Consider the following 70909-nt stretch of genomic DNA (forward strand, 5'->3'; position numbering starts at 1 on the left):
CCCATTTAGCTTTACAAAAGTACGCATAATAAACCAAAAGCAGTTTCCCATATTTTTCACTCGCTCTTTCTTCACGTCTTACAGCTTGGATACATATAAGATACCATCTGAAGTGTCCAAAGCAAAATGGTTACACCTTCAGGAGCGCACACAAAGTTGGAACAAACGCAGTCAAAATGAACTTTTAGGCATTTTTTCCAAACAAACTTACTGAAAATAACCAAAATGAACGTTGTCCAGCGACGATTTACTCCATGGTGATTCCGTCCCAATTGTAGCTTGGGACAACACATTTTGCATACTCTCGGAACAGGTCAAACCCTTTACGTGCTTCTGCTTCCCTCATCTGCACTGCCTCATTCGACCCCCTGAACCTTCGACAACCTTTTCCTTTCGCAAGCCTAACCCTTAGTTTCATTAGTTCGACTGATCGAAGGTGTAATTTCGCTTGACTTTTCTCCTTCCCCAATGTTTCTTCATACCATCTTAGACGTATCTTCTGACGTTTTATTTCAGTCTTCAACACATCGTACCGCATCTGGCCGATACGACCTGCATCATCGTGGTCCTCAGATGAAAAGTTGATGGATTTCGCAGGTCCTACAGGAACATCTTCAGCGTTCTTATTCTTGTGTGAGATAGGGTTTGCATTTTTTGGTGGAGTTGTTATAAGTATGGGGGGGGATTTTCGTAGGTGACCCCATGGTGAGTTGAGGGTTGTTTGGACCAACTGGTGGTGCAATGTGAGGTACAATATATCACTCTGTTATTTATACAGCAATCCCCTTACTAATTTTACCTGCCAAAATTAATTTGTTCACTTTGACTGGGGAGCGGCCACTTTAGATACCTACTTTCCGTGGTGATGTCATATTTGCATTATTAGTATCAGATACAGTAGTTTCATTTTCTTTACAGGTGATAATCAGACAAATTAAGTATCATATTTGCGGAGATTTAAGTGTTCACGCGGCACGGTTGAAATGTAAGTTACCTTCAGAACGTGTGCTGTCATATTTGCATTATCAGTATCATAAACACAGTTTTCTTTTTTTGTACTGGTGATACGCGTTCATATTTAGTTCCATATTTGGCAAGAACCAACTGCTTAGTTGTTAATGTTAAAATGCAAGTTACCTTCACTCGCTCTGATGTCATTTTTGCATTATTAGTATCATATACACTGTGATCATTTACTTTACTGTTAATGGTGCGTTGATATTTAGTTTCAAGGTTGGCAAAATGAAACTGATTACTTGGTCATGTTCAAATGTAACTAAGACATTTGCTTCATAAGTGGTGATGTGATTTTAGCATAATAATTATCACGAAAAGCATTTATAATTTTGTGACTGCTGCCGGTGACAAGTGGTATCATAAATGCTCTCAATATGGGAGCGTGCGAAACCAATTCAGTCCCTCCAGCTTCAGCGATAACTGTGAATTGACGTTTCACTCACACCGCTTGGGAAACGAATACAATAATTACTGATCTAAACCCTTGTCTTCGTCCATTGTCCAGTGGGTCACGCCGGTTGGGTTTATATGCGGCACTTGCTTCTTCGTCCCCAAACAACACCTTGATTATTAAAACCTCCACAGACCCTTTTCAGTCCTCTTCTCCACAGACCCTTTTCAGTCCCTCTTCTCCAACAACCAAGATGGATATTCCACATTTGGCATGGTTTAAGGTGCTGCTCGACGTTGCAAAGCAGTCCTCTGAAGATCTGTACAACATGGCGGGAACCTGCAAGTTATTTAAAGAAATGCTCAACGATCCTGAGGTTTGGACAACGGTGTCAGTGGATAAGTACCAGTGGCATCAGGACTGGTACCCAAGTGAGGAAGGCAAAATTGTTGAGTTCTTGCAAAAGTGCAAAGAACATAACAATCCAGAAATCATTTACAGAGAAGCTATTCATGACTTCTTCCTATTGAAAGATGATGAGGGCATGAAGAACCTACGGGTGGCGGCTATGGCAGGGCATGAGGAAGCCTCCTACCTTGTTGGCTTGCTAGGGTTGTTGAACCCTAGCGAGGGCAAGGAGAATGCGATGAAGTTTTTGTGCCATCTCAGCAAAACGAAGAAACTGAACATGCAAGCTTGCAAGGATTCAATAAGCATTCGACTGGGTCGGTATACAATGTCTGGTACCAAAACTCCTCCTCTGCTTGAAAAGTTTACTGCATACGAACATTTTTTTCAAGACTGCATTGACTGTGAGGGTAATCGAGAGTGGTATCAGTTCTAGGACCGCAGTGTCGAAGACTGGGGCAACGTAGATGCTTGGAACTGCTGTGAACCCTGCAAATCGAAGAGGGAGCTGTTCCGCATCCAGTGCGAACTCAACTTGATGACTGCGTTTGATTATTAAGTCTATATACATGCTATGACAGGTGTTTTATTAATAAATTGTTGTTTTGGTTTTTAGTGTTTTTATGTAAAGGTGAAACTGTGTGAACTTTGTATTGTTTTTATTTGAAGTCTGTTTATGGTTTTGGGTCCTATATCGTTTCAGTAAGTGGTCTCACATGTGGAATTGCTGGTTCATATCCCCCAAACAGTCATTCGTTAAAGATAACAGACAGGCATATGGCAGGGAGGTTGCGTGTTGTCAACCCGAAAATGGATTATCCTTTCAGTCACTTCGTTGACAAGTGGATGTCTGACACATCCTTGATCTTCTAAGATACTCTGATGATCCCATAAATACCCCAAAAAAATCCCCCTAATTTCCTGATTTGTCCTGCATTTGAAACTATATTTGCAACAAAACAGAAGTGTAATTAAGTCATCCGGTAATCCCTTTTCACAAACATAATTATTTAAATATCGCAATGTGGATCTACGAATTAAGTGGAGGGTTTTTCCCAATTTGATTATAACTATCTACGACATTTCCCCATTATTTTCGGATTTGTCCAGCAATTTTCAGGATTTCTGCACCAAACAAAAAAAAATTGAATCCCATAGTACGGAAATCCCTTTTCACTAACATACAGAATTACATATCAATTTCCACAAAAAACATTTTGCCAACTATTAACCCAAAACTCCTGACGAAGTATTCATCCCCACACATAGTTAGGAAATTTCCCAATTTTTTCCGAAACTTTCATGCATTTTTAACGATTTTTGGGAAAAAAAAACTGAATAAAATATACAAGAAATGCCAAGTGGAGGCGCTGGAGTGGGGAGCTGCAAGCATGACCGCCACGCGGCGCATTCCCATGCCGCCATTCGCCAGTTTTACTATTTTGTGATCGTTTCCACTTAAATATTCGATTTTTAAACGACTTCAAGGGTGTAGGGGTTTGCCGCCTATGGTTTAGGGTTTATTGTCGAGTGCTTAGGGTTAAAAAATAACTTATTCTTTAATTTTAAGTCAAAAGGGGTAGTTGGATCATAAAGAAGAGTTTGTTCATTAACAAGTAAGACTCAAAACTACCTTTGCAAAACCTTTGTACAAACGGGAAAGATGCCCTCAAGCATGCGAAGAAAGCTCTTCGAGCTTCCCATATATGATAGAAAGGTTAGTTCTCTATCTCGCGAATTGAGCCAATACCAAGCTATATGAATTTCTTCAGTTCAACTACTGTTACCTACATAATTACAAACCGCCCACCTAGTGAAATGAAGTTTGCAAGTTCGTATACTACACCCACCCAGTTATGTCATATTGCCTCTCCTAATTAAGCACACGCGTTAATATCCATGCAACAACTGCACAGCGAGCTTCAACCAATACAAGGGCATGGCATGATGGGAAATATTGGCTAGTTCTACATTGGAGGTCAGAAACTCGCAGTATTTGAAAATGTACATCCCACAGTCGCCCCTGAAACATAGCGAAGCAGCTGTCATTCATTGTACAACAAAAGCGCACTTTCATAACACAATGTGTTTAGGTCGAATATGACTCACCCGCCTACTTGTTGGGGTGCATCCAAAACGCGACTAACTGGCCACTCACTTTTAAGAAGTAGACCATCGCCAATTTATCCAGCTTCGTGTAACCACCGGGGCAGTATTTTGGACACCGGCTGCACAGCCCGTTGGATGGCTTGAGTTCTGCACAGATCTACTTTTGAATCATATGCCCTTATCTCACACTCTTTTAAATCGATAACAAGTAAGATCCAGTGCTTCTGCCTTTGTAGGTTGAAGGGCAAAAAAACTTGATTCACAGACCCACATGATTTAGCCAACTTATGCCCTTCGCCCTTCACCATTCCCACTAGACCGTTGCTGTGCTGCCTCTCGTCCTTTCCAATATACGACTTCGTTTGTGTGTAATCTAAGGCAGCACATTTCTGCATAGTGGCACACGAGTTATGCATCATAACGGATACGGAATTTCAAAACAAACAATGCTTATGAAATAATACAGACCTGAAAAGTGGTGTCCAGTATCGTCCAGTCAGAACCCGCCCACTTGCCAGACCTGTTGTGCCGCTCCCGTAGCAAATGCAAGGCCATGTCAATGTTCTACATAAAAGGGTTGTTTCCATTATTAAATCAATCAATTACTATATAGCAAGGGCTTATCGACAAAATCTCAAATCAATCAATGCTTACCGAGTTATCCAACCAACCGTCCTTGGTCAGCAACCGAACAAAGAAGTTATGCGAACCTTCCATAGCTTTGTCTCCACATAACCGCACATGTGAACTATATTTGTCAATCATTGTTATTATCAATTCCGTTTCACCAGTGACTCAATAGGTAATCATAATAAACCATTTACATTTCACTAAGGACGGGCAAAGGGAACTTACTTTACTTCTTGTCCTTATTCCCAGTAGAATTTTTCCACCTCCAGAAGGGAATCACAAGGAACAGGCCTTAGGGGGTCAGCAATTGGGTCCTTCGAAATATTGGGAATCTCCCGACCTTGCCATGGAGTTTCCCTTATCACTGCCCTTGGCCTCTTCGTCACAGGACCAACCGTCTGACTCCTTCCCCGACCCCTCTTTCGCCCCACCCCAACTATAACATCTTCGCCACATTCACCCTCTGCAGTGGACATGTCAATCTTTCGAGGAGGATTCGTAAGGAATTTAACAAGGGTGACACACACCACATCTGGATCATCCCAATTTATATCCGGGGTTGTATATTGCACCTCTTCTTTCGCATTTTGTACACACTCCTCTCTCGATTCGGCTACTCCACCTTCCTCGGTTTTATCACTCTCCTCTCCAGCATCCTCAGTCTCATGTCTCTCCTCTCCAGCATCCTCAGTCTTATGTCTCTCCTCTCCAGCATCCTCAGTCTTAAGTCTCTCCTCTCCATCATCCTCACTCTTCCTGGCGTCTGCATGACTGGTACACTTTTCCAAGCGTAAAACTCTCTCCTCCAGCTCACCCTTCTCACGATGCAATAGTGCAACCTCATTCCTCAACTGCTGCACAACAGAGTTTAATTCATCAAGGTCCTTATATACCCGCGGGCCTGCACTAGGTGCATCACATTCAGGAACAACTGATCCCCAACTCCAATATGGTTGCCTCATCTCCAATTCACGTGGTCATAAGAGCCGCAGTATAACAGGCTGTCAAGTATATATAGTTAACAGGTCATATACAATAGTAAACAGCTTTCCTCATGAAACCAACATACTATTGAAATCAATTATTAACTACACATATGTTTGCTTTGAAATATATAAGCGTTCAGCTTTCTAAACTCAGGCACTTTATCTGCAGATTCCCACCGGCAAATTCGAGGGACTGATGCAGTTTCCTCGATCCGCCTACAATATCTAAGGGGGGGAATTCCCAATTCAGCAATTAATTCATACGCCCAAATCTACAACAAATAGATTATCAAAGTCAGTACTTAGTTACGAACTTAAATTTTACAAACACTAATTTTGAACTAAATCATACCTGGAAAGCATAGCTCAATCCCTTTATATTCCATGCAGGTCTGTTAATTCTTTTAGGCTTCTCATCCTCCACGTTTTTCTTCCCTTTTCTCACTAAACTCCGCACCGCCTTTTTTTTCGCTTTTTCTCTCCTTTTCCCCTGCCCAACCTTGTCTTCATCTCTCTCTTTCTTCCCGGGAACAAACAACAGAGAATCTTGCAAACACTCAAACGATATAGATCCCCACGGATATTTGTTGAATTCATCCATTTTATGAACCAAATGTAAGTAGTCCTCATTTATCTTTACATTTTGGGGTCTACCCATTATCACAGACTCCACAAAATACAGCAATCCCAATTTGAACGAGTCATCGCTTCCTCTTTTGGACTTTAGGAATACATTTTCTAAGTCTTGGCCAGTAATGTGACTCCTGTTGGTAAAATGCGCTTTCATAAATCGCTTATGATCTTCCCCGGCAGACGTTATGTCAGGCTCGCTTCCACATTTTAGACCACTTATCAAACAAAAATCCTTTACACTGAATTGAGCAACGTTGGACCCTATTGCATAACTAAGGCCCATCATGTCCTTCACACCAAGTCCTCCGACTCGCCAGAGTGCCAGACCATGCACAATTTGACCACTAAATGCAATTTTATGGAGTCCCAACAGGTGCCCAAAACAGCTCTCTCTAAATCTTTCCATAAGCGACTCACTGAAATGCGCCCCAAAATTACACAGGACTGTTTGCGCCACACACAGATTATTCACCCGCGCAGAATAGACCTCTGACTCCGAGAAACAAAGCTCAAACCCAGAATCCATTTTATACCTGCAAAAGACACCTTTTGCTTAAGAAACAGAACTGATACGTGCTGACAATATTATGACCACATTAACATACATAAGTGATACCTACTCACAATATTATCTACACATTTTTAAACCTACAAACACTATTTTCAACACATTACATAATTGATACCTACTAACACAATCTTCAACATATCAAGTTACAAAACTGATACACTATTTTCAACACATTAAGATACATAATTTCACCTACAAACACTAATTTCAACAAATTCAGATACAGAATTGATACCTACTACAAGATGCATTGCTCCTTATGCATCCCAAATCATCTCATATTCAGAGTTAAGATTCAATTTTCTCTTATGCGTTCTACTTCTACTGGTACTTATTATTATTTGTTTGCCAAGCCCTATTAAATCCCTAAAATTATGCCCAACACTCACACCACTACATGGCCAAAGCAGGATTACAATGAGGAACATATGAAGATTCCTCGAATTTTACGAAAACACAACAAACAACCAGAATGCAAACAAAAATACGAAGTACAACACACAACACAAATTACTCAGGCCAATTTATATTTTTGCAAACACTCCGTACAAAGACAAACTACTCTTACCCAGAAAATCAAAGCCCTCAAATCCTCCCTAAAGTCCTAAACCAATTTCAATTAAGTGAATGCAGTATAACATGCAAACTTTAATATCAAAGAGAGGGAGGAAATTCGACAGAAACGTACCGATTCAGACGTTTAGATGAGAATTACTCGATCACGGAGGTTCTGCCACAACAGAAGAGCAAGTAAAAAAGAAACAGTACACGAAGGAGTTTCTGTGAGAAGAGATGAGGAATAGAGAACTTGATGTCTGGTAGGTATTTGGGTGTTATGACTAGGGTTCATTCATAACTCCATTGACAAGAAAGGTGCCACTATCAGGAATAAGAAAGGCACGATTTTTTCGAACCAGGCGCGACCTGACACCTCTGCTAAGGGGAAACTGCAGCCTACCCTAATGCACTGTAAGCTCGCTTTTTCTCTTCAACCGTTCAGATGCATTTCAATGGCTGCGATTTATTCTTATATAATGTTCTCACATAAGCGTTCTCACCTGATCCGGATGGCCCAAAGTTGAGGGGTATTCTGGTTCCGAAAAATGGCCAATGAGTCATAATAGTATAACTTGAGATCAACGTGACCAAAAAGGTTTTTCCAATCCTTGTGGTTGGTACTGATTTTGGGCCAACTTGGTAACCCTTAGGTCGTTGTTGGGGGAGTATCAAATAAGTTTACCTTTTGTAAACCATTGGAAGTATTATGGTCCTTATGACTGGTGCCCGTCAGAGCCTTTTTGTGCTTTTAATGGCTATTGTAACTAGGCCTATAAAAATGGCCCAAACCTGAATTTGGTCTTATTTTTTGGGTTATGGGGCGACCTAGCCTTGTGTTATGGGTCGATAGGTGGGCTTAGCCTGGGTCGTTGTGTAAAGGGCAGGACTAGGGCCATTATTTCTAAGCCCATGAATGATCCAGCCTGGCTCGACCCAATATTTAAATTAATAAATAATATTTTTATAAATTAAACTAATATTAATTATACTTTGTATTTAATTAGAAGATTTAAAAGAATATAATGACCCATTAAATATAACATTAATTATCATTTTACAGGCCAAAAAAAGCCTGTAATTGGGTAGGTCCTGAGCTAACCCCAAAGCCCGACCCATTTTACAGACAAGCCTTCATGGTGATTTTTATTAATGAAACATCTCCCTATGGTTCAGCAAAAAAGAAAAAAAGAAAGAAAAAAAAAGTGTTATTCAGTGTATTTACCTAGGAGTGGTAATTTCGGGCAACCCATTACACGACTCGAAACTCGCACGAGAATTTAGCGGGTTCAACCCACACGATTAAAATTTAGGTTATTTTAGGGTCAACCCGCCATGACCCGTTTAATAAACGGGTGGGTTTCAGATCAACCCGTCAACCCGCTAAAATACATATGTAACCTGCCAACCCGCTAAAATACCCATATAACCCGCCAACCCACTAACCCGTTTATTTGTTTATTCTTCATTTTTCTAATTTTTTTTTTAATGTCTTTTAGTTGCTACCACTTAACGGGTTAACCCGACACGACCTGAAACCCGCTTGAGAACTTAACGTGTCAACTCGTGCATGACACATTTATTAAATGGGCAGAGTGTGTTAATGGAATCTGCTCATTTGAGAGTGTTTATATATCAGATTCTTGAATGTGCAGATTCCATTATTGTTTCTAGAGGGAATTTTGTTTATGTAATTTCATGTCAGGTAATAGCAGAGATTTTGATGCCACACTAACAAAGTACCAGGTCAATGGTTGTCGGGGACAAAGTAAGTGTTTTGTGGTCTTCGAACTTTACTCTTTATTATCACTATCAGTTTGAAAGATTTATTTATTTTATTTTTGATATTCATTGAGAATCCGGAATACGATAAGAAAAGGCAGGAATTATATGAACATTATCATCCGTTAGAATTCTCCCCGACAATTCCAATTGAAGAGAAAACTAATTAAGCTTATGGAAGAATGGTATTTCGCCTACTTAATTGAAACTTAAGGACATTGCCCGGGATTGAATCAAAATGAATTCTTGTGTTGTTATATGCTTCTGGGTAGCCTCCATTAGTCTATTTTATATTATGATAACCTAACTGGCCTAACTGGCACAAGATTCACAGACTTTTCAAAAATGTGAAGATAGTCTCAAATCGGATGGTATTCGATAATAACGGTATCTTTTCAAGGTATCCACTAATGCTGAATTGTTTTCACACTATAAAGAGAAATTATAAAGATAATGTCCTACTATCAGCGGCGAAGCCAGGATTTCATGTGTGTGGGGGCCTCTTACAAATTATAAAGAATCAAAAATTCGAACTCACAATACATATGAAAAATAATATATATATATATATATATATATATATATATATATATATATATATCACATATGTCAAGAATTATATTGCTTATTGATTGCAATCATAATTGTCCTCAACAAAAGGATAGCCAAATACATTTTGAGCAAGAAAAATTGCAAGAGATAGACAAAGAGTAGCGATTTAGCAAATATCTTTAAAGCTTTTCCCCCCATTAACCCCAATAGAAAGAAAAAAAATCAAAATTTCACAAACTAAAAAAAACCTTAGGTCCCTTCGACCCACTTTATTAAACGGGTTATAATGAGTAACTTCCGCTCCAAAATTGCCAGAGTGAACTATGTAGAGCTGGTGTATGTCCTACAAGCAAGGCTAAGTATTGGCTAAGTATGAAAAATGGTTTTTCGGAATAATCATTTTCTCAAGAAAAATCTATAACTCTATGATAAAAGTCATTACAAGTTTGTCACTTACCTTTATAAACTCTATAATAGTCATTCAAAATCTATAACTCTATGAAAATCACTCACCTAAAAAAAGTCATTATAAGTATGGATTGAATACACCCCAAAATCAAATCTTGGAATAGAGGATGGTAGAGAAGGTGCAATAATATGAGATAGGAAATTTGAAGAATTGCCCATAGTTACAAGCTGAAGGCTCTGACCAAGACAAAAAAACAAAAAACAAAATGGAGGATGGAAGCGAGAAATTTGACGTTTGATATTTGTGCTTTGGATTTTTTTAACTTTTTTTTAATTTTAAGTTTGAGATGATTGTTTTGGTTTTTAATCTTTTTCTCCAAATTCGTTGAAGTCTTTTCACAAATGGGTAAATTTATCTTTAAAATTTTGAAAATATAATGAGTAGAAAAATAGTACAAATGAGTGAAAATAGCAGCACTGTTAGAAAATATCATTTACTGCTCATCCAGAAACAGAAACAGAAACAGAAACAGTGATAAGTGTGTGATCAAGAATCTGATATATAAACACACACTCTCAAATGAGTCATCGTCTCCACGGCATCCTCCTCGGCACCACCATACGCACCCATCGATCCATTCCACCCCACTTAATTTCCAGGTTCCTCGCATTCCAAATCTCTTGGCCTCTGCGTGTTTGTTTATATGCTTATTTATACAGTTTTGGGTTCTGCGTTTTGTTTGCAGGGCTTGGTTTTGTAGCGGTAGATTCAGAAACCAGACCCACATGGAAAGCCATGCTTCTTGTGAGGAGGTTGTGGGTGACTCTGAGCTCTTGGTTAAAAAAATGGCTGCTATTTGTAATGCCGGTCCCGCCAAACTCCAGGTTGCCCACCTACATTCCCTTTGTTTTTTTCTTTTTCAATTCTTATGAAGATTATGTTTGATACCCAATTCTTTATTTTTCTTCGATCAGAAAAAGATTCATTATTTTTCTTATTTAAAGTTTTTTGGGTTTTTTAGGTTGGAAATTTGTGCTCAAATTTTGTGTGTTGTGTTTTAAATAGCAACAAAGTAAGATAATTGAGAGCAGTTTTCTTCCATTGAATTTTTTTTTGAATGTGCAGATTCCATTATTGTTTCTAGAGGGAATTTTGTTTATGTAGTTTTCATGTCAGGTAATAGCAGATTTTGATGGCACACTAACAAAGTACCGGGTCAATGGTTGTCGGGGACAAAGTAAGTGTTTTGTGGTCTTTGAACTTTATTCTTTGTTATCACTATCTGTTTGAAAGATTTATTTATTTTATTTTTGATATTCATTGATAACAAGAGTAGGCAGTCATGGTCTTTTGCAACAGGAGAACCCGGAATATGATAAGAAAAGGCAGGAATTATATGAACATTATCATCCGTTAGAATTCTCCCCGACAATTCCAATTGAAGAGAAAACTAAGCTTATGGAAGAATGGTATTTCGCCTACTTAGTTGAATCTTAAGGACACTGCCCGGGATTGAATCAAAATGAATTCTTGTGTTGTTATATGCTTCTGGGTAGCCTCTATTAGTCTATTTTTTTATATTATGATCACCTAACTGGCATGAATTAGTTCACCTGAAAGTTCATGTTCATATGGAGCTATAACAATGTTACCTCAGTCCAAGGAGCTATAATATGTTACCTTAGTCCAATAATTGGATTTCAGATCACATGAATACTGATTGCGTGGATACAGGTGGACAAAAACTCATGGTCTCTTAATTGAGGGAGGCCTTACCTATGATGGAATAAGGCAATCTGTCGCTAACTCCACAATTGCATTTAGGGAGGGTGTTGTTGAACTATTTGAGTTTTTGGAGGTAAGTTTAATTTTGCTGCAATAATTATGTGAGTAACTGGCTACATGTATGTTTAATGTTTAATTTCATCTATGTCCTAGGATAGAAAGAGTCCATTGAAGATTTTGATCTGTTTAATGTTTGAGTTCATTCATAATGAATTAGTTTATGTTGGCTTCGTCATTTGTTCTCTGATGCAACGTCCTAAAACTAACTCAGTCTAATTTTTTTCCTTTCATTTTTTTAGTGGAAAACAGAGAAAAACTTATTCTCATTAAGCTATACCATTGCTGTTTCCCTCTACCCACTTTTGCAGGAAAGAGACATTCCCATTCTTATATTTTCTGCTGGACTAGCTGATATCATAGAGGAGGTTAGTTAAGTTTTGTGGCCATATTTCTTGCCATTTTAAATTTCTAGGTCTATTTCGCAACTTTCTTGTGCATTAATGCCTTTTCTTCTCATTGTAACAGGTCCTTAGGCAGAAGATTCACAGACTTTTCAAAAATGTGAAGATAGTCTCAAATCGGATGGTATTCAATAATAACGGTCACCTTGTATCTTTTCAAGGTATCCACTAATGCTGAATTGTTTTCACACTATAAAGAGAAATTATAAAGATAATGTCCTACTATGGTATATCAGAAACAAGTTGTTCTAAAGAAAATATGTTTTGTGTTTATTTAAAACTTGTTTGTTTGTTTGTTTTTTTGTCCAGTGTCAAGGCTGACAATATGGGTAGGCATCCCCTCTCCTGAACCCACCAAACCTTAGCTGGTCCAAAACCTAGGACTTGAAACACATCCTTGCATTTAGAAGAGGGCTGGCTTATGCTACATTGCTACTAGGCTCTAAGGCCATTGGAAAATGGCACTAACGTACAATTTCCACTTTTCTTTTATCTTTCATTTGTTTAAATAACTTTATCATTTTTACCCCGACACAAAAAAGTAATGTATGCAAATAGAAGTAATTATTTGGTGAATTTTTGTTTTTATTCCGGTGAGTTATTTCGGTATTAAATGAAAGCTGGGTACTTCATAAGTTAATGGTGCCTGTGCAGTCTTATATGGTAATTTTGTCTTAACATTTCTTTTGGTTTGGTTGAAGCCCCTTACTACTATGAGTTCCATTCTTGACAATGCAGTAGTATATGTTCGTACTCTGATGTTTTTTTACTTGATTTTACAGGGAAGACGATTCATAGTCTGAATAAAAATGAGCATGCTCTGGATATGGCTGCTCCCCTTCATGATCGATTAGGTGATAATATAGATGCGCCTACTTATGAGAATGCCTCGGTCAAGACGAGAAGAAATGTGCTGCTTCTGGGTGATCACATTGGTGACCTGGGAATGTCTGATGGCTTGAACTATGAGAATAGAATTTCCGTGGGATTTCTGTAAGTAATAATTTATTGTACTGCATACTTAATATATATCATAGAATTGACGAGTTATGAATATAAGAGTAACTTTTTCATAATTCAGTACTCGTGTTAACTTATCTTTCAAGAAACTTCTTCAATAGCAAGTAGAATGCAAAATGGATATCTCTTGACATTATATTCTTCATTTCAGAATATATTGTTCTAAATCTGCAAAGAATTTGGAGTAAAACTGTATTTAATTAGTTACTTGTGAAACATCATTGTCAACTCTTATGAGTTCACGCTGCTTCCAAAGTGGTGTATAGCTAAACATGAATGTCATAAATATTCTTTAAATTTTGATTTCTGTAATCCCAATATTAAGAACTGTTTTACTGGAGTCCTGTGATGTTCTATATCCTGCTTCTGCACTGCGTCATGTTTTAAATTCCCATGGCATGGATGCTTCATTTCCAAATGTTTTGTTGTTCTAAAATTTAATATGCTTGCTATTGAGAAGCAGTTCCATTTTCTATGTTTTTCTTATATGTTTTAGCAACTCTACCATAATCAGTTTAGATGGTTTAAAAAGGGGGAAAGGGCAAATTCTTTACTTATTCATGGTCACATTTTTGTTAAATATATTAACAGGGCAAATGTTATTTTGTTCACCTTTTGTCACATTATAAACAGGGCATGTGAGATGCACACTCACACAATAATCCTATATTCCGCATTTGTTTTTCTTTGTTCGTTTTCTTTTGTTTCTTATCTTTACTTAATGGTATTTTTAATTAAAGATTAAAAGCCTGAAATAGATTTTTTTTGTGGTCAGTCAGGTACAGTTTAAACATTTAAATATATATAATGAGATGACTGAATGTAAAACTTTTCAGACTTTTAGCAGAACAGGAAACATAATAAACAGGGTTAGTTGTGAGGATGAATATGCTATCAACATTAAATATGAGTGGCCTGCTTGAAGAGAAATTCAAACTGGTATGGTGGATCAAAACCTGGTTAACCCGGGGGATTATCCATTTTTCGGTTTTCAAGAGATGGGTTTTTCAACAATCCTTTACAGCATATAATTTCAGTCTTTTGACATTTTAGCCCATTCCAACTGGCTCACTTTTACAGTGGTCTAGTACACGAAAGCCATATTTTTCTAGTTTTAATCGTGTTAATTAATTCTTTCAAGTCCAAAAAGTTTCAATTTAGCTGGTCTTGGGTCGGCTTATTTTTATTTTATTTTTTTGTTAACAAAATATTAGCCCACCTGTTGTAAAATTTCGGGTTCCGCCCTTCTTGTTACATAATTCTCATTTTCTAGTTCTCACGGTTAGCTTGGGAATTTACTTTGTTTTTTTATTTGTCTTGTTCGATTATTCTGTTTTGTTTAGTCTGCTAGATGGTAGTTAGCCTTGTCTCTTTTATTTGACTTCATGATGGGCCATTATTATCTTATTTATGTTCTGCATTGCCTGCAAAATGCAGTCGTTAGTTCTGTGGAAAAGTAAGCTGGATGATAGCCACTTTGGCCAAACTAAGTGCCACCTCTATTTTACTTTTAGAACTTGTAATATTGTTACATTGCAACCAACAATTAGAGGCAGCTGAATTTGTTCATTAAGTGCCCAAGAAGTTAAAGTTAATTGTTTTATTTTAAATCTGATAAACTAGCCAGACAAAGAGTTATGATTGATCCATAAATTGATTTAGTTGCTGAACCAAGTTAACTGCTGTTTCAGGAATGACAATGTTGAGAATTCTCTTGATAGCTACTGCAAAGCCTTTGACGTTGTTTACCTGGTGAGTTGAATGCCTTGAAAGGTTGTGTGGTTGCTTTGACTATTTTTGGTTTCCAAAGGATTAATGAGGTTACTATGCTTGTATGTTTATCTATTTGGCGTTGTTAGATGATCTTTGTCCTTGGATAGTTGACCTGTTCAGCATTCAAACCCTGAACGATTCATTGTCTTTGGCCAAAGCTGACAGGATTTCCTACTTACTAAATATTGTGATAATGAATTATCTAAAGAAAGGAAATATAGCAAGAGCGCTTGAAAAAATTTGAAGATGTGGGAATAAAATCTGAGTATTACTAGGATAGAACTAGATGACAACGATACTTAACTTGTTGCATGGCTTCTTGCAGAATGATGCACCCATGTGGGGAGTTGTAAAGCTTGTTTCACAACTCTGTCCAAGTGATGGTCATTGAGTTGTAAATCTCTTGCTATTAAATTCTTGGAAGCTCATTCACCCAAATAAATACTTCGAAGCTCCTCTCTGCTTTCTTTGATTAACATCCATAGCAAGATTTGGTGAAGTGTTCCTTTCATCGGCAAAAGGTTTTCCAACATGAGGCGGCTTTTCCTCTTTTCCTAGCAATAGAAGAAATATGTTTAATTGTTGGTCAATTTTAGACAACAAGAAGCATATTTCTATAATCTTCAATCTCTTGATGTTCTAATCTCTGCATTAAGAGCTAACATCAGTATATCTGCACTACTTTTGAGCTGAAACATTTGTCCACAAAATGCATGCCTCTGGAGCTGAAAGAAAATGGATATACCAAAGAATTTGGATGTTAAATTTTCATCACTCATGTTGAATTGATTGTTTGTAGTGTTACAGTTTGAAATATGAAGGACTAAGAATAGCAAGGGAAACAGTACTTATGCTTTGGCGTAGTGCTACCTTTTTTCTTACTAGGTACTTGAAATTCTTCTAGTGCATAAGCTTTTTGGCTGAAGTGTTGCTCTGGAAGCATACAACTTATTTTGGCCCCCTTGATTTGAGTTCTTTTGTCTTTTAGTGAAATAATTTCAGAATGATATATTTATTTATTTGTAATAGCTGTTGGTGAAATTGACATTTGAAAGAGAATATGCTCACTGGTGACTTCTGAAATGGGATCATTATACTTATAAAATTTACCAAGTCAACATTTTTTAGGACAAAGTCAACTGGGTATCTTATTATTTTTTCACCATAGATTCCTTCACTGTATTTCCAGTTTCAATAAGTGCTAAATATTTGGTTGTTGCTCAGAACTAAGCAATCACGAGCTAACTCCTCCCAAATATTGATATAATTGAATTAATGTTTGTATTTTTGGAAGAAAAAAAAATGTTTGTAGTTAATTTAGGCTTAAAGTCACTGTTTTTCACTGTAGTTTGGCACTTCAACCACTTTTGATCCTGTAGTGTCATATTTACATGTTAAAATTTTCGTCAATTTCTTTAACGGAGCAACCACATGCCCCTTACGTGGAGGGGGAATTTTGTAGGCCCAAAGCCCCATGTAAAAGCTCGTCTCTACCTCTTTCCCAGGGCGGGCAAAATTGCCCATTTTGAAGCATATTAGGATTAGGGCTCTTAAAATTTTGGTGAAATTTGTCTAGGTTTTCAATTGAGTGCAACGAGAGGGTGCGAAAAGACTAGCAAAACTTCAATCGGTTGTTGTTTCCGTAAAGAAGCAACGATGATGGTGAAGAAGAGAGGTGAAGTCAATGGAGGCTTCAATAATTCAGGTGAACTCAAAATCTTTAAAGGTTCAATTTTCTGTGCGAAATTGTTTTATAACTTTTATTCGACTTTTCAATGCATATAAGTGGGTTCCAAGTCTTTTGTTTATTCCATTCTTTTGTGGCCTTGTTTTTTTGTTTTTTCGTTCCAATGGCCTTGTTTTGTTCTGTAACTTCGGGTTTGGAACGTTATTGCTTTGTTGCTTTGGCAGTTACTGCTTGAGATGGTGGTTGAAAATTTTATAAAATATTGTGTGTATTGGGAGTGGTCCCATACATGTTTGAACCAATAGTAAAGCCTTTAGGAAACACAATGGTCCTCTATCTGCATAAAGTAAAGCAATATGCATGCCATTTGTTATTTAATAGCTTTGAATGCTTTGATTCACATAAAGTAAAGCAATATTTTCAATCTCATAGCGTTGATTTTTCAGATGCTGGCCCTCCACAGTTTCCTTATGTCGAAGCATTTGATGAGGTTCCAGATGAATATTTTGATGATATTTTTAATCAAGCTTCACAAATTTCGGGCAACAAGTGGGTAATGACAACGTGGGAACAATAGAGGTGCCTGTGTATGGACATAATATTGACAATGAAGATAGGATAGAGGTACCTGTCAATGTTGATGATGAAGAGGATAGTGAAGAAGACTTTGACATTGATGGTAGGAGGAGAGTAAGAGATCCTCAAGACAGTGGTGATGAATCAGATAAAGATAAAGAAATATATGAAAGTGATAATGATGCTGCCTCTTCAAGACCAACTCCTCTTATACCCACTCCAAGGCCTATTCCTAATATGCAAATTGGAAATTCAAGTTCTGTGAATCAAAGACAAATTGGGGTGCAAGATCAATGACTTCAAGACCAACTCTTAATTTGCAAATGGGAGGTGCAAGTTCTGTGAACCCGAGGCATATGGGAGCTAGCATTAGGCCTCCACTATCGAGGCAAATGGGAGGTTCAAGTGCCCGATGAAACCCACCAGAAAAAGCAACAAACAAGAAAAATTCCAAGTCAACTGAAATTGCTTATTTTGGTTGTCGGTCAATATTTTGTGAACTTGATTGCTTTGTATCACTTACAGCAGGAATTTATACAAGAAGCAGGCTTGCTAACCAAGCTCAATATTAATTACAAGTAGGTAGATTGCAGCTGGTCTTGAGCTCCTAATCCTTGGGCCCCTAATCTTGGAGATTGCAGCAGCCTCCCAAAGTCAAGCCAACCACATTAATGCAGCCAACTTCTTTCATGCAGCCAATTTACAACTGGTCTAGCTAACACTACCCCTCAAGTTGGTGCTTAGAAATGGCCAATGGCCAACTTGACCAATGAGTTGTGGAATACTTTGCTAGAAACTGCCTTTGTTAATATATCAGCCAACTAGTCTTCTGACTTGACAAATGGGAGCCGAATTTCTTTGGCTTCAAGTTTCTGCTTAATGAAATGTTGATCCACTTTAACATGTTTAGTGCGATTGTGTTGAACTGGATTGTGTGCAATGGATATTGTGGCCTTGTTGTAATGTAAGTGCATTTTTGCCGTAGGTGCATATCCAATTTCTGTAAGCAATTTCTTGAATTACAAGTAGGTAGATTGCTAACCAAATCTAACCAAGAAGCAGGCTTGCTAACCAAGCTCAATATTAATAACAATTAGGTAGATTGCAGCTGGTCTTGAGCTCTTAATCCTTGAGCCCCTAATCCTGGAGACTGCAGTAGCCTCCCAAAGTCAAGCCAACCACATTAATGTAGCCAACTTCATTAATGCAACCAACCTACAACTGGTCTAGTTAACACTTTCTTCTTTTGCTATACTATAACAGGCCTTTAATTCTTCTTTTGTTATCGGACATATATATATATATATATATATATATATATATATATATATGAGATGACTGAATGTAAAACTTCTCATACTTTTTAGCAGAACAGGAAACATAATAAACAGGGTTAGTTGTAAGGATGAATATGCCATCAACATTAAATATGAGTGGCCTGCTTGAAGAGAAAGTCAAACTGGTATGGTGGATCAAAACCTGGTTAACCCGGGGAATTATCCATTTTTCGGTTTTCAAGAGATGGGTTTTTCAATAATCCTTTACAGCATATAATTTCAGTCTTTTGACATTTTAGCCCATTCCAACTGGCTCACTTTTACAGTGGTCTGGTACACGAAAGCCAGATTTTTCTAGTTTTAATCGTGTTAATTAAATCTTTCAAGTCCAAAAAGTTTCAATTTAGCTGGTCTTAGGTCGGCTTATTTTTATTTTATTTTGTTGTTAACAAAATATTAGCCCACCTTATTAGCCCACCCCTTGTAAAATTTCGGGTTCTGCCCTTGTTACATAATCCTCATTTTCTAGTTCTCACGGTTATTACATGAATAATATAGTTCAAAAAGTAGGGGGAACTGATTTTTCAATAACTGTGAAGTAAAAATATATATAACAATCATAATAGAAAGATACTAAATTCTTGGTTTTTATTTATTTATTTAATAATTTTATAGAAAAATACTTCATTAGAAAAGCCCCAGAAAGGCCAAAGGACGAAACAAGATAGGAATAAACGATCCTGCATAAATACAAAACAGAACCACCAGGCGATAGCAACTAAAGCCAAAGCCAAAGAAAACCATAAGTAAAAGTACATAACACCAGCAAAGCCGTCCAACCATAGAAACAAGAACGGGTTGGTTTTACACTTTTGTACTTCATTTTCAAAGCAGCCACTATCTCCTTCCATTGCTATAGTTGCTATAGTTGCTAAGTGGTGGTGGGTGTGAGGTGGATAATGGTGGAGGGAGTTGAGAAAGGAGGAAGAGAAATTGGTTATAGCAAAAGAAGAAAGTGTTAGCTAGACCAGTTGTAGGTTGGCTGCATTAATGAGGTTGGCTTGACTTCGGGAGGCTACTGCAGTCTCCAGGATTAGGGCCTCAAGGATTAGGAGCTCAAGACCAGCTGCAATCTACCTACTTGTAATTAATTTATATCCCAAATGGCTATGTATATAGAACCATGAGCACACATCTAAGCATCCACACAAGAAATGCAGTTCTTTACCAAACAAAACTTGAGCACAAATTTGTCAATGGATTCTTCCGTATCCGAGATGCTTCAATTGCCATCCTTTTTTGTCGTCTTAGCTTCTCTTTTCTTCTTATTGATGCTTTTCAAATATTGGAAGAAATCTCAAGCCAAAGGCCTGAGCAAGTTGCCTCCGGGGCCAAAGCAGCTGCCTATTATAGGGAACTTGCACCAGTTGATTGGTGCCCAACCACATCATGCTATCACTGACTTGTGCAACAAACATGGTCCTGTCATGAAACTGCAACTGGGGGAAATTTTTGCCGTGATCATTTCATCACCGGAAGCAGCCAAAGAGGTCTTGAAGACGAGCGAGATCAGCTTCGCTCAACGGCCGAAAGTGTATGCAGCTGAAATAATATCACGTGATCATTCAAGCATCTTGTTTGCTCCTTACAATGAGTACTGGAGACAACTGCGAAAGATATCTGTGATGGAGCTCTTAAGCGCTAAACGTGTTCGATCGTCCAGATCGATAAGGGAAGAGGAGGTGTGGAATCTTGTTGAGTTCATCGCCGCCTCTGAGGGGCATACCATAAATTTGAGTGACAAGATATACACCATGACAAATGATGTGGTTTCTAGGGCAGCATTTGGTAACAAGTGCAAATACCAACATGAGTTTACATTATTGCTTGGGGAAATTATACTTCTTGCTGCAGGCTTTAACATCGTTGACTTGTACCCTTCTCTTACATTTCTTCGTTCCATGAGTGGGATGAAGCCTGCATTGATGAAAATTCAGAAAAAAATTGACGCGATTCTTCAAGATATTGTGAGGGAGCATAAGATGAAAAGAGAAGCTACTAGAAAAGGCTTTGGTAGGCTTGGTGAAGATGAGGAAGATCTGGTTGACACGCTTCTGAATTATGAGGAGGCCAATAAGCATGAGTTTCATTTGACAACTGATCAAATCAAAGACGTCACTATGGTACCATCTCTGCACTCTACAATTTCTATTTCCTAGATATATATACCCATCATTCTATAAATCTATGTGTAAAACCCAATTTCAAACTTAAATGACCAATAGGATATAAGAGGTCATAGTATTCCTACGTTTTTACATCCTTGCCATCAAACTTCATATTTTATTTATAATTTATTCCAAAGATTTCGTTAACTACCATAATTGTAATTAAAACTCCCTATTAATAGCATATCAATCACCCCATTTCTTTTGGTTGCCATTCCCTCTAACATATCGCCCCCTAAAATTGCAAACCAAAAACAAAAAATGTAAATTACATATCCAATAATGTACATATGAAAAATATAAATATAAATATATACGTATAAAAATATAGGTATATTATTTACCAACAAAATTTTTTTTTAAAAAAAGGTCAGTTACTTTGTAATTGAAATTTCCATACATTTTTCATAAATTAAATATAGGTACACAATAATTTATAGAAAATAGGTGCGTTGTATAATTGAAATTTATGCACTTATAAATTAAAAATAGGTACATTATTTAGAAGAAAAAAATAAGTTCATTATACTAGGTAAATATTTTTACTAGGTATACATTATTAGAGAAAAAAATAGGTACATTATTTAGAAAAAAAATAGATACAAAATTTAGCGAAAAAATAAGTTCATTATACTAGGTAAATTGTTTTACAAGGTGCATTATTAGAGAAAAAAAAAATAGGTACATTATTTGGAGAGAAAAAATAGGTTCATTTAAAAAAAATTGTTTTCATAAAACAAACAATAAAAAGATGATCAAATTATTTTTCATAAAACAAGTAATAGGTGCTTTATTTAGAGAAAAAAAGGTACATTATTTAGAGAATGTACACTATTATTCATAAAACTATAATAAAATAGATTACTAGTCGTATAATTCATAATAGGAAAACAACATTAATTCCTAAATTTAATATTGAATTTAAATTACTAATACGTTAAATAGATTACTAGTCGTAATTCATAAAAGGAAAATAATATTAATTCAAAAATAGATTACTAGTCGTAAAATAGAATACTAATATGTTAATGTTGAATTTAATATTTAATTTCAAAATAAGTTTCTAAATTAATTCCTACATCCATTACAACCATTTAGAGATCTTTCCAAATTCAACGTGTGTCATTAGTTACACCCTCCCCATAACACATTAAGTCATAAATAGGGGTAGTTTTGGAATTCAAAAAATACAATAAATCAAATTTTAAGTTATATTAGGTAACTTGCTTAGTTGGATCCTAGTCATCGGGTATTATTTGAAAAAATTGGGTTTTTTAAATAGAAAACTAAAGGAAAGGGTTGTAAGTGATTTAAAATGAATTTTATTGGTCTAAGCTCAATTTACTATGGTAGGGGGCTTGTACCTCGATTTGATAATATAAATTATTTGTGCATTTGAGTTTTTGTGTTCGAATCCCTCCCCCAATATCTCTTGTATTTCTATACTCCTAAGTTGCCTAAAACATACTAAACACTCACACAAGCTCTAATGAGCCTAAAAATTATTAAACAAGAACAAGGTGTCTAGAGATGGTGTGCTTAGTGGTTGTTTTTTTTCTTCTTGGCGTATTGTGTTCTCTATCAGATGTTCTCACTGTCTTGTGGCTGTGCAAAGGATTATGATTTCATAGCAGGACACTTTTGACAGTTGGATTGTGTTGTAGTGTTCTCGTATTGGAGGTCTTTGCATCGAAGGTTTATGTGTCAGCTTGCTGTTTTATTTTATCTTGCTCTAGCATTGATCCTACGTGACTGTTTCAAACTCTCTTGTTAGTCTATGACATATGTGGTACTCTTTCCCATTACAACAACAGAGCGATCTAACATCCAAATTAAGACAATCTGAGGCTCTTTCACTAACGATCACGCATGATCGAAGAAACTCTTTCATCGGCATCCCAACTAAGAGTGCAAACTCAGAACCAAAAAAATAAAAATTAGATAAAGCTTGAAAAAACCAAACCATAACAATACAAATAAAACTCTAACAAAACAAAAGCCCTAAAGTTACTTTTTAATATATACTAACAAAACCTAATATTATTGTACAAGAATATAATTCATTGCAACTTCACAATGATTTCAGGATATATTTTCAGCAGGAAGTGAGACTTCAGCAACAACAATGGAATGGGCAATGTCAGAGCTTCTGAAAAACCCTAGAGTAATGGAGAAAGCGCAATTGGAGGTGCGACAAGTATGCGAAGGAAAAAACAAAATCGAAGAGGAAGATGTTCAAAAGCTACATTACTTGAAATTAGTCATGAAGGAAACTTTTCGGTTGCACCCTCCGGTTACTTTAATCCAGAGAGAGGCAACGGAAAGATGTGAAATTGGTGGATATACAATACCAGCCAAGGCCAAAATCCTCATCAATGCCTATGCAATAGGGAGAGATCCAAAACTTTGGGCTGATCCTGAATGCTTTCAACCAGAGCGCTTTCAAGGTTCTTCCATTGACTTTAAAGGCAACAATTTTGAATTGCTTCCATTTGGTGCTGGTAGGAGGATTTGTCCAGGCATCTCATTTGCTACTTCAAACGTTGAGCTTGGACTTGCTCAACTATTGTACCACTTTAACTGGAACCTTCCAAATGGGACTAAACTAGAAGCCCTCGACATGGCTGAGAATTTTGGAATAACGGCTAGAAGAAAGAACAATTTGCATTTGATTGCCACTACTTATATTCCTTTCAACAAATGAGACACTATCTAAAAGAATGATGTAATCTTATTTTGAATTTAACTTGCAACTCTCTTAGGCAGCAGTTTGTTGGTTTAGTACGAGAAAACTTAGTTGCAACGGGGATAGCACTGTTTTGCTATCTCCGGCCAATAATGCTTTACCACGTGGAAGTGTTATCACACGTGTCATAGCATTATTGGTCGGAGATAGCACTGGAAGTCTTTCTCGTTTAGTACAGACCTCCACTTATCCCTCTAAAATTAATCATTTTGTTCCTTTATCTTGTCCAAAGTATCAACTTATGTGCTCCCCAAAGAGGAAAGTACAAACCTATTTGGTATTAATTAAGAAATCAAATTGATGATCGGTTGCAGAAGCCAAATTGTTGAGTAAGCGAGTTAATTTTTTCAGGCTAATAATTGAAAAGCCGTTTGTATTTTACTAATTCTATATCTGTATATAGAACAATAACCACATCTAGCTAGCATCCACAACAGAGTTGGAGTTCTTTCCAATAAAAACTTGAAGACAAATTTGTCAATGGATTCTTGATCAATATCCCAGCTGCTCCAATTGCCATCCTTTACTCTCTTCTTAGCTTCTCTTCTCTTCTTAATATTCGTTCTGACATTGGAAGAAATCCAAAGTCCAAGGCAAGTTGCCTGCAGGGCCAAAACAAGCTGCACATTATAGGGAAGTTGCACCAGTTGATTGGTGCTCTACCACATCATGCTGTGACCAACTTGTGCAATAAACATGGTCCTGTCATGAAACTACAACTGGGTAAACTTGTGCTGTCGTTATTTCATCGCCGGAAGCAGCGAAAGAGGTGTTAAAGATAAATGAGATCACTTGTCATGGTCAAACTACCACATCATGCTGTGACCTGAAGTGTATGCGGTTGAAATAATCACCTATGATCATTCAAGCATGGTGTTCTCTCCCTACAATGAATATTGGAGACAACTACGAAAGATAACTGTGATGGAGCTCTTAAGTGTCAACCGTGTTTGGTCATTCAGATCGATAAGGGAAGAGGAGGTATGGGATTTGGTTGAATTCATTGCCTCATCTGAGGGACGTAGCATAAATCTCAGTGACAAGATTTACACCATGACAAGTGATTTCCAGGGCAGCATTTGGTAACAAGTGCAAATATCAGCATGAGTTTACCACATTGGTTGGGGGAATTAATACCTCTTGTTGGACGCTTTAACATCGCTGATTTGTACCCTTCCCTTACATTCCTTTGTTTCATGAGTGGGATAAAGCCTGCATTGCTGAAAATTCAGAAACAAATTGACAAGATTCTTGAAGATATTGTCACTGAACATAAGATGAAGAGAAAGCTAGTAACAACACCAATGGTGATGAGCAAGATGTGGTGGACACGCTGCTTAATTATGAGGAAGATAATAAGCCTGAGTTTCATCTCACAAGTCACAACCAATCAAATCAAAGCAGTCGCCATGGCAAGACCTGTATACAGTCAAACAACAAAACCTTTTTGTCGTACAACAGTATAATCCATTGTAACTTCACCATGTTTTCTGGACATTTACTCTGCAGGCAGTGAATCTTCAGCAACAACAATTGAATCGGCAATGTCCGAGCTACTAAGAAACCCGAGAGTAAAACAAGCCACCAGCAAAGTTTGCTTAGGCTAGCGTTTCATAACTGATTGACTGCCTGACACTGGAGTCCTCCTTCCTCCACTCTGATTCCTCCCGCGCATCATCATCAAGTGAATCTGTGTCAAATGGATAGTTGGACGCAGCATCCTCACTTCTAGCAGAACTCCTGCTATCACTGCTATCTTCCTCGACACATGCCTTCTTTGATTTACCAAATGAAACATAATCTCTAAGGATTTTCACCTTTCTTAGTCCTGCTATAAGAGGAGACAACTCATCCTTTTCTGTGGAAATAGCTTCGTCAGAAAGCAATGATCCTGGCACTGTCTCAGAAAGTTCTTGAGTGGCTCTCATTTCCAATATGCTTAGAGATATCTGCGGTTATCAAGGAACTTAACATAAGACAAATTATTCAAATTTAGAAAAGGCAAAACGTACCTAACCTGGCAAAGAGACGTGACAGAAGGGGATGAACATAGAAGTTTAATTTAAACATAGGCAGCACATACAGAAAGTGATGGCTTAGACTCTGAGGCCACAACAAGAACATTAAGAGGAATGTTGAGCCCAAGTTCCTTCTCCTCAGACACCAAAGCATACTGCGCTAGTTTCAATGACGCAGTTCCATAAACACCGACTCTGTTTCTCAAGAAATCACATGATGGATGAGGCAAAGATTAATGACAAACCTTAAACAAAAGAATCGTATAAACAAACAATTACAACATCATAATATGATCAATCTCAAAAAGGAAAAAGAGACAACCGAGCTACAAATAAATTTCCTGCTGCTACCGAAAAAACAGAAAAAAAGAAGAAAAAAAACAAGAAGATGAATTGAAGGGCAGAGAGACTCACATTGAAGACTGTAAATGAAAGCTACCAAGGGTAAAACATACCCTCTTTATAACCAGAAAAACTGCACAAACTCCTAAACTCCTCTTGCAATTCCACCACCCCATCTTCTCTAATTCCACCTTCTTTGGTGAAATTCCTCTTCACAGATCGTCTCAAAAACCCCAAAGCCTTACCCTTCTGGCCCTTCCATTTAACCTCAACTCTCACCCTCAAATTGAGTTTTATCCAATCCCTCAAGTCTGCCTACAACAATCACTACCTCAAATTTCTTGGGGGAAATTTGTGGCCATGGTGGCCACCTCATCATCTTCACCACCATTGCCTACTTGGATGCCAATATATACCAAGGATTAGGCTAAAACATGACAAATGGATATAAACAAAAAGGGTCTACAATGGGAGGTAGAATTTGAAATTTAAAGAAATGGGTAATGAAGATTAAACAGAGAGATTGAAATTTGAAATATAAAATGGAGCTTCGAGATGAGAATTGGAAATGGGTTTGAATTTTTTTAGGATTGGGATGAAGGAAATTGGCAGAAACTGAAAGAGACAGATAAAAGAAGTGCAATGGAGTTGGAATTTAAATGCACTTCTATAGTTGGAATTTGCCGTCCGTGGAATGGACAAAATAACTATATGGAGAGTGAGAGAGAGGGATGCCGGCAGTCCTAAGAACCAACGTCTCTTTTTCTACTTAGAATTCAAGTGGAATTGCACAAGGTGTCCTTCAACTAGTGCATATTTCTACTGTTACCTCTGGTATCTGTTCCCGCCCAAGTGGAACCAACGTCTCTTTAATATTTTTTTAGTTTTTTTTATTTTTTTTTATTTTTAACAATTCAAGTTAACAGTGTTATTTGGAGTTAAGTGATTGGACACATGGAGAAATTAGACAGGTGACATGGAGGGCAGAAAAACTTGCATGGCACGGGTATGTCAAGTTAAGCATTCCACCTAAGTATCCCCAACCCAATTATCTTTCGACACATGCCAACCACTTAACACTTTAAAGAAAATTTGGTTAGACCAACGGTCAAGCCATTCTCTTCCCCACCACAGCCACGGGCATCGTCGTCGACATTGACCCTGCCATTCTCTGTCGTCCTTCCTTTGCGTCCCCATCAGGGCCGGCCCTGACATTTTGGTGGCCCATGGTCAAAAATTAAACGAGGCCCTTAGTATATAATTTTTTTTTTTAATTTGCTCATTCCTTTTCCTTTTTCTTTTTATGAATACGGAGCAAAATCCCAGAAAACAACTAAGCTTCTTAAATAGAATAATTTCATTCAACTAACAAAAGAAAAACCAAAAGTAAATGATCCATAAACAACAAAAATCATATTTAGGGTCATAGAGCTTCTAAAATTTCAGCAAAATAAAACAAAAGTTCTTTAAGTGGCTCTTCCATAGGGCTTAATTCTCAAGCGGCTCAATTGTACACAAAAAGCTCCTTTGACTTCCACTTCATCATCTACAAATCAAAAATCAAAAGCAGTAACATTAAAAATACAAACAATCATTGAAAAATACTTGATCTTCTAGCATTTTGAGAAGCAAAATCATCAATAACCTCTTCAAAATCAATATTTTCCAACATATTCTTTTCAATACATAAGATTGCCAATCCATTTAACCTTTCTTGTGACATAGTTGATCGCAAATAAGATTTTATTAATTTTAATTTTGAAAAACTTCTTTCTGCAGATGCCACAGTTACTGGCAGAGTCAGTATAATTCTATAAGCAATGGAGACATTTGGAAAACAATCCACAACTTTTACAAACTCAAGAACTTCAATGGCTGTCTTTGTCTCTTTTGGTAAATACATTTGTAACACTTCCAATTCAGAAAACAAATCATCAGCATTAATATCATATTCATTATTATGTGTTAAAGCAGCTTCAAGATTTTTACAACATTCACGCAATCTAATATAATTCATTTGAAATAAATTCTTAGGATCAAACAAAAAACCAAAAATGCCTTCAAATATTTCTAATTGTTCAAATCTACTCCTCAAAGAAGAAATTGCAGCATCAACTACAACAAGAAAATAATTAACCCTGAAAGATTCTTCAGCAGATTGAAATGTCTCTTTATGGTCATTTTCATCAAATTGTTTTTTTCTTCGACTTTGACGTTTTTCAGGAAATACAGGGTCAATTTCCATCTTTGATGCAATCTCTTTAGCAGAAAGTAGGGCCAATGTGAACCCATTTTCCCTATAGTCTACAAAATAAGAGACCAGCCCCTTCAAATGTTTTATTGCAACATCAATTTGCATATCTCCATATTGCAATTTTTGGCTAACCAAGTCAATTTTTTTCAAAATGTTATGCCATATACTCATGCCCAACAAAAATTCAAAATTTTCAAGTTCATGTGTAGCTAAAGATTCAGCTTCACTCTTTGTTTTTGCATCTTCACTAACCCTAGACAATTCAAATAGAGCTTCTCTTATATCATCAGTTTGGGTTATTATGGCTTTAACACTATTAATATGACTTTCCCATCTTGTTGTTGACAATGGTTTAAGAGTTAATCCATGGACATGATCTTGAAAAATTTTCCACCTCTTTGTAGAACTAGCAAATAGAGTATACAAACGTTGCACAACACCAAAAAATGACACAGCTTTAACACAAGAGTTTGCCATATCACAAACTGTTAAATTAAGAGAATGACAAGCACATGGCATATAAAATGCCCTAGGATTTATTTTTAGAAACCTTGTTTGCACACCATTATTTTTCCCCTTCATGTTAGCTCCATTATCATAACCTTGGCCCCTTACATTATTAATATCAAGTTTAAGACACTTTAATACAGCTTGTAACTCATTAAAAAGCCCACATCCAGATGTATCATCCACTTTCAAGAATTCTAAAAAATACTCTTCTACCTTTATGGGAGCATTTGACACATCTACACATCGAATTATTAAAGTCATTTGCTCATGGTTACTTACATCTGGAGTACAATCAAGTATTACAGAAAAATATTTTGCCTCTTTGATTTTTTCAATGATAGCACTTCTAACCTTGGAGCCTAACATACCAATAAACTCATTTTGAATTTTATGACTAAGATAGTGATAATGAATCTCATTATTTTGAATACGTCTAAAATGCTCTTGCAATACCAAATCAAATTCTGCAATTAATTCAAGTAGCCCCAAAAAGTTACCATTGTTATCTTGGTAAATTTTCTCATTCTCTCCACGAAAAGCTAAATTTCTTTTAGCAAGACATCTCACAACAGAAATTATTCTTGCTAAAACCAATTTCCAATGTTCCTTCTCTTTTTTAATTTGCACTTGTAGCTCTTTATCAATTGTTTCATTCTTTTTCAATCTAATTTGCATGTCAATCCAAGTTCTCATGTTATTGATATGCTCAGTACTAGTTTCATGTTGTTTAAGCCTCTCACTTAAACGTTTCCAGTCATTAAGCCCTTCATTTGCCAACAAACTTCTAACTTTCACAGATTTAAATAACTTACAACAAAAACAATATACTTTGTCCACATCTTTTGAGTACACTAGCCATTTTCTATCTTGACCCTCCCCATTTGATAACTTTCTTGTATAATAAGAATATGAAAAATGCCTAGAGAGGCCATCAACAGGAAACTGGAGATTACTTTCTCTTACAGGACCCTTTTCTATTAAAATATCCTTTATTTTGTTATCAATGTCATCCCAAATTCTTGGATCATAGATATTCAAAGCATGAATTATTTGTTTTGTTTCATTTTCATTCTCAAATTGATCACCAACCACATTCATTTCATTTGTATCATTCTCTCTCATTTCTTCCTCCTGACTAATTGGTTGTTGTGATTCATTAACTAATTCATCAGATGGATCTTCAATTGAAGAACTAGTTTTAAAAAACTTATCAAGAGCTCCTTTTTGAGTTTGAATCATTTTTTCTATTTTTCTCATTTTATTTCTTTTTTCACTTCCAGATTCATGTTTCCTAACCATTTTTGTTACTGCAACTCTTAAATCTAAAAAGTGACAGACAACAAATGAACAAAATAAACACACCACACCAAACACAACCAGGAAGCAACCAAACACAACCACCAAAGGAAAAAAACTAAATTTAAGCAATAAAAAAAACCAATACAACCTGATTTATGCTTAAGTTGTATTAAACCGCTTCAATCTTGCAGAGCTTTCACTTCAATTGATCTATATTTCACATCTGCAATAATATAAAAAATATGTATAAAGACATGTATAAAGAATTCAAATATGTATAAAAAAAAAAATCAAACGACATACTTACACTAAAACTGCATTTCAGGTGTCTAAATTTCTTTGATTGGGCTAATTTTTAGACATGTTATAGTAGAGATGAAGAGGAACAAGTTTGATAGAGGGAGAATTTCGATTTGAGCTTAGGAAGTTGATGCTTTGGATCTGTGAACAGGGCTGACGGATTTGAGAGTTGAGAGGTGTTTGGGAGAGAATTATTTGAGATGTTTTAAAAGAAGCTGCTAGGCACTGGGCAGAAAAAAGAACAAAAGTTAAAAGAAGGCATGCGGGAGACAGATGAGGGTGGGAGACAGATGAGATGAGATGAGGATGTACAAAAGATAAAAATAATGCACAACAAAAGATAAAGAAGGCATGCGTGATGATGATTGTTTATTCAACGGCTCAATTTGTTTTCTTTATGTTTTTTTTTAATTAATATAACACTTTATTACTACTTTATTACTACTTAATATATAAAAATTTGAGGCCCCAAAAATCGGAGGCCCATGGCCGTCGCCCTTCGCGCCCACCCCTCCGGGCCGGCCCTGGTCCCCATCCCCTCCTCCATCGTCGTTGGCATCATCTTCCTCTTCTCACCAGCTCTCTCACTCTCATCTCTCTCTCTCCTCTCTCTTCACATCGACAACAGTGGAGGCAGTGGCTTTGCCTGCATTTAAGAGCATCTACAATCATGCTCTCTATTTTTTAGTTAAAATTTATTTATTTTTGGTGAAATAAGGGGGAAACCCCCATAAAACAATAACAAAACACCGCGCATGAGTCGATGCCTTGCAAGACCAAGCAAGTCATCCACTAACAGAGAGCTAACCCAGATAAGAGCCTCATCAAAGAAGCAGATTCCCAAGTCCAGATTATAACTCCAATTTGCCAAACAATCCGCAACACAATTCTTTTCCCCATAAATGTCGACAAGGTGACAATTTCCAATTTGACTCATGAAATCACAACAACTATGCACCAAAGCACCAAGAGGATGGCATTGTAATGAATTGATCTGTTGAACAAGTGAGACAACAATAGCAGCATCCATTTCAATAGCAAGGTTAGTGATACCTTTCTCAACAGCAAGTTTTAGACCAAAATATAGACCCCAAACCTCAGCGTCCAGGATATGACCTTGGCCCAAATTCACAGCAAAATCGGCAATCCAATCACCTGAGGAGTCCCGAATAACACCTCCTACTCCAATAATATTAGTGGCAGCCCTTCTAGAACCATCCACATTCAGCTTAAGTTGGTCAATTGTAGGAGGCGACCAAGCCAAAAAGACATGTATTCTATTAGGTTTCTCGCCAAAGCCATTAGCGGCTTTAACCCACTCAACAATCACAGTAAAAATGGTTTTCCTAGGATTAAAAGGCATATCCACTTCAACATTAAAAATATGCTTGTTACGCCATTTCCAGATATACCAACATGTAATGGCACAAATAACATTCCGCCCAATACCATCAGGGCATTTAACCTTAGAGAGCATATTGCCTAAGAACTAAGGTTTTAGCTCAGAGAGGAAGAAATGAGGAGAAGAGTGTAAATTTAAAACAGAATTCCATACCATCATAGCCCTGGGACAGTCCCTAAGAATATGAATAAAATATTTAGTTTGTCAACCACAAAGAAGACAAGAAGGATCAGAAGTTAGATTCCTCTTGGTTCTTTGCTCATTGGACAAGATTTTACCTTGATAAGCCAGCCAAATGAAGATATGTATTTTAGGAGGGATTTTCATTCTCCATAAGTCCTTCCAAAAAGGATCAACATCTCCCAAGTCTCTAAAAAAAATAGAGTATGCCGATTTAATAGAGAATAAGCCATTTGAAGACAAACCCTATATTTGAGCATCATGTACAGAGTTCCCAAACCCAATAGGGACAACAGTGATCTTTTGAACCAAATCTTCAATAAGAGCATTCCTCAACTAGTCCACATTCCACCAACCATTCCTAAAAAAGCTGTCAACACTGCAATTCAATTCCTGTATATTCAACAACCCATTATGTTGCATTAGAGGTGTATCAAATAGCCATTTATCTGTCCAAAATTTGGCCAAATCACCCTTTCCAACCCTCTAGGTCATTCCCTTTGCAAGCAATTCAGCTCCAAAAAGAATATTGTTCCAAGTTGAGGAGCACAAATGTCTGGTTTTTAGATTAGGATCAATAATAGAGTAACCCTTGAGGTATTTCTTCTCAAAAATTTGAGCCCATAAGCCATTATCTTTGTTGTGCAACCTCCAATCGATTTTAGCTAACAAAGCCTTATTCATGTCCCTAGCTTTCTTGAAACCCAAACCACCTTTGTTTTTAGGTCTACACAACAGATTCCATTGACAAAGGTTGACTTTCTTCTTTCTATCACTTCCTCCCCCAGAAGAAATTTCTGTTTAACCTATCCAAAACTTCACAAATGCTAATAGGTAATTTTGTGGTTCGCATAGAATATATGGGAATAACATATGTGACAGCCTGGATTAGAGTGGCCCTCCCAACTGAAGAAAGCAACTTATTTTTCCAATTGGCAAGCCTGCAATGAACCTTATTAAGCAAACTGCTATAAGTGGATCGAGTTACCCTAGAGTACAAGATGGGCATCCCCAAGTATTTGCCTAGGTTGTCTGTTAAAGGGGAGCCACAAATGAAACTGATCTCTTGAGTTATCGACCTGTTGAGATTAGGAGAACAAAATACAGCAGACTTGTCAAAGTTGACAGTCTGAAGCGTATTGCTAGGGGTATTTTTTTGGTAGAAATACCACCACACAACGTGTTGAGGGTAAGCATAAGAACTTGAAGGATGGAATTGTTAGAGGCATGAAGTTAAGAAATGAGATTGTAAAGGATGACTTTGATTCAAAGAATTCACACCCACTCATTCTTACGCACCTCCAATCTCTAGAGGAACATGCACCTTCTATTTTCACTCATGACATTTAGAAGTTGATAAGAAATGAGATAAATAAGGGGGCAAAATTAATTCTCGTGCAACCCGTAAGAAACAATGACGATCCTCGTGGTTAAAATTTTTCCAAATTTGGAAGACCCGATGAGAACTAAACTATGGTGTACTGCTAGAAATATCAACATCTTCAGTGCTCATGCAAATTATTTGAATCCGTTGGAATTCCGTGTTGTCATATGTTTGGAGTTGTGAAATGTGATTGTTGTGTCTATTCAATTGCGTGAAAATTGATTCAGTTGCATCCTCAACTTGTGGTACTCGCAAGTGCACGAGCTGTTCTGTAGTATCGCATATATAAGTGCGAGGTCGATCCCATGAGAATTGATGATAGATTGATTCAATTCAATTTCCTACACAAAACAGAAATGGAACATAAGGTTCAAAGATGATTGAAACAGAAAGTTAAACAAACAAAGAAGAAAGACACTAAAACTGGTTTTGGATTTAAAAACTGTTTTAGGACACTAGGGAACAATCCAATTCTAAGTCTCAAGCAATCACGTTAACAAGTTCAATTCAAGTCAAAAGATTGATTCTCACTAATGTATAATTTAGCCATGGTGTCTGGTCTAAACCTTGTATTCCTAATTCCCTAATCAGATCCTTGTTGTCGAACCTAAATTAAGCATTAGAAATTCATTAAGCATAGAAGAATGTTTTAAACAACAAAGCATGTATCTAATCCCTATTGTCGAATGTCCATACATACTTGTCCTATACATAGTTCAATTCGAATTAAGGCATATGGTGTCTACTCTTAATTCCAACCAAGATAACTAACATATAAGTTTTAATGGTGATCAATCATTCAAATAAGTATATTAACTTATAAGCATAATGAATAAGAACAAGAACAGTCATTGAAACTTGGAAATTAATCAAACTTGAAAACCTAAAATAAGAAATTACATGACAATAAAAAAATAAAGTAAAACTAAGAAAAACTTAAAGGAAAATCTAGCAAAAGAGTTTAATTACAACAATTGAGAACTTAAAAGTAAAACTAAGAGAATTTGAGGGAGAGAAGGGAGAGGAGCTCTAGAGAGATGTTTGAGAGCTCCCCCCCTTGGCCATATGCTGCCAAAACTTCCATAACTTCCTCTAAAAGACTCGGAATCATGAACCGTAAAATAGTCCAGACACTAGACTTCCACATATTTTCAATGGTGTATGGCTCATTATTTGGTTCTTTCTAAGCACGTACAATTTGATTCGTGAACTTGACTGATGTGCAGACACAGTTTTGAGCTATCTTGACTCCAAATTACATTATATGAGTCCTAAAGCTTAATACATTGAAACCAAGATAAAAGAGGGTTAAAAGCACAAGTTTCATCCAAAACCAATAGCAAAAGATAAGCTAGGATAGTACAAAATGATATGTGATTATGCACTAATTAGTGATCATATGGACCAAATACTTCCAGCCTTAATAATGAAGAAATGGACAAAGGATGCATGACATGGGAGTGAATTTGTAATCAAGTCAGATGATGTTCTTAATCAAATTGTTCAAATGGCTAGGTTTGGGTCATTAAGCGTCGATTTTAACAAGCTTTGTTTTTATGGGTCACAGACAGAGAAGTCTATTACAAAAGGCTAAAGGCTGAATTTGGGAGATTAAGTACTTTGGTTGAGAGATTGAAGGAGCAACATGAACAAACTAGTCTTAATCTAGGAAGCCATAATAACGTTGTAAGAGACCCCGTAGTTGTTAAGACCAATGAACAAAATATCGATAATTTCGCCGAAATATCGGTGAAATTATCGTTTTTTGGGGGCAGCAATATTTTCGCATGATTCCATTTATTTTCATCAATTTATCGATAATTTCCTCGATAATATCGCGATAATTTCGGTAGCGATATTTTCATTCAAATAACAACTGCAAATGGTCAATATATCGCGATATGAACTTTCAAGATGATCAAATTGCAAAAAAGAATCAGATGATCCAACTAACTATCCAGGGGAACCCACAATTCAGAAACCTAATTTTGAACAAAACCCAATGAACAGGAACCAAAAACTCAATCAAACCTTCTATGAAGTAAGCAGAAGAAGGCCACCTCCTCCTCAGTCAAAGGTTTAGCCAGCTTATCGACCAGCTGAGCCAATCGGGTGCGGATCGGCGGACCATGATCCGGTGGATGGCGTCCTCGAGCTTTCGCAAAAGGGGATCAGAAGGAGAGTTGATGGATGAGTCTGTTGTTGGGTCATGGTGGAAAGGAAGGTTGAATTGGGCTCGGAGGGTTATGAGGCGAGAGGAGGAAGACGGCGATGGTGTGGATGAGAGGTGGCGGGTTAGGGTAAGGGTTTGAGAGATGGAACTAGCCATTGAGAAAGGAAATTGGGAAGAGAGAAAGGGGAGATTCTGGAGGGTTATTTGGATAAGAGGCAAATATGAGAGAAAATTTAGGTGTTTGAGAGAGAGAGTGGTACCGTCAAAAGCTTTTTTCATTAGTGAATTTTTAATGTTTTAATTTTTGGTTAATGGAGGTTTGAAGAATAGTGGATTCAATTTTTAATTCTTCTTTGGATAACTTTATTTATGTTCTTAGTTAATTTTCAATCTTCACTATTATTTTTTAAGCATAGTAAAGTGCTTAATTTTCATGACAAATCAAGTTGGTTTACATCTTTAATTATTTTTCAATTTTTGATAAATAATAAATATAAGAACGTGTACCATGTCATGATGTCCAGTGAATAACGTGAAATAAAGTTACTCATATATCTTACCATGCAATTTATAAAGTGTAAAATATTATAATAAAAATGATAAATAAATTACTACAGGGTCTTTAATTTTCTTTCATTAATTACTCTAGATTTTCTAAGTCACAGAGTTTGTCAGCTCGCAATATAATCAACTTAAATCACTCAAACCTACTATGCAATGCATTTCCTTCCAATCTTTTGTGTTAAAATAATAGATGATTGACTAAATAAACTTTTTACAAAGTTTCAATAAAAATTTCCAAGTTTTTCTTACAATTTCCGTGGTTTTTATTCAATTTTTATCGATATCGATAATATCCCGATATTTCCATCGATATTTCCGTGTTTTTGGCCTACTGATATTTCCGATACAACCGATATTTCCAAATCGCATTGTTGATCAGAGATAAGCGGAAGGGGGTTATACAAGTGACATGAGTGTCCTTCTTTCTAGTTTTAGACCACAAGATGATACAACTGTTGGAAATAGAACATTGCCTTCCTCATTAAGTGCCAGAAATGGGACTAAGACGTTGTCCCTTTCTTATAGAACCACTAACTCGGGCTTCTCATATGGCGAAGTGTCTAGTGGCTCCACTTGTTACACCTATGATGGTTTCACCTCTGAGACACCCGAGAGATCTTAATAGATTTTGGGTTCCATTCACCCCAATAAAATGACATTATACCTATAACAAGTGTTTTCTACCCACAGAAATACCTATATAAAATACATACCTGGGGCCAGGATGAGTAATATTATACTGATAGCATAGGTGTATCTCATTATACCTGCCAAATAGGTAGCTGATTCATATAACTATACCATGGATGAGTTATATTGTACCTATGTAGAATGAGATACATGTTGATTAGGTAGCTCATATTATAACTATACAACAGATAATTCATATGTACCAATACGACATATTAGTCAAGGTAAAGGTAGGATGAGATACCTGTCGAATAGGTAGCTGAGAGAAGCAAGAAATCAGTAGATTGGGATGGAAGAAGCATGATTGTAGGTAAAAACGTGATTTTTGGGATATGTCTGCTATATTTGCCTTTTCTATTTAATGTCAAACATTATAAATGGCTAATTATTATCACATAAATAACTATTACTCGATTCAAGTCATAAGGGGCATCATTGGAACAAAAAATGATTTTATAAATTAAAAACTAAAAAGATTACATCTGATAATATTAAAACAGGAATGTAATCCTATGTGGCAAAAAAGTAAAGGACTTGGATCAAAGTCACCAAATTTGAGGATTAAACTCAACTACTCAAAGCGAATTTGGAGCTATATCAACTTTTCTAGTTAATTGTTGACATTTTCAGAATTCGAGTAGCCACATTAAGGGATGCGGAAATGACAAACTTTGTGGTTTATGGTTTCAGAATCATTTGCTCGGTCCAGTGAAGAATAATGTCAAAGCAGCGGGGTTTTCATTAGTTCCCAAATTTACTTGCAAGAAAAGGAAGGAGAGGCAAACACCTCATTACGGCATTGGCGGAGTGTTGGTGGGACAGTGCCTATACATTCCATCTGGATGAGGTCGGGGAGCTTACAATTACCCCGATGGACTTTAGTGTGATCACAGATTTTCCTGTTTGTGGGAAGCCTTTAAAATATGACATGGAGGCCCACAAAAACACTAAAGAGATAGTGAGGCTATACCAAGATAAAATACAAGGACATTGTGGATAAGTATAAGGAATGGAAGCCGTAAACCGCTGTACAAGAAGACTAGTTAACTCGTGTCATTATTCTCTCATTGATCGACAGCACTATATGCAATGATAAGAGCGACTCTGTTTATCTATACGACATGCCCAGCCTGGCTAAAGTTGATGAGATTAAACAATTGGGGCAGGGCTATGTTGTCTTGCTTGTATCTGTCGATGGATGCTTATACCTCACATACTCATTTCGAAACACTCGATAATCAGTGGATTTAGCAAACCAGTCCTCTGCCTTAAATCCCTCAGGTGATGCTTTGGTTTCATTGTCCATGGAATACACTTTCATGTCTTTGAGTATGGTTCGACGGGGAATTTTTGGGATCCGCTGATCTGGTGTACCTAGGCTTTACATGGATACTCTTTCCCCTAAATACTAGGCATGCCCGGCTGGTCCTTTGAGTAGAATTCTTTATTTTGTAGCTGGAATGCTGCTTTGCACATAATGTTGTAGGGTTGTATCATCAGTTCCCCATGGACGCCAATTGACTTGATTAGTAGTGATATATCTCATAGTTATCCTAAACTGCTCCAAGTTGTGGGATGTTTCTCGCACATCTGGGTCACCCAACCACCGTAACGCGTGCGGCCATTGACTGTTTTCATAGGTAAATGGTCGACTTAAAGTAAGTGGCTTCAAGTACTCGCACGCCCATACCTATAAACAAAAAACATACCACTATTAGTTATGACAACCAAAATACCCAATCGCAAGGAATTATAATAATCATATAGTTTGTCAACATGAAATTATTCACCTCCCAAGCCCGCCAATACCCTCGTGAGCTTGACACTATCTTCTGGAAATAGCATCCATCAACATATACAAGCATGACAACCCAGGCCTGCCCCAATTGTACTCTTTAATCTCATCGACTTTAGCAAGGCTGGGCATATAGTATAGATAAATAGAGTCGCTCGTATCATTGCATGTAGTGTTGCCAATCAATGCAAGAATGAAGACACGAGTTAACTAGTCTTCTTGTATAGTGGTTTGCAGCTTCCATTCCTTATCCATAATGTCCTTATATTCTATCTTGGTATTAATTATGCTTGCAATGGGGTTCCTGAATAGCCTCACTACCTCCTTAATGTTTTTGTGGGCTTTCATGTCGTATTTTAAAAGCTTCCCACAAATGGGTAAACCCGTGATCACACTGAAGTCCATTGGGGTAATTGTAAGCTCCCCGACCTCATCCAGATGGAATGTATAGGTATTATCCCACCAACACTCCGCCAATGCCGTAATGAGGTGTTTGCCTCTCCTTCCCTTTCTTGCAAATAAATTTGCGAACTAATGAAAACCTTGCTGCTTTGACTTTATCCTTCACTGGATCAGGCAAATGATTTTGAAACCATAAACCACATAATTTGTCATTTCCGCATCCCTTAGTGTGGCTACCCGAATTCTGCAAGTGTCAAAAATTGAATTAGTCACAAGAACACTTTCTATGCAACATATTCTGAAAACTTGAAATGTAATTGGATTTACAAAAATCCAATTGGCAGATAGAAAGGTAGTAATTGAATATGTCAAATCTAATTGAATAAGTGGAATGCACAAAAACAAGTTCAGAAAAACTAAACATACTCCCTACACTTAATCAAATTGTCAAGGCTTTACTTACTTAGCATGCACCTTGATTAATGGAACATAAAAACAAAATTATGCATACTCAGTAAAACTTGAAATGCAATTGGATTTACAAATATCCAATTGGCAAACAAAAAGCAGGTAACTGAATATGTGTAATCTAATTGCATAAGTGGAATGCACAAAAAACAAGTTGAGAAAAACTAAACATACGCCCAACACTCAATCAAATTGTTAAGGATTTGCTTAGCACGCATCTGGATTAATGGAACATAAAAACAAAATTATGCATACTCAGCAAACTTGAAATGCAATTGGATTTACAAATATCCAATTGGCAGACCATAAGTAGGTAATTGAATATGTGAAATCTAATTGCTTAAGTGGAATGCACAAAAACAAGTTGAGAAAAACTAAACATAGTACCAACAATCAATAAAATTGCCAAGTATTTTCTTAGCACGTAGTTGGATTAATTGAACATAAAAAATAAAATAATGCTTACAAAATATTACATAAAAACAAAAATTAATCAAATGAGCTGACAACAATTACCAATATCTACCTTGTAAGATAAAATGATCAATGACTTTGACATATAGCACGGGATCAGATGCGCTATGGTTCCTATGTATGTATCGTCTCACCCGGAACAATGAGTGATTCGCATGGCTTTTGTGTTTTGGTCGGGAACCGTGCCCTTGCTTAGTGGTTACAATAGAATTGATGTTGTTTTACTTTGCTTTTTCTAAGGGGTCACCCCAATAGTCGTCTTACCCTTGCGTTGCAACGTACTTGGGAAGTTGCCTTGTTGTTGGCCAAACGCTCCCTCCCTATACCCTCCTGTGTTTAACCCATTATTTTAATTAAGCAAAAATTTATTAAAATATATAATAACAATTATATTAAGAAAAGCTAAAGACACAAAGGTTAATAAATACTTCAACCAATTAATATAATAAGTAAAATCTAACCAAAATGACAGGACCCGCCCCGAATTCCTCGGAACCCGAGACAAATCCGGTGGTATTTCCAAAATCAAACTGATGTCGAGCCCACTTACTAACGTCATAGTCTCTCTTCCAAATTATGGAAGAGAAACGAGACTTTTTGCTGAAATTTCGGCAAAGTCCCCCCCTGAAAAATGGTCATTTCCCAAATTTTTAACCTGTCAAAAACACATTTATAATCTCAACCGACAACATGCACAACATAATAACATGTAATTCACATAATAGGCCTCCGGCCTTACATCCAACTCAAGTATGGGCGATAACAAAGCATTTCTAAAGGAAGACTGCAGTTTACAACCGAAATGAAGTTCAATGAAAATTAAACAAATGGAAATGCCCAACTAAAGTAATAGTTTAATTCGCGGCTGCACCTAGGTGGAACCCCAAGCTACCTACGTACCCCTTAGTGAGGGATCAAGCCACACGTAGTTCTTTCATCAACACTCACGATTCATATAATATTCAATTGTTTAAAATAATGCCAACGATCTAATTTAGATTCATTACAACATCAAATTCGACAAGGCAACCCTTGAACACTTTATGAGCTTCTTTCCTTTTATCAGTGACTAGGGAAGGTGCATATGATGGTGAGGTTTATAACCCTCATATAAATATTTTAAAAATAATATTCCTTTCCTTAATTCAATTTTCCCAAATATTTATTCATAGTATAGAAAATAAACTCTCAAGCATACATTCTATAAAGACCCAAAAATAATTCAAATAGTAATCAAAACTTGTTTACACTTAATTTCCATAAAATACTATATTCCACATTCAAAACTTCTTTCGTAAACAACCTGATATCACCCAATCCATCGACTTTAATAATAATCATAATAATATTAAATAATGACAAATAATAACCCTTAGAGATCCCATATCCTCATTAACTCAAGCGACGTGGCTTCTCCTGGAGCCTTTGATCCAAAAATCTTATCCAATCCAACGACTCTCCAATTTTTGGCAAAAAACATTGAAAAAATTTGTAAAAAATATCAAAAAATTATGGAATTTTTTTCTATAAATACCTACCTTCATACAGATTCATCTCCTTCCAATATTTTTCATTTTCCACACCAAATTTTCTACTACAAAATTCCATTTGTGCAAAAATACAAATGGCCTCTTCCAACGAAGCCGGAGGGTCGTGGACAAATGTTCGAAGTGGTCAAAATCTTGGCGACAAGGAAAAAAAAATTAATTGCCGTTTTATTCAATTTAATGTCATTTTTTTAAGGGTGGTGATTTTCTCACTCCCCTTTTGTCCACTTACACTCCCTTTTATTTTTTAATATTTTTTCCTATATCAAAAAAAGGAGTGTAAGTGGACAAAAGAGTAGTGGGAACATAAAATTTCTAACAAAGGGAGTATAAGTGGATAAAAGAGGAGTGGGAAAATCAGCTCCCTTTTAAAAATATATTTCTTGCATTTCCAATTTCACTTTTTTAATAGATTATTCAAGGCAAAACAAAAAAGAGGAAAACCATTACACATGGCTCCTCAAGTGAACAATGTTTGTAGTCGATTCTAGTGGTGCGTTCCGTGTCGGAAATAATTGCACTATTACGTCCTCCGAAGGAAAATATTCCCCCACAAAGGAAAATTTAATTCGAAAATGTTATCTGAAATTTTAGGTGAGAATTTTATAATAAATAGTGACACGTGGCAACCAAAAATCTTATCCAAAAAGCTTATCAAATTAATAGTTTAAGCATAAAAAATAGAAAATAAATTAAAGTGAATAGTAATTATCCTTGCCCTTGCCATTGCCCTTTGGGGTGAAACCAAAAAAGGCAGGGCTGCCACTATTCACATGAATAGTGACAAACCTTACCTTGCCTTTGTCTTACTCTTGCCGTTTGGGGTGGAGGTGCTCTTATATAGACTCATGCATTGTGTTTTTTGTGCACATCAATCAAATGACCTCCTAAGATAGTTGGAACAAGTTTTGTTTTTAACCAAGTGTGTGGTAGAGTAAGTTCTTCCTTTTGGAACTTGTTGGTGAATTTTAATTTTATTTAACGATTTCAAAATATGAAAACTCATCGAGGACAATTATGATTGTAATGATAAAATATAATTTTTTATGTTTTTGCATGTCTTGTGAGAATTTGAATTTTTATTGTTTATATTTTGTGAGAGGCCCCACATATGTGGAGCAAATAATTCGGCTTCCAATCACAAGACGTCATGTAAACAAGAAGAATATCACTTAGGTCAATTAATTGAGCCCATTTATTTGGCAAATTAATTGATACTAAAAATAGAGATGTTATCTTACATATGGGATATTATCTTTATTTAAAAAGATAATATCACCGATTAAGATATTATCCTAATTTGGAGATGTCATCATCAAATTAAGAGACTTGATCCCAATCAAATTCCTAATGGACTCAATCTCTACAATTTGGAGAAAGAATAAATTCCTTCCAAATAGGAATTATTCTTTGAAAAACCCTGGATGCGTAGAGCCCTATAAATACACGGCTTCACTCAACACACAAGGTAATTCAAAACTCAGTTCCAAAACCCTAGAAAAATACCCAAAGCTCCTCTCTCCCTCTCTCATTGCCTACGGCATCCCTAGCCGCCAACCTCTCCATTTTTGTCTCTCCACACAACTCCGGCCACCCAGTTCTCACCCTAAAGAAAACTCCATATTCTTTTTTAGCCATTGTTTCTCCTAGATTCAATCGAACTAACTTGGGCATCGGAGGGCCTTTGGCCAACACCCCTCGAGTGTGGTCTTTTACTCCAGTTTGATTTTACACGGATCAAGGAAGAGAGAGAAAGAAGTTCAAAGGGTGAAGGATCTTCAAGCAGATATTCTCCCATGAGAATATTTGCACAAACATTTGGTGCTTTCCTTGAGAGCTTCGAGATATACTCAATGCGATGCTCTCAAATCCAAATCAAGAGAAATCCGTTTCCTTTCCATCATCAGTTTCATCCAAAACCCTCAAATCACCATGGTGGAGGCCCAACCATGAAGAACACGGCACAAACAACTACCGCGTGTTGGCAAGAATTTCTCTAGGAAACCAAAAGGAATTTCTCTAGTACCCATGGCTCTGCAATCTACCAACCAATGCACCGCTTCTAGCAAACGCGATGGGCTTTGTCCTACCACGGTCTTCGACCTCCAAGCCCGACGTCTCATGCCGCCCATAGCTACAGGAAATTAGCCCCAGGCAGTGGTGAAATTCTCCACAGCCGCTGCCATTCACGAATTGGCGACTTCTGCTTGTTGCTTGGCCACACCGACTGCACAGTCGCGTTCATCGACTTCCAAATAGTAAACGCTGGGGAAAACTCACTTGTTTGACATCAGAAATCGCCAGGAGCAACGCCTGAAAAGATGGAGGTCTTGATTTAGCTTCAAACGGAGACCTTCCAGATGCCGTTTCACGACACCATTGGTGCCATTAGAATCATTCTACTCCGATTTGCAGAACCCAGCTAGGACGACACCATTCGCAGCCAGAAAAGTCGTTGACGCACTGACTGTTGTTCCTCTGGTATTACCCAGCTCGAAGAGGCCATTTTGCTCGTCTCCTCGCGACGCTGCGACCACAGATCAAACCAGGAGACTCGGATTTGTCGATCTCTAGTGACATCTAGCCTCTTCGTCACAGCAATGGCGACTGAACTGCAATTGCAAACGGCTTCCCCTGTGGCCAGCTTTGAAATATAGAGATAAGCTTTCTCTCTCCTCCACACTTCTTGATTTTACAATTCCTCTAACAAACATTAATGTTTAACATTTAATTTTGAATTAATTCACTTTCTTAATAAAAATTATGATTTAATATTTGTTAGACTTAGTGTAAGTTCTTAGTAGATATTAATGATCGGTTCATAATTGTATATCATTTTGTACCCTTCTAGCTTATGATTTGGTTATGTTATTGAGTTAAACTTGTGCTTTTAATCCATTTTCTGTTTTGATAAGTCCATAATTTCATACACTTGCATGCCTTCTTTATTTAGTGATTTTGCTTAGTTTCTCTTTATTTTGAGTCACTTACTTCTGTTTGTGTGTTTTGTAGGTTAAGATAGCAAGAGATAACATTTGTTGCAATCCATGCATGTTAAGGGCTGATTGGCATATGAGGAATATGAGCTTAAAGACAAACTAATTTTGGCTACAGCCCATTTCCAGCCCAGTTTCGTAGGTCAACTTCTTGGCCTTGGATCAGCATTCTCTAGGGCTCGGATGAGGAGACATTCTTCATAGAAGTTGTTCAATTGGGTGTCTAGTATAACATATCCAAAATTCAGCCCAATTGGACATTTGTGGAGTGCTCAGCCCGTCCAACACCCAACCTTGCTCAGCAAGATTTGCTGCTGCCAGCATTTAGTCATGTCTCCTCCTTTAAGCCATGTGCCTCACCCATGCTGCAACTGACTTTGGATCCAACATAATGAGTGAAGTGGGGAGGCATTCCAGCAATGAAATTCTAAAGGAGCAAGTTGGTACATACTGGAGTTATTATAGAGAAAGCATGTGCATGCATGTGAATCAAAAAGGAAAGAAAAGATGAAATGAAGTCAATTCCAGTCTCTGTTCGGCTGCCAACTTGCAAGGGCCAAAACGCACACTTCTACTGGTCCGATGGAAATACTTTCTTCATAGAAGTTGTTCCAATGGGTGTCTACTATAACATATCCAAATTTTAGCCCCATTGGATAAGTTTTGAAACCTCTGGCCTTCCTACACCAAGTCTGGTTCAGAAGACTCGTTTTTGTTCAACAACCAAAAGAAGACCACATGGGTTGGCAGCAAAAGGCAGCCACAATTGATCACCTTTGATCCCATGTGAAGAAAGCTTGAGGTGCAGCAAAAGAAGTATGGGATGAGATTGATTTCAACCACACTAACATAGACAAGATGAAGTGTGAGTTATGGGTTGTATTAAAGAAGGAATGGTGGTGTTGAATTTCATCATGATGTTCCTCCCTCTTAGCCTTATAAATAGAGAAGTCTTCAAGCTTCATAAAACACACCCCAAGGGGGGGAGCTCTCAAACACTTCTCTAGAGCTCCCTTCCCTTCTCTCCCTCAAATTCTCTTAGTTTCTCTTTCTAAGTTTTCAATTGTTGTAATGAAATTCTGAAATTCTGATTAAGTTTTTCTTAGTTCCACTTTACTTTTATTGTAATGTACATTCTTTCTTAAGTATTCAATTTTAATTAGTTTCCAAGTTTCAATTATGGTTTTTGTTCTTATTCATTATGCTTATAAGTTAATATGCTAGTTTGAATGATTGATCACCATTTAGGCTTGCATGTTAGCTATCTTGGTTTGAATTAAGAATAGACACCATGCTTTAATTCGAATTGAACTATGGATAAGAAGAGTATGTATGGACATTCGACAACAGGGATTAGATACATGCTTGGTTGTTTAAATTGTTCTTCTATGCTTAATGGGTTCCTAATGCTTAGTTTTAGGTTAGACAACAAATGATCAAATTAGGGAATTAGGAACACAAGGTTATGACCAAACACCATGGCTTAATCATACTTTAGCTAGAATCAATCCGTTAATCTAATTGAACTTGGGAACTTATTTGCTTGAGTTATTTCATTCTTTCTTGTTTTATTTATTTTCTTTTTTCATTTCTATTTTGTGTAGGGGAAACAAATTGGATCATTCAATCACCAATCCTCGTGGGATCGACCTCGCACTTACATATGCTATACTACCAAACGGCTCGTGCACTTGCGAGTATCACAAGTTGAGGATGCAGTTGAAACCATTTTGGTGCAGCTGAATCGAAGCAACAATTAACAATTAATATTTTATTATGGAATTATAAAACATGCCTTATTTTGTAATTTTATTATTTTATCAAGGCACAAGTGATATTATAGTTGGCATATAATCTTGCTTTTATCATGCCCGCTAATTATATCTTATCACTAATCATCAAGAAATTACCAAATGAGTTGGTGACCAACTTGCGAGTCCTTGATCCACCCGATCAATGATTCTCCGGTAAACTTGATCCACTATCCGTTGGTCCACCAGATGCATGGTCCCTCAAATGAGGCCGACAACTCCATCGGGGCCCTGTGCCCTGTGGCCAAAGCAGGAAATCCACCTCATGGCCTACAGTCGAGGTAGGGTTTTTCACCCATGACGAGACTGCAACTTCCCATAATGGCAATCTTGGCACCGCCACCACCTATGGCCCGGTTGTGGAGCAAATACGACCATTTCCTCCTTTACCATCTCGCTCGACGTTCCCGGCTCCCGCGTACACCTCCAACAAAACCCTAGCCCGCGTGCAATTGGGCTCCACGTAATTCTCTCCTCCTGATCTACGTAGTTAAGCAGACCTCAATCTTATAGTCGACTAGCGGGCTCAAAGAGTAGACGACCAAAACAACTTGGTTGGACAGCTCCTCATGCAGATTGACTTGGTCCGAGACCTTGGCCTTGGATCCAATGGTGAAGAGAGAAGGATGGACGAAAGCACGGGAAGGCAATTCGAGAGGTCTCAAGCAAGTCAAGTAGGAACCAACAAACAAGGAGGAAGATAAGAACATGCTGCTCAACACACATGCATGTCACAAGCATCCGTAAGCCCCTCTAAAAGCCGATCAGATCTCCACTCGAGATTAGGTCCAAGGACCAATGTGCACATCAGACTGGGGGCACAATCCGATGTTCACACCCACTTGGGCCCACAAGGAGGTGTTCACTCAAGGCCATGCCTGCAAGGAGTACACTTCTTATCAAAAGATAAAGAAAAACCCTGACCACCTTAAAACATGCGCAAGAAGGCCAATGAGTGCCTCTGAGATCACTTCTTATTAGAAGATAAAGAAAAACCCTGACCACCTTAAAACATGCACAAGAAGGCCAATGAGTGCCTCTGAGATTACATCAAGAGGTTTAAAGCAGAAAAAGCAAACATCGTAGGGTGCTATGATTAAATCACGTCCTCAGCCTTCAAGAAGGGCTGGCAAGGAGCTGACTATCGCTCTCAGCCAGACTTTGGCAGAGGGCTTTGCCACCGCGGAACTCTACGCACTCTGGGATGACGATCGAAATGCCACGAAAAAGTCTACCGAGCAGGCCAATCAACAAACCAAACAGGTTGGTCAGAAAACTGACAATGTTCGACAGTAAGAATAATAACAAGCGTAAGTCATGCACCCAAGGAGACGCTCTGGCAAACGAGAACTACACCAAGTTCTCTATCCCCATACATTAGATCTTAGCACAAGTAAAGGACAAGCCTTGGGTAAAGAGACCACCACCCTTGAAGGGAGACCCAGATAAGAGGGATGCTAAAAGATACTGTGCCTTCCATGGGACACATGGGCACTACACAAATGGATGCTTGCTTTGAGAACGCACCTCGAAGAACCAGTGAGAGATGGCCATTGCACTGAGTTTATAGCAAAGAAGGCCATTTAAAGGATCGAGGATGGCGATGCAGCCAAGGATCCTCCCCAAAACGTCATAAGGATTAACATGATCATGGCCGACTTTGAAGAATTCTGGCTGACCAGCAAAGAAAAGAAGACGAAGATTAAACAGGCCATTGTTATCTCCCAAGTCTCAACCAACCTCCCATTAGTGGAAGACGATCTTGTGATCGGCTTCCAAAAGAAAGATTTAATCGGCCTTGATCAGCCGCACATTGACGCCCACGTCATTAATATTCAAATAACTCAAGCCGTGGTCGACCGAATCCACGCATACGAGCGCAACACAGCCAACATCCTACAATTGGTGGCCATTAAGCATATGGGCCTAGAGACAAAGATCAACAAATCAGCCAGGTCACTAATCGGCTTCAATAGCGTGACTACGGTTATCATGGGGACAATAAATCTCGACGTCTACTCCCCGCTAGTAATCAGATAGCAAACCTTTATGGTCATTGATGAAATCTCCCGCTACAATGGCATCCGGAGCAAACCATGGATTGGCAAGATCAACACCATCACATCTGCCACGCATTAAAAAATCCGCTATCCAATCCCTGGGGGCAATGTTGGCCAGATCAACAGTGATTAGGCAATGGTGAGAAAATGCTCAGCTTAAGGGATGAAGAGAATAAAGCAAACACAGTTTGTCCTTGTATATCAAGCAGATCCGAAGGGAGCATAAAATGCTGAAGAGAAAGCACATCCCTTTCCTGACAATCGAGTAGACTAGAAAGGAAAGGGAATAGCTACTCCCCAATAGCAATCAAAGAGTCAGGACTAAGCCAGGGGAATCCATCTGGAGGCCTCTCTTGAAGAAGGATGGAAGCTCAAAGAGGACGTTGAGCTAGTACCCTTTGATCCTGACAAGCTAGAGAGAAAAGCGTGGATCGACTCGCTCCTAAGCCTTGAAGAGAAGGTAGAGCTTGCAGCCTTCCTCTAGAACAACAAAGACGTGTTCGCATGGTCGCCATCTAACATGCCAGGTATCGATCCCTAGATCATCTACCATCGTCTTCACGTCAACCTAGCCAACAGACCAGTAGCACAGAAGAAACGAAACTTCGCTCCTGAGCAAGTTGCCACATTAAAGCCGAGATCGACAAGCTCCTAGTTTCCGACTTCATTGAAGAAGTCTCCTACGTAGAGTGGCTGGCCAATGTTGTTCTAGTGGAAAAGAAAGACCAAGGCAAGTAGAGAGTTTTCATTGACTACATTGACCTCAATAAGGCATGCCCTAAGGACAACTTTCCACTGCCAAGAATTGATCAGCTTGTAAATTCAACTTCTGGCAATCAACTGCTAAGCTTCATGGATGCCTACTACGAGGTTCCTATGAATCGATCCAATGGAGGGTGCACGTAGTTCAGGTTGAAAGGCAAGCTTGGTGACTGAGATGACTGGCTAATCAAAACCAAAGAAAGTTTTCCGCTTAATTGGCTTTTTATTGGGAAGTGAAGTTCGCGCTAGGCGAATGTTGACCCTGACCAATAAAGACCTGAAAAAAGGAGCTACAATCAAATCATTATGCACGAAGACGACAAAACAAAGACCTCTTTCATCATCGAAAGGGGTACATATTGCTACAAAGTCATGCCCTTTGGGCTAAAGAATGCTGGAGCCACCTACCAAAGGCCGATGAACAAAATTTTGAAGGAGCAGATCGGTACGACTATGGACGTCCACGTAAACGACATGCTAGTCAAAGCTCCCCAATGAGTATATCACATCAAGAATCTTACCGAAGTTGAATTCGAGCAAGTGCACATTTGGAGTCTTATCTAGTCAATTTTTGGGATACTTAGCCCAAAGGGCCATCGAAGCACATCCAAATCAAATCAAGGCCATGCTCAAGTCAAATCAAATCAAGGCCACGACAAAAGAAATACAAAGTCTAACGGGTAGAGAAGCAACTCTCAACTGATTCCTCTCGAGATATATCGACAAGTGTAGGCCATTCTTCAAAGCCTTGAAGAAAGGACAAAAAGACAAGTGGGATGACAAGTGCAAAGTAGCTTTTCAAAACCTAAAACCTACCTCACTTCACCATTACAAGGCGAAGATCCGTTCATCTACCTAGCGGTGTCCAACTCAGGGATTAGCTCAACTCTTATCCAAGAAGAGCTGGGGGCACAACATTCGGTATTCTACACGTCAAAATCCCTCCTTGATGTAGAGACTCGTTATCCAAAAATGGAGAGGCTCATTTTGTCGCTTGTAATTTCCACAAGAAAGTTAAGACCCTACTATCAAGCTCACTGGATAATAGTCATGATAGAAGAAATGGGTTATCGAACTCAGTCAATAAGACGTCCTCTACCGGCCAAAGACTACTAGAAAAGCCCATGCTTTAGCATCTTGTGTTGTAGACTTTACTCCGACAACCGAATAAGAGAAGCTAGTCATAAAAAACAAGGAAAACTCAAGAACAGACGATACCACCTCTGCCAATCCAAATTTGCCCAAAGACATGTGGCAGCTGCCCGTAGACGGATCGTCGATTCAAAAGGGAGCTGGAGCAGGCGTCGTCATAATCACCCTAGACGAAGAAACATAATACACGACATTGCTCGCCAGATTGTGCTTAGCAAAAGAATTGTCGATCAAGAGATTGGCCATCTACTTGAACTCCCAGCTGATCACAAATCAAGCTTCAGGCGAGTACATGGAAAAAGATACAAGAATGATCCAGTACCTCCACAAAGTCCAAAAGCTTTTGAAGGAACTCCCCACTTTCACTATCGAACAAGGTCCTCAAGCATAGAACACTTATGCAGATGCATTGGCAAGCTTAGGATCAGTGCTGGACACCCATTTTAGACGTTTCATCCCGATCGAACACCTTGATTAACCAAGCATCGAAGAGACAGAGAAAATCGATTCAATGCAAATTGATAAAGCCCCCAACTGGGAAGACCCCATCATCCACTATTTGGTGATTGGAAATCTGCTAAAGGATAAGTTTGAAGCTAAGAAGGTCCAGCAAAAGGTCGCGAGATACTACAAGCAAGACAACAAGCTCATTCGCAGATCATACTCCGGCCCACATCTCCTATGCATAAAATACCCTCAAACACTTGAGGTCCTCTGAAAATTCACGACGGCAAGTATGGAAACCACTCTTGGGAAAGGTCACTCGCCCAGAAGGCTCTAAGCATAGGCTATTTCTGGCCTACCATGCGCCATGACTGCACCAAGTATGTCAAAAGATGTGATCGCTGCCAATGGTACAAGCCAGTTCCTAACTTGCATGTCGAAGTCTTCCATACGTAGAATAGTCCATGGCCATTCATGCAATGGGCTATAGCGGAAGGAAAATCAGTAGATGAGTTCCCTAGAGTACTATGAGCTTATCGAACCACCAAAAGAAGATCAACTAGTGAAACCCCATTGTCCCCTCCATAAGCATTGAGGTGGGCAATATCGATGTCCTCATCTCCATTGGCGTAGTAAGGAGCAGTCCCATTTGTGCAGTCCAAGTAGCCCATCTTCTAATCATCAATGATAGCTTCAAGCTTGGATTTTTCAACAGTCTTGTGGTAAACACCAAACTTGGCTAGAAGCTTGTCATAACTATGGGAGACGTCAGCATTCTTATGCTCAAGACGAAAGTAGGCCTCTTTTCGACTATGCATGCCGGCAACAGAAGAGTTGAGTTCGCTGTCCTTCTTAGCAAGGGAACTCTTCAACTAAGATATAATATCCCCCAGTTCAGACATCTTCTTTTCATAACGAATCTGCTTGCCCAAGAGCTTGCTAGTCAAATCAGCATTCTTCTTCTCCAATTCGCTGAGTTGAGCAGAAGAGTGGGCAACAATAAACGAGTTCTGGATGGCCTCAACAACAAAAACTACTCATTTTTTAAGCAAATGAACAACCGCTTCCTTTTGCTTCTCCAAGGAAAGACTTGAGAATGTGCTAAGGTCACCAGCCTGATGGATATCATCATCCAGCTTGACACAAGCAGACGAGCTTGACAGGAAGTTCGTCTTAAGCAGATCAGACACACCTGCATCCCCTACAGGGTTGGACTTGTCAACCTTGGGATCAGTCGCTCGCATTGCCAAATAACCCTTTCTCCTGAGCAGAGGACTCTTTGACCTTCTTAACTGCTGCCATCCTCCCTTCCAAGGTAGTCAACGACGCCGAATCAACTCCATGCTTAACTGCTCGCTACTCAACAGCTGGATCGCGATGGTTAGGCGGATGAGCAGACATCCCAGTTCTATCTTCTTCCCTTGACCGGTGCAAATGACTTGAATTTTGGAGAAGAATATCAGCATCTCTTTGCCTCTCAGCAAGTGAGCTGGTTATGGAGTTGACCTCTTCACGGGGTAGATCACAGTCTCTGAGCTTGTCAGTAAGAGACTTGAGTGGAACTTCCCGGATGTTTCGCATACCGCCAACCTTTTTGCTATCTGTGCCGATGAGATGCTTAACCCTATCAGATGATGGGGGAGCATATCCTACTTTAGTCTTCGAAGCAGAAGGGACCTCTTTCAAGGAAGACTTGGTCCCAGCAGAAGGAAGTCTTGGCTTCTTTCTCAACAGAGACACATTCCTCGCCCACGAAGTCGCAACTTCATCTCTTGAGGACTTGACGTCAGCCTTTCTTTTTAGGGGGATTCGACAAAACACTCCTCCTCTTCAGTAGGCATATCATCAAAGTCTGAACCATTCTGCTTTCATCTCTCAACATCCTGGGCAGGGGGCAGACCACCAGCTTTCTCCCGATACTTGCTCAATAGCCAGCACCACTCACGAAATTCAAAGCTCGATCGACCTTAACCATGTCTGACCCAAGGTCTAGTCTCTTGAAAATATCATTCTCTACAAGTAGAAGATAGAAATTAGTCAGTCACACATCAAGAAATTCAAAAAAATAAGGAAGCATATCGAAACAACAATATGACGTACCGTCACAATAAGTGATGGGAACAAGGGGACCATCGCCAACATCACCTTCCCACCGTCTGCTGACTTCAAGCACATCTGCATGCCATAAATGATCTCCTTGGCTGAAACTGTCAAACAGCTTGGCATTGCACACACAGACTTGAGTATACTTCTTGTAGCGCCTCACTTCGAAGAAGTTAAAGAACTCTTGCATCTTCAGATCCAACTTGAAGAAGCGGCTCAATTTCTTAAAGCACATGATCGCCCAGTAGACGTTCAGAGTACATTGACTTGGAGTACACTCCATGGCACAGAACACCTCTTTGAAAAACTTTGATAGCGGGAACATGAAGCCCAAGGAGAAATAGACGGGACGGAAGGTGATGATTCTAGCATCTGGATCATTCGCATCCACACAAGGTGCATCGTCAGACGAAAACTCCACCAGCTTAACATGTAAGTCATCAAGTATGGGAGAGGCATAAGTGGCACCCCACTTCTAGAATTGAGCTTCAGACATAACGCAGTGCAGATTAGCCACAAATCTCTTCTTGTGCACTTTGGAGCCTCCCCACAGATACAAAGGCACTTGTGAGCTTGGAAGACATGGTCAATGAACAGTTGCAAAAAGGGAAGAAAATTACAAGTCAAATAGCATGTCAAAACCCTAGAGTTGCAATTAAAAAATTTAAAAAAACGGTAGCCGCAACTAATGACCACCTTGGCAAGAGTTGCTGTTCACCGCGAGGCCTACCTGAAGCACAAAAACAATGAGTGACGAGCTCAATAGAAGTACAACAATAGCCATTGCCGCCTACTGGGGCAGCAACCACCGCTGCGCCACCACCATCTGAGGTGACCACGCTGCATCATTCCACAACTGTGTGATGCCAACGCAGCTCACGCTAGCCAGGTCCTCGCTGTTGTAGGAAGAAAAGAAAAAAAAAACTCGCTGTAGGCGTCGCCACCGCGACACCACTGCCGTCGTCGACGCCTCTAGTCACGGTGACAACTAGCAGGATACCCAACTAGTCCTCGCCGCGAAGAAGAAAATATGAAGAAAAAAAAACATGCTTGACTTACCTTGGGATGCACGACAACTCCTCTCTTCGACGAGCAGTACAAATTCTCCAAGATCTCTCTCAAGCTAGAAAGTAGAGAAGACAAGTTTACAATTTGAAGAAGAGTGAAGAGAAACCTTGTATTTATATAGGTTGGGCATCCTAGGTCAATGTGGAATCACAAGCCTATTCCCATTGGGAACCCAACTCCAAGGAAAGTCAAAAGCCTACTCCGATTGGGAGCCCAATTTGTGAAAAGAGTCAAACTCACAAATTAGAGAACATTTTTCATCTCCTACATACCTCACAAGTGCCATGCAGAAGTTGGGGGGCATTTGTGGGAGTAAATAATTCGGCTTCCAATCACAAGACGCCACGTGGACAAGAAGAATATCTCCTAGGTCAATTAATTGAGCCAATTTATTTGGCAAATTAATTGATACTAAAAATAGGGAGATTATCTTAAATATGGGATATCCTAATTTGGAGATATCATCATCAAATTAGGAGATTTGAAAGAGAAACCAAAAACTGACCAAAAGTGTTATCTGGGATATAAGTGGGCAATAAGTATGTATTTATAGGTGATATTTGCAAAAAATTTGGGGAGAGGTGGTATTTTCAATTAAAATTATGAAAGGGGTGGCATTTTGAGCTATTTCCCTTTACTAATTGGGTCGAGTTTGGGTTAAGCATTACTGACACGACACGAACCCGACACGACCTTACCGAATGCGGTAAATTGAGCCCAAAGGGTTTAACTAGAATTTCTCCGTTCTTTCCCGATTCAGTAAACTGTTCTGTGTATTAGAAAATGTTATTTACTGCTCATCCAGAGACAGAAACAGAAACAGTGATAAGCAAGGGCGAAGCCAATTAAGGCCTAGGAGGGTCATATGACCCTTCTGACCCAATGGTAACACTTACAGTTTAGGCTTTTGCTTGCTCATTATTTTCAACTTGACCCAGAGAAAAGAAGGCATGAAGGCGGAACCACACTAAGGGCTACAATGGGCTGTAGCCCAGTCAGTGGCGGTGTACAGATTACCTTATTTCCACTTTCAACATTTAAGTAAATGTCTTTGTCATTTTACTTTTATTTATTTATATATTACTCCATTTACTTAAGTCATTTTACTTTTATTTATTTATATATTACTCCATTTACTTAAGTTTACAATGTAAATAAGGAAGTACCCCCCCATTTGGATTCAAATAAAAATACTAGAAAATCAAATTCCCACCAAATCAAAATATAAAAAATCGGTTTTAGTGTAAAATACAATTTAGGCTAAAAATGATGGCTCATTAAGTCAATATATACTTCATATATGAAATCCCATAAAATCAAGTTTTCTTATTTGATGTGTGAGGAATAAAAGCCGCCAAAAATTATCTTCAAAAAATGATTATTCCGAAAACCCATTTTTCATACTTAGTCAATATTTTTACATAAAACAATTTTTCATGTATGATATGAATGCATGAAGGAACTAAGGTCAATCTAGGTAAAAAGCCTTAGATGTTCAATCCACTATGATGTTAAACCCTATTTGGTTTATGTTAAAATTTATTGAAAATTAGTTTATGGAGCTATGAACTAGCGTGGTTTATATGATTTAATGTTTACTTTTATTTCTACAAAGACTATAGAAATTGTAAGTACGTACCAAAAAAAAAAAAATCATTACATTTTAAGCTAATAACTTTAGCTAGCCCACCCGTTGAAAAATTTCTGGTTCCGCCCATATGGAAGTGGGTGGTAGAGCAACTGGTTTGACCTTCTACCACGTAAGTGTTTTTATTCATGTTCAGTTTAATTAGCAACATCTTCCAATATTGTCTTAAAACCCATTAAATATTTTTGGAACAACAACCATCAAAGTTTTCTTATATAATTGAACTTATTCTAAAATATTTATGTAGAAAAACAATGGATACTTAAGATTTTAGGTTGTTAATCTATTATCTCATAGTTTTATTCTCATGGCACATCCTTGTATGCATTTTTCTTCTCCTCTAAACCATCCTAGTCCAAGTCTGGTGGAGGTATGGCTTTTCCATTTATCTTGGCTAATAATGTTGACCCTCCTTGAGAGAATTCCTGGCTACGCCACTGGTGATAAGTGTGTGATTTTTTGGTAACCAAATAAACAAGAATCTGATATATAAACACATTCTCAAATGAGTCATCGTCTCCACAGCATCCTCCTCGGCATCACCATACGCACCCATCGCTCCATTCCACCCCACCTAATTTGCAGGTTCCTCGCATGCCAAATCTCTTGGCCTCTACGTGTTTGTTTGTTTATATGCTTATTTATAGAGTTTTGGGTTCTGCGTTTTGTTTGCAGGGCTTGGTTTTGTAGCGGTAGATTCAGAAACCAGACCCACATGGAAAGCCATGCTTCTTGTGAGGCGGTTGTGGGTGACTCTGAGCTCTTGGTGGCTGCTATTTGTAATGCCGGTCCCGCCAAACTCCAGGTTGCCCACCTGCATTCCCTTTGTTTTTTTCTTTTTCAATTCTTATGAAGCATATGTTTGATACCCAATTCTTTATTTTTCTTCGACCAGAAAAAAGATTCATTATTTTTCTTATTTAAAGTTTTTTGGGTTTTTTAGGTTGGAAATTTATGCTCAAATTTTGTGTGTTGTGTTTTAAATAGCGACAAAGTAAGATAATTGAGAGCAGTTTTCTTCCATTGAATTTTTTTTTGAATGTGCAGATTCCATTATTGTTTCTAGAGGGAATTTTGTTTATGTAATTTCATGTCAGGTAATAGCAGATTTTGATGCCACACTAACAAAGCACCGGGTCAATGGTTGTCGGGGACAAAGTAAGTGTTTTGTGGTCTTTGAACTTTATTCTTTATTATCACTATCAGTTTGAAAGATTTATTTATTTTATTTTTTATATTCATTGAGAATCCGGAATATGATAAGAAAAGGCAGGAATTATATGAACATTATCATCCGTTCGAATTCTCCCCGACAATTCCAATTGAAGAGAAAACTAAGCTTATGGAAGAATGGTATTGTTTGGACCTGGAAACTCGGCCCATGGGATCGACTGAAGGAACAACCTCTCGGCCAGGGCAACTGACCGAGAAATGGTCAGTTGCTTTCTCGTAGAACAAGAAGAGATTCACGAAGGTGAAGTCGTCACGGCCACAGTAGGCTTTGTACGAGAATCAGCTGCGCGGCCGAGGTAGACGATCGAGGGAAGCCGCCACGTGTCATCAGGGGCCCACGCTTCATTTAAAAAGTATTATCCCTGACTACAGCAAGGGATGAATTTGCATTTAATGCGCGAAGAGGGAAATGATTGAAGTCAGGGTATGGTGAGTAAAATCAGGGTGATTAGGTGCGAAAATCTTACGACTTGTAAGATTAAGCCACCAACCATCACACCAGAGCATTAAATGCTCCTCCAAAGCCCAAGACGCAGAACCCACGATCAGGGCGGCGACTGGTATTTATGGGGGTCACATCACCATACTTCACGTTCCCAAATGTCGACTCGACTACCCAATATCTCTGATCAGCCTCATCATGCAGATTTTCAGCCTTGTTGTCTTCTCAAGACCTCTCCTATAAATACCGAGCTCCAACTACGTTTAAAGGGTTCAAACACCAAACACAAGCCTCCAACGGAGCAGATTATACTTTCCTGTCATTTACCTTATGTCATTTATATTCCTGTAATGCACTTTCAGTATCTTTACTTGCTTTCTTAGGAGTAGTGACAACTTGTAGGAAAATCCATTCATCAATATATCATACAACTCATGGTTTTCAAGGCGCCGGAGCACCATCCTTGTTATTTTTCCATTCATCCCACATATCATACGACTGTTGCAATCCAACGACGCGCCGGAGCACCACTTGAAAATCCACCACTAACAACCACCATTAACGACCTTGTAGCTCAGGCCGTGAACCCGACGGCCGAGATCAGTTCCTCTCTCGCCCACAATCGCTCCGATTAGAAGTTAAACTCAAACAAGCGCGCAACTCATCTATCCACCCACCCTCACCATCCTCGAATGCACAGTAAACCGTGCTGGCATGCCCGCGTACAAACGCACCGCACCAAAGAAGGACGACCCGTGTTGACGCAGATCCCCTTGGCCCGGGGCACCAGGCCGTGAGATCTGCAGAGCCCAACAGGTATTTAGCCTACTTAATTGAATCTTAAGGACATTGCCCGGGATTGAATCAAAATGAATTCTTATGTTGTTATATGCTTCTGGGTAGTCTCCATTATGATAACCTAACTGGCATGAATTGGTTCACCTGAAAGTTCATGTTCATATGGAGCTATAACAATGTTACCTCAGTCCAAGGAGCTATAATATGTTACCTTAGTCCAATAATTGGATTTCAGATCACATTAATACTGATTGCATGGATACAGGTGGACAAAAACTCATGGTCTCTTAATTGAGGGAGGCCTTACCTATGATGGAATAAGGCAATCTGTCATTTACTCCACAATTGCTGTTGTTGAACTATTTGAGTTTTTGGAGATAAGTTTAATTTTGCTGCAATAATTATGTGAGTAACTGGCTACATATATGTCCTGGGATAGAAAGAATCCATTGAAGATTTTGATCTGTTTAATGTTTGAGTTCATTCATAATGAATTAGTTTATGTTGGCTTGGTCATTTGTTCTCTGATGCAAGTCCTAAAATTAACTCAGTCTAATTTTTTCCTTTCATTTTTTTAGTGGAAAACAGAGAAAAACTTATTCTCATTAAGCTATACCATTACTGTTTCCCTCTACCCACTTTTGCAGGAAAGAGACATTCCCGTTCTTATATTTTCTGCTGGACTTGCTGATATCATAGAGGATGTTAGTTAAGTTTTGTGGCCATATTTCTTGTCATTTTAAATTTCTAGGTCTATTTCGCAACTTTCTTGTGCATTAATGCCTTTTCTTCTCGTTGTTCCAGGTCCTTAGGCAGAAGATTCACAGACTTTTCAAAAATGTGAAGATAGTCTCAAATCGGATGGTATTCGATAATAACGGTCACCTTGTATCTTTTCAAGGTATCCACTAATGCTGAATTGTTTTCACACTATAAAGAGAAATTATAAAGATAATGTCCTACTGTGGTATATCAGAAACAAGTTGTTCTGAAGAAAATATGTTTTGTGTTTATTTAAAACTTGTTTGTTTTTTTGTTTTTTTGTTTTTTTGTCCAGTGTCAAGGCTGACAATATGGGTAGGCATCCCCTCTCCTGAACCCACCAAACCTTAGCTGGTCCAAAACCTAGGACTTGAAACACATCCTTGCATTTAGAAGAGGGCTGGCTTATGCTACATTGCTACTAGGTTCTAAGGCCATTGGAAAATGGCACTAACGTACAATTTCCACTTTTCTTTTATCTTTCATTTGTTTAAATAACTTTATCATTTTTTCCTCGACACAAAAAAGTAATGTATGCAAATAAAAGTAATTATTTGGTGAAGTTTTGTTTTTATTCCGGTGAGTTATTTCGGTATTAAATGAAAGCTGGGTACTTCATAAGTTAATGGTGCCTGTGCAGTCTTATATGGTAATTTAGTCTTAATATTTTTTTTGGTTTGGTTCAAGTCCCTTACTACTATGAGTTCCGTTCTTGACAATGCGGAGTGGCGGATCTAGAAATTTTTTAGGGAAGGGGCGATAAAAAAAAGATTAAAAGCTCAAAAATAATAAAATAATTAGACAACCAAATACCTTTAGAATCTAATGAAGATTAATCTAAAAAAAATCAATTTCAATCGGTCTAATTGAAATGCATATCAAATTACCAAAAGGTAGCGTCTTTATTGTATGAAACCAGACTACACGAAACATATCGTTTCATTAAAAAAACCCACACATCTCAATCCGACATCATTCACTTAAAACCTAGAGGAAAACAAAAGTTGAGTCAGGGTTGGGTCTTCTTCTTCGCGAGGAATAAGCCATTGACGGCGCCGCACAGAGCTTACATCCCATGGCAACCACAGCTGTTTTGGGCATTAGCAGAGGGGCGTTTTCAGGCACCTCGATTAGGTGATAATATAGATGCGCCTACTTATAAGAATGCCTCGGTAAGACGAGAAGAAATGTGCTGCTTGTGGGTGATCACATTGGTGACCTGGGAATGTCTGATGGCTTGAACTATGAGAATAGAATTTCCGTGGGATTTCCGTAAGTAATAATTTATTGTACTGCATACTTAATATATATCATAGAATTGACGAGTTATGAATCTAAGAGTAACTTTTTCATAATTCAGTACTCGTGTTAACTTATCTTTCAAGCAACTTCTTCAATAGCAAGTAGAATGCAAAATGGATATCTCTCGACAAATATATTCTTCATTTCAGAATATATTGTTCTAAATCTGCAAAGAATTTGGAGTAAAACTGTAGTTAATTAGTTACTTGTGAAACATCATTGTCAACTCTTATGAGTTCAGGCTGCTTCCAAAAAGCGGTGTATAGCTAAACACTTATGTCATAAATATTCTTTAAATTTTGATTTCTGTAATCCCAATATTAAGAACTGTTTTACTGGAGTCCTTTGATGTTCTATATCCTGCTTCTGCACTGCATCATGTTTTAAATTCCCTGGCATGGATGCTTCACGTCCAAACGTTTTGTTGTTCTAAAATTTAATATGCTTGCTATTGAGAAGCAGTTCCGTTTTCTATGTTTTTCTTATATGTTTTAGCAACTCTACCACAGTCAGTTTAGATGGTTTAAAAAGGGGGAAAGGGCAAATTCTTTACTTATTCATGGTCACATTTTGTTAAATATAAACGGGGCAAATGTTATGCTTGTTCACCTTTTGTCACATTATAAACAGGGCATGTGAGATGCAGACTCACACAATAATCCTATATTCCGCATTTGTTTTTCTTTTTTCGTTTTCTTTTGTTTCTTATCTTTATCTAATGGTATTTTTAATTAAAGTCGCAATTAAAAGCCTGAAATAGATTTTTTTTTTTGTGGTCAGTCAGTTACAGTTTAAACATTTATATATATATATATATATATGAGATGACCGAATGTAAAACTTCTCATACTTTTAGCAGAACAGGAAACATAATAAACAGGGTTAGTTGTAAGGATGAATATGCCATCAACATTAAATATGAGTGGCCTGCTTGAAGAGAAATTCAAACTGGTATGGTGGATCAAAACCTGGTAACCCGGGGGATTATCCATTTTTCGGTTTTCAAGAGATGGGTTTTTCAACAATCCTTTACAGCATATAATTTCAGTCTTTTGACATTTTAGCCCATTCCAACTGGCTCACTTTTACGAGAAAAACTTGCCTGGCACGGGTATGCCAAGGTAAGCATTCCACCTAAGTATCCCCACACAATTATACTTCGACATCTGTCAATCACTTTAACACTTAAAAAAAAAAAATTGGTCATCTCTGCTCCTCCATCCCCGCGTCTGCAACTCACACCCCAGGTTTCTATCTCCTCTCTCCCTCTTATTCTTTCTCTCTCATCTGTTTTCCTCTCTATCTCTCTCTACTCATCTCTCCTCTTTGCATTAGTAACATTTTTTTTTTATTTTGAGAAAAGTTTGCATCAGTAACATTGGCAGGTTCCTTGTATAAGTAACCCAACCCCACGAGTCAATTCTGGGAACATAGGAGGCCGGCACGAAATCTGATATCAGCCACCTCAAATTCGGAGGCAGGCAAAGCCGCTGCCTCCATTGTTGTCGGTGTGAAGACAGATGAGAGAGAGAGCCGGTGAGAAGAGGGAGATGATGCCCACGAAGGAGGAGGTGATGGGCACATGGAGGACGGAGGATGGAGAATGATGGGGTCAACTTTGACGCTGACGCCACCAGTGGCTGTGGTGGTGAGTAACGGTGGGAAAGAGAAGGGTTTGACTGTTGGTTTAACCAATTTTTTTTTTAAGTGTTAAGGTGGTTGACAGAGAGAGAGAGAGAGGGAGAGAGAGGGAGGGGAACATCTGAGAGAGAAAGAATAAGAGGGAGAGAGGAGATAGAAAAACCTGGGGTGTGAGTTGCAGACGCGGAGATGGAGGAGCAGAGATGACCAAAATTATTTTTTTGAAGTGTTAAAGTGATTGACAGGTGTCGAAATATAATTGAGTGGGGATACTTAGGTGGAATGCTTACCTTGGCATACCCGTGCCAGGCAAGTTTTTCTCCACTTTTACAGTGGTCTAGTTAGGTGTAAGTTGGATTGGAAAATCCGATTCCGACCGATTCCGGTCCGAATATTTCCAAAAAAATCCGACTCCGATAAATCCGATATCCGAAAATGCCGAATCCGATATTTCCGATAAATGCCGAAAATTCTGCAATTCTGATCCGAAAAATTTCGAAGTTCTCCGAACCCATTCCGATCCGATTTTTCCAACTTGATTCCAAAAAATTCTGAGTTTCTAATAAAAATTGTATTATTTTTAGTTTATAGGTCTTATATATGTTTCATTTCTTATTTGTTATATTTTAGTACCCACATACAAATATTCATACATACTAAACATAGGCTTGGCAAAAAAATATACTAAACATAGTAGTATATAACTTTAAGACTATGGGTAATATATAGTAATATACTAAACATAGTAATATATATTTGGCAAATATGCATAATGTGTGCTTGTTATATCCAAACGTACTACAAATATGGTAAATGTAGGGAGTATCATATCATACTATTATATTTTGTATTCTATGTATGTATGTATTTTTAAAATTTTAAACTATCTTCATTTAAAATTTTAATTATAAAATTATTTTATATATACATGAAATACAACACATAAGATAAGTATGTTAAGTGAATCTTAATAATTGTAGTATTCCAATTGCCTAGAGCAATAACACTCTTTACACATGTTCATGCCCACAAGAATCTAAAACCAACGTGACGGTCACTTGACTATAACTTGAGCATCAATTGATTGATGAATGTGAATCCATCTTTAGCATTTGAATCAATAAATTTTCATTCACATGATCAGAGCATGATGATGTTTGAAGGAGAAGATTTGACTGTTTTGGATATAATTTGATTGGATTGTTTGATCATTTGACGGAGAAGGGCTTTGATCATAGACTGAAACCAAAAACGCATAAAATAAGGATAGTTGGTTTTGATATACCATCCATAGGTTTTGGATGCATAGGTGTTCTTTTTCTATGAAAGTTATTGGAGTTGTTGGAGTCCCATTTCTGAGAGTTGTTGGAATCCCACATCGATTGAAAACATAGACTGCAGATGTTTTCTTCTTTATAAATATCTTTACCCCAATTCAGTACTTGAATAGACTTCAAGTTCAGCCTACAATCTTAAGTGGGCTCGACAGGTCATTATTTAGTAGTATTTATGAAGTCTCTAGTTGGGTTTCTTAATTAATGCCTAGTTGGGCTTCTTGATAGAAAGCCTAATTGGGATCTTAATATTATTTTTTTTGTTAATTACGTATAATATTGATATGAATTTGTTCTAAAGAATTTGAAACTTCGGAATTGGAAAGTTTCAAAAAAATTCGGAATTTTTCGGAATCGGAACAATATTATACGAATTTGTTTTGAAGAATTTGAAACTTCGGAATCGGAAGTGTTTAAGGAATTCCGAAAGATTTTGGACGGAAATTGAAATGGCTGTTTCCGATCCGATCCGGCCGAATTGCAGCCCTAGGTCTAGTACACAAAAGCCATATTTTTCTAGTTTTAATCGTGTTAATTAATTCTTTCAAGTCCAAAAAGTTTCAATTTAGCTGGTCTTGGGTCGGCTTATTTTTATTTTATTTTTTTGTTAACAAAATATTAGCCCACCTGTTGTAAAATTTCGGGTTCCGCCCTTCTTGTTACATAATCCTCATTTTCTAGTTCTCACGGTTATTGCATGAATAATATAGTTCAAAAAGTAGGGGAACTGATTTTTCAATAACTGTGAAGAAAAAATATATATTAAAAAAACAAAAGAGCATCGATATAATATTGGACTTCATAAATTGTTCAAAAAGTAGCATTGAAAGGGATGACTTGGATGACCAAGTGACTGAAATGGTAAGACAAGGAAAGAGGGTATTACGATGAATTAACCCATTAAAGAAAGATAGAGCTAAGTATGTGGAGAGATATTAGTTCATTTGGTTTGATGATGCAAGAACATCTAGATGGCTTAAGTGGGGCCAGTTGCCAATGTGGCTTGCGGTTCCTGTTAGCTTGGGAATTTATTTTGTTTTTTTATTTGTCTTGTTCGATTATTCTGTTTTGTTGAGTCTGCTAGATGGTAGTTAGCTTTGTCTCTTTTATTTTACTTCATGATGGGTCATTATTATCTTATTTATGTTCTGCATTGCCTGCAAAATGCAGTTTTTAGTTCTGTGGAAAAGTAAGCTGGATAATAGCCATTTTGGCCAAACTAAGTGCCACCTCTATTTTACTTTTAGAACTTGTAATATTGTTACATTGCAACCAACAATTAGAGGCAGCTGAACTTGTTCATTAAGTGCCCAAGAAGTTAAAGTTAAGGACTAACATCAAAAGACCCCCTCAAGGTTTGGGGTCATTCTTAATATGGGTCACAGGGTTTTAATTTCATCATTTTACACCCCATAGTTTTCAATTCGGCCAATTTACACCGTCCGTCAAGTTCACCGTTAGATTTTCTGTTAAATTGGTGGCTTGGCAATTGTGGTACCCACTTTAATGCTGATGTGGAACAAAAATAACAAAAAATTCTTTTAAAATATTATTAAATTAGATTTTTAAAAAATAGAAAAAAATATTCCCCTCTCTCTCTCTCTCTCTCTCTCTCTCTCTCTGCCCAGAACTTGAAAACCCCACCCACATCTCTGACCCATCTCCGACCACCTCCCCACCCAACCACCATTGAAGCCATACAAACCACAGCAACATATCCGCCCTTCCCTGACTCACTATCTCATTCTCTTCCTCTCTTACCGTCTCTGTGTCTAGGTCGGTCTCGCAAGAGAGGAGCGGGATTCGGGTCGTTCTAGGACATGTGGGCAGGCTTAGAATTATGGGTTTTCGGGTTGTGGTAAAGTACAAAGCTTGAAGAAGAAGACGAAGGAGAAGAAATGGAGGAAGACATAAAATAGGGCACGCAGCAAAGGCCAAAAAAAGAGTGGAGTGACGAAATATTTGGGGTTTGGGAGATTTTGGAGAGTCCTAGGGTTTTGTTCTTGGTCCCATTTTTGTTGTTCCTAGGTGATGAGATGGATTTGTCTAAGGTCGGCTAGAAAATTATGAGCTTCGTTAGCTCTATCAGATCACTTGGCCTTCTTCTTTCTGTGGGATTGGGTCAAGGTTCGCAAGGGGGGTGGCAGTGAAAGCTATGGGGGTTGGGGGAGAGGGAGGGGGTTGCTGGTGCATTTTTTTTTTGACAATGAACTCTGTTATTTCCAACCCGGCTGTGCCAACCAACTGAACCTCCAAGAAGCCTGATGATTTTTACCCTCATCATTTTCTTCTTCAAACTAAAAACCAATACAAGCAAAGCTAGAGCTTAGCATACTCTACATTTCTATTGCAATCTGCCCAAACTCTCAGTTCCTCTCTCTCAATGTCCCAAATTCTCAAATCCTAACGAACCCTAAAACAGGTCAGCTCAATCGATTGAAGTTGATCTCAGCTTCCCAAATGGACATACTCTTCGCTTAGATCCAAGCGAACCTCCGCTCCAACTACGCTCTCCTCCAAGCCCTCCAGCCTGCACCTAGCCGCGACATATCCGTCATCGCCAAATTCGTTCTCGAAGAGATCGTCACCTCTGTTAGTGTTTAATAAGCTTTTGATAAAAATGGAGGAATGAGTATATTGAAGAAGATAGAGTGAAGGAAATAAAATGCTCTATAAAGCCTTTTGTATTTCGTTGGGTATATCAAGAGCTGTTTCACTCACAGCTCATATTACTGTTAGAAGAGAGAGAGAGAGCTAGACAAATCCTAGCTTCAATCTCAACCATCCAACTACACTATTAGTAAGATTATGACACCTGTCCAGTCAAGTCCTATGAGACTTAACAAACCGTTTGACTATTATAAACAGCTTAGCCTATGAGCTAAGTATAACACTAAACCAGAAATTACATACTAAATCAGTTTACCATTTTTCACATTAACACTCCCCTTCAAATTGTGAACTGATTTCACCCCAAGCAATTCTCTGAGATAAGAGAATTGTTCTCTTGCCAAAGCCTTAGTGAAGATGTCAGCTACTTGCTCCTTTGTAGGACAATGAATCAAGTTGATTACACCTTGTTGTAGAGCTTCTTTGATGTAGTGATACTGTTGTGTAGATACTGCTGCACCAAAATGGATTAAGCTGCATCCTCAACTTGTGATACTCGCAAGTGCACGAGCCATTCGGTAGTATAGCGTATGTAAGTGCGAGGTCGATCCCACGAGGATTGGTGATTGAATGATTCAATTCATTTTCCCTACACAAAACAGAAATGAAAAAGAAAGGAAATAAATAAAACAAGGAAGAAATAACTCAAGCAAATAAGTTCCCAAGTTCAATTAGATTAACGGATTGATTCTAGCTAAAGTATGATTAAGCCATGGTGTTTGGTCATAACCTTGTGTTCCTAATTCCCTAATTTGATCATTTGTTGTCTAACCTAAAATTAAGCATTAGGAACCCATTAAGCATAGAAGAACATTTTAAACAACCAAGTATGTATCTAATCCCTGTTGTCGAATGTCCATACATACTCTTCCTATTCATAGTTCAATTCGAATTAAAGCATGGTGTATACTCTTAATTCAAACCAAGATAGCTAACATGCAAGCCTAAATGGTGATCAATCATTCAAACTAGCATATTAACTTATAAGCATAATGAATAAGAACAAAAACCATAATTGAAACTTGGAAACTAATTCAACTTGAAAATTTAAGAAAAGAATTTACATTACAAAGAAAAATAAACTACAACTAAGAAGCAAAAGGAAAGCTAGAATTGAGAACTAGAAAGCAAAATTAAGAGAATTTGAGGGAGAGAAGGGAGGGGAGCTCTAGAGAAGTGTTTGAGAGCTCCCCCCCTTGGGGTGTGTTTACAAGCTTAGAGAACCTCTCTATTTATAGGCCTAAGGAAGTGAAAAATCTGAATTCAATATGGCTAATGCATACAACACTTGTTTTATAAAATCTGAAATGGTTGATGCACTTGTATTAGAAAATTTGAATTGGTTGATGCACTTCACCAATAAATCCCACCAGCAGCCCTAGCTCATCTTCATGTCACCATGACCAAGCTTCCAACCAGCTCAATAGCTCATGCCTAGCTCACCATGACCAAGCTTCCAACCAGAAACAATAGCTCATCCAGAGGTCAGCATGACCAGCAACTTCAAGGGCTTACGAATTGGGCTTCCCTTAAGCAAATTAAGACTTTAAGCACTCAAACTTGAAGTTCAGAATGTCTTCTTTCCAGCCATATATCATTTGGGCCAATCCAAGGTCGGAGGAGGAAGTTAAGGCCAAAACAAATTGCTAACTCATTTTGCGCGCTGATAAAATCCATCCTGAGCATGGCTCTGTGTTTGCTAGGTAACAGACTCCATATTTATCCAATGGGGCTGAATTTTGGATATGTTATAGTACACACCCATTGGAACAACTTTCATGAAGAATGCGGCCTCATCCGAGCTGTGTAGGTTGCTGAAACAAATATTGCAATGTGACCTACGGAACTGGACTGGCAAGGGCTGTAGCCAAAATGAGTTTGTCTTTAAGCTCTTCTTCCCTTTATCCAAATCAGGCTTTAACATGCATGGATTGCATCATTTCCTATCCAAAGCCATCATTGTTCCCTAAAGCTGAAAGATAAACACAAAAAGGATTAAAAGCACAAGTTTAACTCAAAAACATAACCAAATCATAAGCTAGAAGGGTACAAAATGATATACAATTATGAACCGATCAGATACCTCCGGTTTATGTGTTTGGTTTTCTGATGAAAGATCGGATTCTTGGTGATAGCAATGGCTGAGGTGTTATCACAGTTTAGGGGTGTTGCCACAGTCTGCATTTCACCAAAATCTTCTAACACAAACCGTAACCAAGTAGCTTGTGCAGTTGCCTCTGATGCACTCACATATTCTGCTTCAGCTGTGGATAGAGCAACACATTGTTGCTTCACGGATGCCCAAGAGAATACTCCACTACCGAATGTAAAGGCATATCCCGATGTACTCTTCATATCATCTTCTGATCCAAACCAATCACTGTCACAGAAGCCTACCAAAACTGATCCTTCTCCTTTCTTATATTCCAAACCAAAGTCAAGTGTACCCTGAACATACCTTAGTACCCTCTTGGCAGTTCCATAATGTTTATTTGTGGGGGAATGCATAAATCTAGCCAACAGACAAGCAGCATACATTATATCTGGTCTAGTTGCAGTGAGGTAGAGTAGACTTCCCACTAGTTTTCTGTATTCAGCTTCATTTGCAGCTCCACTTTCATCATCTCTCTTCAATTTATCAGCTGGTACAAGAGGAATACCAACCGGTTTACAATCCTGCAGACCAAACCTTTTCAAAAGTGTGGAAGCATATTTCTTCTGGTGTATGAAAATGGAGTTTTCACTTTGGATAATTCCCATTCCTAGAAAGTGATGTAGCAAACCCAAATCTGTCATCTCATACCTCTGCATCATATCAGTCTTGAAATCTTGCATTAGTTCTTGAGAATTCCCTGTATAAACTATATCATCCACATAGATAGATACTATGACCAGATCTGAGGTTCCCCTGCCTTTAACATATAATGTTGCCTCACTTGTGCTCCTTTTAAAACCACATTGCATGAGATAAGAGTCTATTTCTCCATACCAGGCTCTAGGAGCCTGTTTCAAGCCATACAGGGCTTTGTGCAATTTATACACTTTATCCTCTTCTCCTTGCACAATAAAACCATCGGGTTGTTCTACACACACCTCCTCTTGAAGCACTCCATTCAGAAAAGCTGATTTCACATCTAATTGATACATTTTCCAACTATTCTTTGCAGCCAAGGCAATGAGAGTTCGTATAGTATCCAACCTTGCCACTGGTGCAAAGGTTTCATTATAATCTATTCCGGGCTTTTGTGCATAGCCCTTTGCAACGAGTCTAGCTTTATGCTTTTGAACCGAACCATCCAAGTTCAACTTAGTCTTGTACACCCATTTTACTCCAATTATAGGTTTGTTGAAAGGTCTATTTACCAATTCCCACGTCTGATTCTTCTCAATCATGTTCATCTCATTTTCCATTGCCTTCTTCCAAGCTTCATCCTGTGCAGCTTCATCAAAGTTCTCAGGCTCCACTATGCATGAATGGCAACTTGCATAGATCTCACTCAGATTTATGTACCTCAAGGTGTGTCATCAACCGAGGGATCATCTGCAGGTTCTTCTTCTGTTTCAGGTTCTTGGAAAGCAGATTCTTCTTCTGTTTCAGTTGTTCTCATATCTGACATTTCATCTGCAGGAAGTGGAATGCAGATTTCTTTCACTTTGTGTTGCTCCCAGTCCCATTTGCCATGCTCATCAAAAACCACATCCCTTGAGAGCAAAACCTTCTGAGTTGCAGGATTCAATATTCTGTATCCCTTCTCACATGTACCATATCCAATAAAAACTCCTATGGCACTTGTTGCTTCTAGGTTATGCCTTAACTTTCCAGGAATAAGTGAGTAACACACCGAGCCAAACACCTTGAGATGTTTAACTCCAGGCTTTCTCCCACTAAACTTCTCAAAAGGTGTAGTATTCTCCAAAGCTTGTGTTGGACTTCTATTAAGTAAATACACAGAGGTATTCACTGCCTCACACCAAAGCGTGTAGGGAAGCTCCTTGTCATGAATCATGCACTTTGCCATTTCTACAATGGTTCTGTTTTTCCTCTCCGCAACGCCATTTTGCTGTGGAGAATAAGCTATTGTAAGCTGCCTTTCTATTCCCAGATTTTCACAAAACTGAAGAAATTCAGCTGAGATGAATTCTCCTCCCCGATCAGTGTTGCGTCGATTCATCTGCACCAAAATGGATTCAGCTGCATCTTCAACTTGTGATACTCGCAAGTGCACGAGCCGTTCGGTAGTATAAGATATGTAAGTGCGAGGTCGATTCCACAGGGATTGGTGATTGAATAATCCAATTCAGTTTTCCTACACAAAACAGAATAACAAGAAAGAAAATACATAAAACAAGAAAGAAAGAAAAGAAAATAACTCAAGTAGATAAGTTCCCAAGTTCAATTAGATTAACGGATTGATTCTAGCTAAAGTATGATTAAGCCATGGTGTTTGGTCAAAACCTTGTGTTCCTAATTCCCTAATTTGATCATTTGTTGTCTAACCTAAAATTAAGCATTAGGAACCCATTAAGCATAGAAGAACAATTTAAACAACCAAGCATGTATCTAATCCCTGTTGTCGAATGTCCATACATACTCTTCCTATTCATAGTTCAATTTGAATTAAAGCATGGTGTCTACTCTTAATTCAAACCAAGATAGCTAACATGCAAGCCTAAATGGTGATCAATCATTCAAACTAGCAAATTAACTTATAAGCATAATGAATAAGAACAAAAACCATAATTGAAACTTGGAAACTAATTAAACTTGAATACTTAAGAAAGAATGTACATTACAAATAAAAGTAAAGTGGAACTAAGAAAACTTGAAGGAAAATTTAGTAAAATCATTTTGTTACAACAATTGACAACTTGAAAGGAAACTAAGAGAATTTGAGGGAGAGAAGGGAAGGGAGCTCTAGAGAAGTGTTTGAGAGCTCCCCCCCTTGGGGTGTGATTTGAAGCTTGAAGCCTTCTCTATTTATAGGGCTAAGAGGGAGGAACATCATGATGGATTTCCACACCATCCTTCATCTTTTGCTGCTGCACCTCAAGCATCTTCACATGGGTTCAAAGGTGATCAGTTGTGGCTGCCTTTGCTGGCAACCCATGTGGTTGCCTTTTGGTTGCCAACCCATGTGGTTGCCTTTTGGTTGCTGAAAAATGAGTTTTCTGAACCAGTCTTGGTGTAGGAAGGCCAGAGGTTTCAAAACGTATCCAATGGTGCTCAAATTTGGATATGTTGTAGTAGACACCCATTGGAACAAGTTTCATGAAGATCTTCACCT

General features: G+C 38.0%; 4 protein-coding genes across 5 annotated transcripts; 3 read left to right on the top strand and 1 right to left on the bottom strand.

Annotated features, from left to right (window-relative positions):
• Positions 1-10547: 10547 nt before the first annotated feature.
• On the top strand, positions 10548-16108 carry LOC110752027 (uncharacterized). 2 transcript variants are annotated; one of them, XM_088247897.1, is made up of 11 exons: positions 10548-10702; positions 10789-10927; positions 11065-11115; positions 11220-11280; positions 11380-11512; positions 11778-11901; positions 12197-12253; positions 12354-12450; positions 13072-13282; positions 15001-15061; positions 15408-16108. In XM_088247897.1, the coding sequence occupies exons 1-11, from the start codon at positions 10623-10625 to the stop codon at positions 15471-15473; spliced, it is 1080 nt and encodes a 359-aa protein (XP_088104023.1). In that variant the 5' UTR covers positions 10548-10622; the 3' UTR covers positions 15474-16108. The 2 variants fall into 2 exon arrangements, with proteins under 2 accessions (XP_088104023.1, XP_021808297.1); XM_021952605.2 differs by lacking the exon at positions 11065-11115.
• Positions 16109-19816: 3708 nt separating this feature from the next.
• On the top strand, positions 19817-23827 carry LOC110752024 (melianol synthase CYP71BQ4-like). Its single transcript, XM_021952600.2, has 2 exons — positions 19817-20805; positions 22937-23827. Exons 1-2 carry the CDS (start codon positions 19837-19839, stop codon positions 23552-23554), a joined length of 1587 nt encoding a protein of 528 aa, XP_021808292.2. The 5' UTR covers positions 19817-19836; the 3' UTR covers positions 23555-23827.
• A 3468-nt stretch (positions 23828-27295) lies between these two features.
• LOC148296612 (uncharacterized) lies at positions 27296-30824 on the bottom strand. The gene is made up of 2 exons (XM_088249550.1): positions 30327-30824; positions 27296-30242 (listed from the first exon to the last, which is right to left on the bottom strand). The coding sequence occupies exon 2, from the start codon at positions 30017-30019 to the stop codon at positions 27548-27550; it is 2472 nt and encodes an 823-aa protein (XP_088105676.1). The 5' UTR covers positions 30020-30242; positions 30327-30824; the 3' UTR covers positions 27296-27547.
• A 25123-nt stretch (positions 30825-55947) lies between these two features.
• LOC110752025 (uncharacterized) lies at positions 55948-59028 on the top strand. Its single transcript, XM_088248582.1, has 8 exons — positions 55948-56027; positions 56118-56247; positions 56540-56647; positions 56689-56795; positions 58181-58290; positions 58561-58619; positions 58720-58816; positions 58973-59028. Exons 1-8 carry the CDS (start codon positions 55948-55950, stop codon positions 59026-59028), a joined length of 747 nt encoding a protein of 248 aa, XP_088104708.1.
• The last annotated feature ends 11881 nt before the right edge of the window (positions 59029-70909 follow it).

The sequence above is a fragment of the Prunus avium genome, chromosome 2, assembly GCF_965620075.1.
Source record: "Prunus avium chromosome 2, drPruAviu1.hap1.1, whole genome shotgun sequence".
NCBI lineage: Eukaryota > Viridiplantae > Streptophyta > Magnoliopsida > Rosales > Rosaceae > Prunus > Prunus avium.

Coding starts and splice junctions, on each gene's coding strand:
- LOC110752027 (XM_088247897.1), top strand. CDS start 10,623: ATGAGTCATCGTCTCCACGGCATCCTCCTCGGCACCACCATACGCACC. Junction 11,116..11,219: donor GTGTTTTAAATAGCAACAAA/GTAAGATAATTG, acceptor TTTTCATGTCAG/GTAATAGCAGATTTTGATGG. Junction 11,902..12,196: donor AACTATTTGAGTTTTTGGAG/GTAAGTTTAATT, acceptor CCACTTTTGCAG/GAAAGAGACATTCCCATTCT.
- LOC110752024 (XM_021952600.2), top strand. CDS start 19,837: ATGCAGTTCTTTACCAAACAAAACTTGAGCACAAATTTGTCAATGGAT. Junction 20,806..22,936: donor AAATCAAAGACGTCACTATG/GTACCATCTCTG, acceptor CAATGATTTCAG/GATATATTTTCAGCAGGAAG.
- LOC148296612 (XM_088249550.1), bottom strand. CDS start 30,019: ATGGTTAGGAAACATGAATCTGGAAGTGAAAAAAGAAATAAAATGAGA.
- LOC110752025 (XM_088248582.1), top strand. CDS start 55,948: ATGAGTCATCGTCTCCACAGCATCCTCCTCGGCATCACCATACGCACC. Junction 56,028..56,117: donor CCACCCCACCTAATTTGCAG/GTTCCTCGCATG, acceptor TTTTGTTTGCAG/GGCTTGGTTTTGTAGCGGTA. Junction 58,620..58,719: donor TTGCTGATATCATAGAGGAT/GTTAGTTAAGTT, acceptor TCGTTGTTCCAG/GTCCTTAGGCAGAAGATTCA.